The 72,089-nt window shown below is 40.4% G+C and overlaps 1 protein-coding gene and 1 long non-coding RNA gene across 2 annotated transcripts; one reads left to right on the forward strand and one right to left on the reverse strand.

The window, feature by feature from the left end:
- The first annotated feature begins 18,026 nt into the window (after nt 1-18,026).
- On the forward strand, nt 18,027-19,111 carry LOC147548797 (uncharacterized). Its single transcript, XM_086670695.1, has one exon. It carries the CDS (start codon nt 18,076-18,078, stop codon nt 18,925-18,927), a length of 852 nt encoding a protein of 283 aa, XP_086526821.1. The 5' UTR covers nt 18,027-18,075; the 3' UTR covers nt 18,928-19,111.
- Nucleotides 19,112-36,629: 17,518 nt separating this feature from the next.
- Nucleotides 36,630-60,186, reverse strand: LOC147548798 (uncharacterized). Its single transcript, XR_015237603.1, has 4 exons — nt 59,645-60,186; nt 37,954-38,528; nt 37,123-37,748; nt 36,630-37,022 (listed from the first exon to the last, which is right to left on the reverse strand). It is a non-coding gene; the product is annotated as an uncharacterized LOC147548798 (long non-coding RNA).
- Nucleotides 60,187-72,089: the final 11,903 nt, after the last annotated feature.

Consider the following 72,089-nt stretch of genomic DNA (forward strand, 5'->3'; position numbering starts at 1 on the left):
CAAAGAAACCATTTCGATGGAATACCACAAAGCAATTAAAATCATGAAGAAGATGAGAGACAGAGATAAGGTTCTTTTTAAATGATGGTACAATTAAGACATTTTTAAGAGATATTGGAGTTGATGGGAAAGAGATGGTTGTAATACCAGAAACAGAGGCTAACTGACCTGTTCCCACCATGACTTGTTCAGGACCATGAGCTTCAGATCGAGCAGAGGTAGATGCAATATCAGAAGCAATGTGCATAGAAGCACCAGAGTCAATGTACCAATTTGGATCAATAGGAGCAGCATCAATGCCCATAGCAGCAAAGGAGTGAGCTAATTCAGAAGTGTTTTGAAGTTTGTAGCACTGTCTTGCTGTATGACCCATCTTCCCACAGTATTGACATATGATAGGTGAAGAAGATGGTGGAGGTCCAAGAACAGAGGAGGTGTTTCGAAAGTTTGATCCTCTGTTTGAGTGATAACTCCTGTTACCACGATAACCACCTCTACTGTGTCGACCCCTGTTTCCTCTTTGGTTAGAATATTGAGGAACACGATGAGAGTAAGGAGGAGATTGAGCTACAAAGGCAGTGGGTTGAGGAATAGTAGGTTTGGTGAGTTCAAGACGAAACTCATGAGTTAAAAGCAGTGAATGAAGTTCAGAGTAAGTGGGGGGAACCAAACGAGTGGTGATAGATGTTACAAACCCTTCATAATCAGGGCCAAGGCCTGAAAGCACAATAAGAACAAGTTCAGAGTCAGCAACAGAATGCCCTATAGCCGAGAGAGAGTCTGAAATTGTTTTGATTCGAAGAAGATACTCAGATACAGAGAGAGTGCCCTTTTTGATAGTTTGAAGTTGGAGTTTGAGATTCATTAAACGTGCAGAGTTAATAGAGGAGAAATTTCTCTCAAGTGACTCCCATACCTCTTTGGATGAAGTTAATCCAAGAACTTGACTTAAGATTGGCTCGGTTAGTGTGGCATTTAGCCATGATAGTAACATTTGGTCAATTCTATACCAATAAACATACTCAGGGTTCCTTTCAGGTGGATTAGTAGAGTCAGAAGAGGAGGGTAGAAATTCAGATGGAGGTGGGAATGAGCCATTGATGAACTTGAAGAGGTCTTGAGAATGGAGGATGGGTAGGAGTTGGCTTTTCCAAAGTAAGTAATTTGTGTTATCTAGTCTAATAGAGACTAGGTTGGCTATGTTAGAAAGAGCAGGGAAGGGAGATTGAGGTTGAGGGTGGGTTTGAGAAGGAGGAGATGAAACAGAAACAGTGATGGGTTCGGCCATTGAAGAAGAGAAAAAGGAGAAGATACACTGAAAACCAAGTGAAGAAGAAGAAGTTTTCTAGGGATTGGCTCTTGATACCATGTAAAGTTTTGAAGTCAAGATACCCTAATCAATAGGGTAGTGTTTGTATTTATATTGAGAGAGCCAAAAGTACAATTACAATGTTGTCCTTGAATAGAAAGTAAAATACCAATAAACCAAACCTATACAATTATACTAATTATCATTTACAAATACACTAACATTTCCATCATAGCATTGCCTCTTTCTCATCTTCTACACTTGGTAATTCATCATCAACTACAATATTGGGGAAAAATGTCTTCTTCCCAATATTTTATATGAGTCATAGCACATCGGGGATAATTTTTTGAGACACCCTTCTTACTGTAAAACTTTGTCGATTTTGTTGCAACTTTAAATACACGTAGTCTACCATTTGAATACTACATCATTTTGCCCTTTGTCGGCATTTTGTTTTATCTTACTTTAGACATTATTCAGACGACTCTTGAGGTTAGAAACAATTTGACCCCTACGGAAAAAAAGCGGAAAAAAATAAGTAAACCAAAATAAGTAAAACAAAAAATACAGCGATAAATTACATACTACTAAGTAGAAATTCCCAATTCGCGTTAAAATATTCTTAACTAATTGATTACTCTAAAGGCTGAAATTGTAGCCCCCGCAAGTAAAATTTGACCCATGGATGATTCCACTCTAGTGATAGAGTGGTTGTTACGGTCCGTCTAAATCATCCACCAAATAGCAAATGGTAAGGTGATAAAAACGTTCAGGTCCTTGTCAAGGCTAGTCAAAGATAGACATAATATTAAAATGAACTTGATTAATTACTTTAAAAAAATATGTCCCTCACTACTATGAATTCGACCATATATATAGAGTTACAACTTGACAATTTAGACTTGAATTAGTACTCTTAGTTAGACTTGAACTATAATTCCTGATAATTCAATATATAGAAACTCCTAATATTAAATAACTATGAAATATTTTGATAAGAGAAAAGACTTCTTAATGAAGTAAAAAAGCTTTTCAGTATCCTACTAATTGCTGTCGGTTTCTCTATCATTCTTCCTCCCTTTGGTAACATACTTGTTCTTAAGGATTGTCTTCATCTTAGTCAGCATTGCGTCTTTCTCATCTTCTACACTTGGCAAATTCATCATCAACTGCAATATTGGGGAGAAATGTCTTCTTCCCAATATTTTATATGAGTCATAGCACATCAGGGATAATTTTCTGAGACACCCTTCTTACTGTAAAACTTTGCCGATTTGGTTGCAACTTTAAATACACGTAGTTTACCATTTGAATACTACATCCTTTTGCCCTTTGTCGGCATTTTGTTTTATCTCACTTTGGACATTATTAAGACGACTCTTGAGGTTAGAAATAATTTGACCCCTACAGATAAGTACTTCATATAATGTGCAGTGTGTGTTTCACCTGAAATATGATGCTAATATGGGAGGTAATACCCATTTAATGTCTCAAAAAGGATTGTTTTTGTTGATGTATGCTACAAAGTATTGTACTAATATTCTGCTAATGGTAGTTAAAGCCCAAATTTTTTGTTTATCTTCTATAAAGCATTCTTATTGACCATCGGTTTGAGTGTGGTATACTGAACTCATCCTAAGTGTAGTACCCTACAAACAAAATAACTCTTGTCATATATTACTAGTTAATACTGCTTGTCTGTCGGATATTATTAATGCGGGAAACACATGCAATTTATCGACCGTTTTTGAGTTTTTTTGATTAACTGTAGCTGTTGCGAATGGGTGTTTCAACGCCCTAAAATAGCTATACTTAGTGAGACGATCTACCACTAGCAAAATTACTAATTTTCCTCATAACTACGGTAACTCTTCTATGAAATCCACATATATATATATATATATCAGTCTAAATAGTTGCAGGGATTGATAATGGTTGCTGGAATTCTGCGTGAGAGAGGGTGGTATATTTATTTTCTGACACGTGTCAGAAGTAGCAATATATTCCTTGAAATCTCGATTCATACCCATCCAGTAAAACAACTTTGAGAGTTGCTTTGTAGTCTTTAGTTGCCATGCAGGTCTTAGCGTGGGTGCTAAAGGAAACTCAACTAATAACAATAGTTTCTATCTAGATTTTGGACATACGAAAACTGAGTTCCTCGAAAGTTCTTTAGTACCCTTCTTAATTTCAAATTGTTCTCACTGAAAGAGGATTTGTTCATCTTTTGTATAAAACTTACTATCCACGAATTTTTTTTAACTCAACTTGTTGATCATTCATCGACGAACAACTCACATATGGAATTTTCGATAATTCACTCGACTCATACTTACGAGATATTTTGGCTACCAGATTTGTACTGAATTGTATTATCCTAGCCCAACAATTTATCATTCCATGTTTATTACACAAGAGTGACTGCCTCAACCTCCAAAAAGTACTTCAAACTTTGTTGATCTACCTTCACCACGAACCTTCTTGGTACAAGATAACGTCGTCATTTAGTGATGTCATATCCTAATTATTCAACTTTTTGGTACTAAATAAATACTTACTCAATTTTACCTTGGGTTGGTATTTTTTAGTATCTGTAATATTTCTCTAAGATGCTCAAGGTGTAAATTTCAATTTGAACTATAAACCAATGTATCATCAAACCAACAAAAATGGTCGTAGTTGACTTGTCATGTCCTAACTATTCAACCGGCATGACAACAGACTAATATTGATCATCATGTGTTTGGAATGCAATTTTATGTACATCCCACAACTGCATTCTCATCTGATGGTACCCAAACCTTAAGTCTAGTTTCGAGAAATACAAAACCCCATGCAACTCTGTTAATAATACATCTATGACTAGTATAGGAATATTTGTCCTTCACTATTGTTTGATTTAGTGTTTTGTAACCAATGCACATACGTCATGTATCATCATTTTTCTTTAACAATATTATAGGCAAGGAGAAAGGGCTTGTACTCGGTCGCATTAACCCATATTACAGTAGTTCTTTCATTATTTTCTTATTTTCATTCTTTTGACCAAAAGCATACCTATATGGTCGAACATCGATTAGTGAACCATTAGGATGTAAACCAATGCAATGACCGTGACTTCTCACAAGTGGAAAACTTGTTGGCGTTGAAAATACCACAACCACTTGTCTAATCAAGGATTTAATATCTATATGTATATTGGGACTAGTCTAATCTTTATTATCCTTGAAATTTGATACAAAACTCCCGATGACCTTGCTTGAGCAGTTGTTGCATGGCATGACTTCTAGTGATCTTCAATTTATTTACTTTTACACTCTCCAGTTTGAACTGCTTACCTTGGAGAGATGCTCTAAATTATAAGTCACATTAGCTGTTTTAGGTCCATCCAACACTATTGTTGCTCCGATTTTAAGTCAAAAAATTGTAATCGACCACTTCTTGAGGCAATGCTGAAAGAACTACAATCGGGCTTAGGTCTAGCTGATAGTGAACTCTTCATATTTCTTATGACATTAATATTTACTTCAACGAGTCGTTTGATCTTTAGCACCGTCGATTTGGACACCCTAGTTTAGCCACTTTGTTGAACATGAGAAGTTGCATGAATGTTCTGTATGTCCTCCGAAAAGCAACAACATCTTTTTTTTTAAACTTACTATGTTTAATTTATTTGCTTTTCAATTACCTCATGTCGATATTTGAGGAACTTTTCAGTTCCATCTTTACCCAACTAAAGTTTCATGACGAGAACACTTGAAGATCCCTAGGATGACACACTAAATTTAGAGTGTTGTCTTAACGATCTCTAAAATAACTACCTCTATATCATCTTAGAGTTCCGATAGAGTATCTCATTGGAGATGGATCTTTAACACAAACTCTAAAAATTCTACCTGACACTTCCAACTTTAGAGATCGAGTCTCCTATTGAAGATGCTCTTAGTGTGTCCTAGTCATAAAAAATTAGTTTTGAGCCAATAAGAAACCTTCTAAAATAACTAATTTTCCCTATGAATTAAACTTAAGCACCCTCGATTGAGACTAGACACCTAAATTTTTTAGATTTTTTTTTTTTTAGTCTCCTATTGGAGATGCTTCGTGAATAAATATATAAATTGAGGTTTGACTTTTAGGACGAATTATGATTTTTTGAATTTTGGATTAGAAATGCTGTAAAATGAGTTTATGATCATGTTGTTTAGCTAACTAAACGAAGTTTTATCCACAACAATATAATATGAATAACAAATTTAAGAAAAAATGGTCATAAATTCCATAAAATGTCATGAAATGGACAATTAGACATGACTCAACAAAAAATAATCGATTAGTCTAATTTTTTTAATTAATTCTAGTTTTACAATGTGGGACTAACTCTTTATAAAGAACTTATGTAATAGCTAGGAAATCAATACAATTTCTATTTTCTTACAGAAGATCGAGTTAGAGTTGGGATTGATCAAAACAAATATTTCTAGAGAGAGAATTCTCTATTTACAGTACTGAAATTTGAGGTATTATTACCAAGAGAGTTGGAGATTTCCATAGCTGTTTTTAGAGAAAGGGATATTCAGAGATGAGATGTTTGATTCAAGAGATGATTCTAAAAGAAGAAGGAAATATTGGATAGAGGATGGGATTGATTGAGAGAGGAGGTGGACTGTTTTCTTCTTAGCTATAAGAAACAGAGAGCAACAAGTGATTTGGGGGTCTCACCTTTTGGGGAGTCCACTCTCGGGCTGAAACGAGATATTAGAGAGAGAGAGTGAGAAGATTAAAGATATCTCTAGGTTGGGGCAGAGAAGAAGAAAGCTCATTTGAAATCATTTTCTGTGTACTCATTCATTATTGATAAGACATGAAAATGTCCCATCTGAATCTCTTAACTTGGGTTAGTTAGTCCATTTCGAACAGTTACTCTGATGAATTGGTGTTTTCTCTTACTCAGGTGTCTTTTAAGGAGTTGAGCACGAAAAGCGGATAAAAAACGCACAAAAGGGCATTTTAGTCATTTCGAGATTCTGATAATTCTGACCTAGGTTGATTCACGGATGAGAATTAGAGTCCATGACAAACTCGTAGGCGAAAACAGAAGTTGAATCGGAATCCGGAGGAGAGAGTTAGCCCAAGTCAAAGATTGGAGTCAAAGATTGTAACCAAGTCAACTAGATGACACGTGGGTAAGATCTAGCGGGAGTACGTGAGGCGATCTGTGCGTGAGTGGGATACTGTTGGGTGCATGTGGTACAGTTTCGGAATGTCCTAGAGTATGAAATTCACTACACATGGACTTAGGATTCTACAGTGGTCCGGGACGATCGATCCCTTCATCTCCACGCGTTCTTTGATCCGACGTCTTACGTGAGACCTGTTCGATCTAGTGGCTTCAGTGTGCGTGTTTCAACTTCTTTCGCTGCTCCATGATACATCGAATCTTCCTCTTGACAATGTTAGGAATCTACACGTGATTGGGATCCCACAATTAAGGCAACTTCCCCTCCCGTTCTCATTCTTTTATCTCCAAACTTTTGGAAAGGCCAGATTACATAACGTGAAAGATGAGAATGTAGTAAGGGAAAGATAATCTTCTCTTTAAGAAGAAGGAGAGAATGAAGAAGTAGGATTTGATTTTGATATAGATAGCTAGAAATCTACAAAGAAGATTGAGAGAGAACTCTCTATTTACAGTTGAGAAGAAAGAAATAGCTGGAGATTCTTGAAGATCAAAGACAGATTGCTTATTGGGAATAAATATATAGAGAGAGTATCATGGAGATAAAAGAAGAAGTTGATTTGGTTGCAATTTTCAGAGAGATTCGACTGGTTTCAAAAGAGATATTCAAGGAGCCGAAATCAATGAACCTGGTCGTCTCCTCACACATAATAGGGTAATAAGAATTAAAGGGATAACTGGAAGAAGAGAAAAAGAGGAAACTTATTCTCCTCTCTGATTTGCAACCATCTTGGGATAGATTATTGAATCAGACAGATATGGAGATTTTATTGCGAGAGACAAACAGAGAATCAGCTATTTTCAAATGATTTTTTTTCTTCTACTGCTATAAAATAGAGAACAAGGAGATTGGTAGGATATCTCGGTTTTGGGGAGAGATCCCTCTCTTTAAGCTCAACCTATAGAATAATCAGTGATGCAGGCGCATAAGCGTGTGGGCCCACGTCCACGCGTGCCCACACCCTATTGGGTCATAATAGTAGTTTATTTAGTAGAAGAGAAGTTACTTTAATTTGATATTTCTTTAATTTTAAGTTTCTATGTTTGAGTAGTTTATTATTTTAGGAATCCTAGTTTGAGTCTATCTAGGAAGGTTTATTATCTTATAAAAGGAGATCTAGTCTATGTTATTATTCACCTTGAAGAGAAAAACCATTGAAGTTATTAAGAATTTAAGTTTATTTTATCGTTTCTTACAGTTTTCTTTAATTATTCTTAGTTTATTTTATTGTTCTTTAATTATTCCGCTGCGTCTACATCAAGTGGTATTCAGAGCCATTTTTTTTAACCAATCACAATGGTTAATCCTACCGTTCCTACTCCAACAATCAAAGAGAAGGCACCAACTTTTGCCTCCGAATGGGACAACATCAACAAGAAGTTATCCTCGGTTACAAAATTGGAAGAAGCTTTCGAAAATTACAAGAAGGAAAATATGGAAAAATTCGATCAAGTCAATGATTCCATCATGAAGTTATCTAAACAACTCGAAGGCATATGTAAGTCTCCCTCTTTTACCACCACTCCTTCTTCTACTACTTCCATTCAAACATCATTACCACTCCCAACCACAACACCAATTTCAAATTCCCTACTTGGACAACCTAACACTAACCCAATCCCGACCACTTTCCTCCCACCGATTCACATCAGCCTTACATCACCACTCTCACCGGTTTTCCCACCAACATACATAAACCCTACAACCATTCCAACCACACCAACTTTCTCCTTCAACGAACAACAAACATCAAACCAACCCGAATCGTTCTCCCATCATTCTACTACCAACCCAAGTATCACCCAACCGTACCCCTTTCAAACACCTCGGCAATATTATTCACCAAACACCATCCCACTCGAAACCCAAACCCAAAGCCGCCACACCGAACCCTCACGAACCAACATGGACACACATATTCGCCAACACTCTCGTGCCATCTCTCCACATCTCACGCCCAATCGAGGAACACCCTCTTCTCACCAACAAACCGATAGTCACCACCCCTCCCATCTCCACGAACCGAAAACCGTAACCCACCACGCCCATGACTTTGCCGATAGCTACCAACCTACCCGAACCCGTATACCCGAACCGGCCATCACCCGACCCACTGCCTACCCGCCTCCCTCTCATAACCGAGACATAGGGTCCCCGTTAACCCATACCCAAAACCGAGAAGACCTATTTGAGCCCGACTACTCCCCTTACCATCATGAAGCCCGTCCACCAAATCGATCACACCTTTATGAACCGGCTAGAACCAAAACCCGACCCCCCTTTCCGGAACCACATCATAACGGGTCCATGCAACGTAACCGTTATACTCGTCCCCGTCCCAAGTATAATGAACCAGATGACTATCACCTAGAGGATAATCACGATTCTCCACCACCTTCTTCTATGTACCGTGTCCGAATGGACGTCCCGACATATGACGGTTCAATCAACATTAAAAACTTTTTGGATTATATAGCCGAATGGAAATCTTCTTCGATGTTATGCAGGTATATGGACAAGAACAGGTTAGATGTGTCACCGGATATCTTTCAAAAACAGCTTTAACATGGTGGAAACAAGAATCTGAACAACGACGGTTATCAAATCTTCCTCCCATATCCTCGTGGTCTGAACTTAAGCCACTTATGATGGCCCGTTTCCTCCCTCCCGATTATGAAAATCAGTTATGTCTGGAATATCTTCGTTGTCGTCGGACGACGTTCAGTTGAGGAATATGCCTCCGAATTTCAGCGTTTAAGTACTCGACTTAATCTACCCGATACTGAATCCATGAAATTGGAAAAATTTAAAGATGTCCTTCGAGGTGACATTAAGGATCTTGTCAACCTCCGTCCATTCTCTTCCGTATCGGAATGTATTAGTGTGGCTCGTTCTTTTGAATCGGATTCTAGATCTATTTACAGGGGGAACTACAATCGTATTAATTATATTCGACAACCTACGGATGATACTGATCTTTCGAAAAAATCGGATGATGGAGCTAAGATTGTTCCTGAAAATCCTTACAAAAAACAACCTCCAGGTAAGTGTTATAGTTGCTTTGAGACAGGTCACTATTCTAATAATTGCCCGTTACGTGGTAAGGCAAATTTAAAGGAAAAACAGGATTACTTGGATGAGGAGACCGATCATGTCAATATTGACCCGGATTCAGGTGACCGTGTTATGTTAGTCACTCGTCGGGTACTTTTTACTCCTCTTGAACATGACCTTTCTCAACGGAAAAATTTATTTGTTACACGAGGAACGGTCTTGAACAAAGTTTGTACGATTGTTATTGATAATGGGTGTGTGGAAAATTTGATTTCTTCCAAACTTGTGGCTTACTTGGGTATTCCTACTATTCCAAAACCACACCCTTATCATACTGCTTGGATTCAATCCGGTACTGCTACCCGTGTTGATCGAATGTGTACCTTTTCCCTCTCTTTTGGCTCTTTCTATTTATCTGACATTACTTGTGATGTTACCGATATGGATCTTTGTCATATTATTTTGGGATGCCCTTGGCAGTCAGATGTGGATGCTATTTACAAGGGTCGTTTGAACGTTTATGAGTTTCCATGGATGAAGAAGATTATCACCTTGTTACCGATTGCGAAAGTATCTGATGAACTTGCTTCCATCTTACAATCGGTTCGGGACGAACCTTCTGAGGAACGGGGTGCTGATGCAGGCGCATAAGCGTGTGGGCCCACGTCCACGCGTGCCCACACCCTATTGGGTCATAATAGTAGTTTATTTAGTAGAAGAGAAGTTACTTTAATTTGATATTTCTTTAATTTTAAGTTTCTATGTTTGAGTAGTTTATTATTTTAGGAATCCTAGTTTGAGTCTATCTAGGAAGGTTTATTATCTTATAAAAGGAGATCTAGTCTATGTTATTATTCACCTTGAAGAGAAAAACCATTGAAGTTATTAAAAATTTAAGTTTATTTTATCGTTTCTTACAGTTTTCTTTAATTATTCTTAGTTTATTTTATTGTTCTTTAATTATTCTGCTGCGTCAACATCAATCAGAAAGAGAGTGAGAGAAACCATCATCTTTTATTGTCAATTTCTTTATCTTCTGTAATCTTTTCTTTTTTGTGAGAGAAAATATAGAGAGAGCAAGAGTGGTTGTAGAGAGATTGATAGAGAAATCCAATAAAATCAGAGTTCATCATCTTTTCTTCTTCTTCCTTCTTCTACTGTGTAATTGATTTTTGTGAGAGAAAGAAAGAAACAGAGAGTTAAAGACAAAAAAATTGTAGAAAGATTGAAATAAAACAGAGAGAGAAATTAGTTGAGGAAGATGAGAAAATCTGTGGGAAAATTATTTTCCCACAGAGAAATTGTTTTCGAAAAGACGAGAAAACTGCTCCCTTAGGGCGCGTTTGGTTGCCAGACGGGAAAATTAGAAAAAAGTAATTTCCAGCGAGAAAAAGTTGAGTTCTTCTCCTTTTTCTCTCATATTTAGTTTTAATCTTGATCATGATTAGCTAACATTTTTTTTCTAGGATTTTAGGATGAAACTCATACTTGAACCTTTAGAGACATGTTTTTATTTTGTTAATTCTCTTGATTGTGATTCAAAGTTGAAATTGTTTTAATTTGTCGAATTGATTTTCTTTTCATTGCTTATACTTTTGAATTTGATATATCATGCTTAGGTTAGATTCTTTGATGATATATGCTTATTGATTGATAAATAATAGTTTAGAGATTTATTTTTCGAAATAAACAATTACATTGTTATAGATTATTGGTTTTAAACGAAAATATCTTCCGAAATTAAGATAGTTCATTATCTGAAATTTCGAGTTACAAAAAGGGAGAATTCACTAGTTAACCATTTGTTCTAAAGATGATTTTATGTGGTAGATTCCGAAACCCCTAGACTTCTCCCCCCATTTGAGTCCATTTTTATTTGTTTTCATATTTTATTCTTGGGTTATTTCCCATATGGCCCCCTACTTTGTGACCAGCTTCCCGCCTGGCCCCCCACTTTACGAAAAATACCCATATGGCCCCCTTCCGTTATAACACCGTCATTCTCTCTCCTCCATCTCTTTTTCTCTCTCTGCCATGTCACGCCACATCATCTGTTACGCCACCTCATCACCTTCTCCGGCAAAGGTCGCCGGCCGGCCAAATTTCTGGCCTGCGACCTTCAAACTAATTTTTTTTTCTCTCTCCTCTCTCTCTCACTAATTTTTTTTTTTTCTTTCCCCTCTCTCTCTCTAGATCTAGAGAGAGAGAGGATTGATCCGTTCAAGGTCTGAACAGACCTTGAACAGATCCGTTCAAGGTATGTTCAGACCTTTAACAGATCCGTTCAAGGTCCAAACAGACCTTGAACGGATCAATCCTCTCTCTCTAGATCTAGAGAGAGAGAGGGGAAAGAAAAAAAAAAAAAAATTTAGTGAGAGAGAGAGGAGAGAGAAAAAAAAAATTTAGTTTGAAGGTCGCCGGCCGGAAATTTGGCTGGCCGGCGACCTTTGCCGGAGAAGGTGATGAGGTGGCGTAACAGATGATGGGGCGTGACATGGCAGAGAGAGAAAAAGAGAGAATGACGGTGTTATAACGGAAGGGGGCCATATGGGTATTTTTCGTAAAGTGGGGGGCCAGGCGGGAAGCTGGTCACAAAGTAGGGGGCCATATGGGAAATAACCCTTTATTCTTTAATCACCAAAAACCAATTTTGAAAAGAAAATCTGTTACTTCTAAGTATTAGAATAGGTTTGACTAGTCTCTGCGAATCGACTCCGGTCTTACCGGGATATTACTACTTGGCGCCCGTATATTTGCGGGTATGGACCTATTTAGGTGTAACCTTTTAGGCCGATCAATTATCATATTTCTTTTTTTGTTATTGATGTTTTTCTTCTTTGTGAGAGAGAGAAAAATTACAGAGAGAGAGAGAGAGAGAGAGAGAAAGAGAGAGAGAGAAAGAGAGAAAGAGAGAAATTACAGAGAAAGAGAAAATAAATAGAGTTTTTAATCTTCTTCTTCTTTGTTTCTTTCAGTCGGATTGATATTGTTATCTTCCCTTTATTATTTCTGTTAGTGAGAAAGAGAAACAGAGAGGGTGAGAAGAGAGAGAAAACATTAGAGTGAGAAAGAAACAAAAAGTTAGAAAGAGAACACAGCGGGGAAGACGAGAAAATCCGTAGGAAAATTATTTTCCCACAGAGAAATTGTTTCCGAGAAGACGAGAAAATCGATTTCCTTAGGGCGCGTTTGGCTGTCAGAAGGGAAAATCAGAAAGAACCCATTTCCAGCGAGGGAAAAGTTTAGTTCTTCTCCTTTTTCTCTCTTATTTAGTTTTAATCTTGATCATGATTAGCTAACATTCTTTTTCTAGGGTTTTAGGATGAAACTCATACTTGAACCTTTAGAGACATATTTTTATTTTGTTAATTCTCTTGATTGTGATTCAAAGTTGAAATTGTTTTAATTTGTGGAATTGACTTTCTTTTCATTGTTTATACTTTTAAATTTGATATGTCATGCTTAGGTTAGATTCTTTGATGATATATGCTTATCGATTGATAAACAATAGTTTAGAGATTTATTTTTCGAAATAAACAATTACATTGTTATAGATTATTGGTTTTAAACGAAAATATCTTCCGGAATTAAGATAGTTCATTATCTGAAATTCCGAGTTATAAAAAGGGAGAATTGACTAGTTAACTATTTGTTCTAAAGATGATTTTATGTGGTAGATTCCGAAACTCCTAGACTTCTTCCCCCATTCGAGTTCATCTTTTTTTTGTTTTAATATTTTATTCATTTTATTTTATCACCAAAACCACTTTCGAAAACCAAAACGTGTTACTTCCAAGTCTTAGAATAGGTTTCACTTAGTCCCTGCGGATTGACCCGGTAGTCTTACCGGAATTATCACTTGACACCCGTTTACTTGCGAGTGGTGACCTTTTAGAGAGACCTTCTAGGCCCATCAGCGACCAAGTCACCAACGATAAACTGAAACCCACGATTCGAAGATTTACGCAAAATCGATAGTAGTGAGTTAACGTCCAATAAATTTCGACATCTTCCATCATCTTATAGTTTGATGAAGAAGATTGCAAATACTATATTGTCCGCTATGAAAACTTTAACCTTGAAATTCATCCTCCAATCCATCACGATTCTTGCCTCTGTTCTTTCAATAATAAGTAGAATACTCGTAACGACGTTTGGACCATCATACGAAGAATGAAAGTGTAGAGAAAGAATAAAGACAAACGAATCACCAGGTTCCCAAATAAAAGTATGCAAATTTTCAAAAATTGCAACAATCTGACTATTGGTGTGAGTATCCTCTTGTAATATTTTAAAGTACTCAAGTAAGGTTTTTATAATATCAAAGACGATGTCGGCAGCAGGATCCTCAAGAGGAGAGCCAATAAAGATTGCCAACCATCGTAAAATTTCTCGAAGACGAAGGAACATACTTTTAAGGGTTTCGGGCACGACCCGACTGCATTGTTCTAGTACCCCGACCAATGAACGAGCCAGCCGTGCATTTTTCTGAGAGAATAAGCTGCGCAATACACCATCAAGAGTCATCTCATTCATGAGCTTATTGACATAGTACTTGTGTAGATATCCATCTTTGAAATCCTTAACAATTACAGGAAACGTTGCGGAATTGTCGGCTTGGAGGTAGAAGACGAATTAGATGTTCTATTGAAAGTTGAAATTCCGGAGACAAAAGCTTGTCTGCCTCATTCATAAGATTGAGAAATCTTTGAGGACGCACACACCCTTTTTTGGAAGATCAAGTATTCTACCAGGAGTCCCAACAAGTATATGTACTGGTGGATATAACCACATAATGTTGTCGTCCTTCAGACTGGTTCCTCCTGTGGTGACCATAACTTGAATTTTCAAATACTTCCCAAGCTCCTTGAAAACTTTTGAAGTATGAAGTGCCAATTCTCGAGTTGGAACAAGTATAACAACTTGTATCACATTGTTATCGTGATCACAAAATACAACAGTCTTTCTAGTCCCGTTCTTAGCTCTAGCAAGAATATCACTTCCAGTTAATGCAATCGGAATGCTTTATTCCTGGATTGCAGAAGGTCTTTCAAGAGCTTTAACAACTTTAGCACTAGCAGGTACAACAGAGTGAACACGAGCACGACAAACACACTCTTGACCATCACCTTGGTGGGATTTAACCAGATGGGTAGCTCGATCAAGGGTACCACTGTATCCTGTGACCAGTTTTCTTAACACGAAGAATACGCTCAAGCCAAGTCACAACATCATGAGAAAATGGTTTTGCTGGTGTATTGAGATGAAGAACACCACATATGATGTATTCAGCTAAGGGTTGTTTCAGAGGAGAGTAACCAGAAACAATATAACTATACTGACCAGTACGAACATCAGACGATCGCAGTTTTGCAAAAGAATCGCCCATTCAGAAGTGTCCAAAGTCGGAACGAAGCTTTGTTGTTTGATCAAGTAATCTCTTTGAGCTGCTGAAGGGAAGAGTTCTTTGGGTTAAACATCGTCTTCTTCTTCCTTGTTCTTCTTACCGGATTGAGGTAGTACAATTTCCGACGTGGTTTGGGAGGGGTATGGGTTTGTAAGGAAGATTGAAGGTCTGGGTTTTCGAGAGGGTGTAGAAAAAGAAGATTGGGTATCAACTAATCCAGATTTTTGGGTTTCATTATTCAGGTTAATTTCAAAACCTTTCGTAGATGCATGAATAACTTCCTTGTAATCACTTAGACCTACATGGGTAGCCTTGAGACGACTAAAACCTTTAGATCGGCCCGGTTTAAATTCCACCTCTTTTGTGCATCAACGAGGGCTCCACTACAGTGATGAATTGAAGCCTGCACCGCCGAACGATTGGAGTAAAGTACATGAGTAGTCGGAGCAAGACTGATTGTGTAGGAGGAGGAATCGATTGCTTCAGTTACAGTTTCCATACCAATTTTTTCTTCTTCCTCCGTAACGGGAAGAGTTTCGTTGTCGTGAATTTCTTCATTAATATTTCTCTGGACATATTGTTGTTGCTGAAGAAGGTTTATAGGAAAATTAGGATTGTAATATTCATCGTGTTCCTCTTTAAAATAACTTGGATTTGCTTCAGTGAATGTATCTTCGGCTTTCTCTTCTTCTTCATCGGAATCCTCCTCTTGTACGACAATATCATATCCCATATCTCGAAGAATAGTCACTGGTAATTGAAGAGATTGTGGTGTTTTAGAAGAGAATAGCTTGTCCAAAGTGTCAAATGATTTGAGAGCTCGTTAGTGGGACATTTTTATCGAATCCATCATCAACGAATCATCCTCTTTCTTCTTATCATCGAAAACTTTTTCTTCGTACAACGACGTAGATTGCTTTGAAAGTGTTGGTTGCGCGAAACCGTCAAGAGAAGATGGTTGTGTTGGTGTTGTAGTGATTCTGGTGTTGGATAGTAATAAGATGGCGGTGATGGTGTATAACACACTGGTGGTGGTGGTGACGGTTGGTATTGATAAGGAGAAGGTTGTGGTGTATAATTAGAGTACGGAGGTGGTGGTGGTAGTGTTTCGGTTGTGGTCGGATAATAAAAAGATGGAGGTTGTGATGAATTTTCTCGTACGACTTCTCCTGGATTCCAATGATAATCGTACGAAATTCGATACGCATACGAACGTGATGCGCATAAGCATTGAGACGTTATCCCTTGATGAGTATAATCCGATTGAGTATAACTCTCTTCAGGAATAGAATATGAACGATACCGATTTAACTGGTCTGGAAAAAAAATTCTAGAATTATTAGCCCAAAACTTTGGTGGTTCTGAATACCACATGATGTAGATGCAGCGGAATTTAAGAATAAAATAAACTAATACGAAGAACGATCAAAATACCTATAAACAATTGTAAATAACTGAATAAACTGTAAACTTTGATTAACTTCAATGGGGTTTTTCTCTTCAACATGAATAATAAAGACAAACTGGACCTCCTTTTATAGGATATTAGACTTTCCTAGATAGACTCAAACTGGACTTTCATAAATAATGGAAATACTGAAATAATGCAACTTCCTAAATAGATAGACTCAAACTGGACTTTCCTAAATAATAAAAATACTGAAGTAATGCAACTTCCTAAACCTAGGTTCAATACGAATGTTACTAAGCTGGGACTTTCCTAAAACTTAACGTTATGGCCGACTGGCCTATACGGCCGAGAGGCTCACGGTTAACGGGCCCGGCCCGGCCAAGGTGCTCCTGCATCACTTACCCACTTAACTGGTCTTTTCTTACAAAATAATGGTTTTAATGGAAACTTACCCATAATTGATGTTAAAGGACTAATAAGTTTCAATGTTTCTAATAACAATCTTGATGGTACAATTCCTGAAACCCTAGGAAACTTCCCAACTTCATTTTTTTCAGGGAAAAAAATCTCAGTGGAAACCCATTAAATTCATGCAATTCATCTTCATCTTCCCCATCACCATCTCCTTCCCCAAGTACCCCAGAAACCCAAATTCCAAAGAAATCAAAATCCATCTCTAAATCAGTAATTATAGGAATTTCCATTGGTGTTATGTAACAATCACCATTGAAGTTAGGTTTTCGATTTGGCTTAGAGATTGAGAGGAAGAGGGACGGGATAGAGGGAGAACGACGAGAGAGAGGGCGAGTCTGATTTGGGTTTAGTTCTAGTTTTTTTTTTTTTTTTTTTTTTAAATCTTGACCGTTTGATCGATCTAGAACGACCAGATCTTGGTCAAAGTTTTCAACGGTGCCACGTTAGGAGGGTGACTGGACTGGGCATCCTCTATGTCACCCTCCAGGGCACCATAGCATTTCCATTCTTTTTATGAGTTCTCAAAATATATTATTTATGTTCTTTATGCATTATGACAAATATCTTATTTTGTTCTTCAATTTGAATACAAATTAAATCGTTTTTCTTTCCGAACTACTTTTTATTTCTCAAATATATAGTACGTTATAATTACAAATAATAGGTTATGAACAAGCACAACTCAATATAGTCGTTCTTAATACATTATGTACAAAAAAAATCATATTTCTTTTTAAGATTTTCTTTCTCTCACGGGAAATCACGCAAAATATCACTAATTATATTACTACCTAATGTTTGTTCACAATACATCATTTTTCAGTAAGTCATTTTCATCGTACGCCACGTAGAAGGTGGAAGGGCAAAAATTTCATTTCTAGTCCGCGGACTTATGGTCGAGAAAAATCTCTGGGCCATCTAATACTGAAATGAACTTTTGGCCCAAAATATATAAATATAATAATTACACTAAAAGGAGTTATTCTCCACGTTCTTGAAGTAAGAGGTCGGCCATTAGGCCCATTGCATAAGTTAATAATAAACAATATATACTTTCCCAGCCTAGCTTGTGAGAGATGAATATATATAGGCATATGTAACTTATCAATTCATAACTTGATCCAAAGTTCATGCTTGTTTTCTCCAAACTATTGAATTTTGCTAGAGAAAGTAAGAAGATATGAAGGGTTTCTTTGCTAACTTGCATTATTGGTTAGTTGATCACCCTGCCGTGAGAGATTTTGAATGTAAACCAACAGAGACATTCGGCGGGTCGATCAGGTTCGTCGTCACATCCGTTATCACCTACCTTTCTCTCACAGCCATTATCCACTACTATATCACCTCATCAAAATCACCACCTCAAATACCCTCCCGGTCTAATCGGGGAGTCCTCCGATTCATATCAGCCGTCCATAGTTTCATCCTCATGGTCCTCTCCTTTGTTATGGCGGTCGGATGCATTCTCTCCACATTATCTCAAATGGAAAATATCCCTTGGATATTCTGCTTCCCCGCAAACAAAACCACACCAAAGGGACCTGTTTTCTTTTGGGCTTACATATTTTATCTCTCGAAAATCGTCGAATTTGTTGACACACTCTTGATTTTACTAAACAATGGAGTAGGAGGAGGGAAAAATCGAAGATTATCGTTCCTCCACGTGTACCATCACGCTGTTGTTGTTGTATTATGTTATATGTCAGTGAGGACATCTCAGTCTTTAATAGCTGTTGGTGTGATTACGAACTCGTCAGTGCATGTGATAATGTATGCTTACTACATGTTGTGTAGTCTTGGGAGAAGACCATCATGGAAGAAAAGGGTGACTGATATTCAGATTATTCAATTTCAATTCTCTTTTGGGTGTTTGGGGGTAATGTTATGGTTTCATCTCATGGGAGGAGGAGGAGAAGGAGGTGGATGTTCTGGCTTTCGTGGTTCTGGTTTTGGTTTTCTATTTAGTGCTTCTCTTCTTCTTCTTTTTACAGATTTCCACAACAAAAATTATGATAAAAAGAAGTTGAATTAAGTAAATCATGAGTTCATTCCTAGCTCTGATTTAGTCCTAATTAACTTTTGATTGCTCTCTTGATTTGTTGTTCTATGAATAAATCGTGGTTATTTTGATTGTTCACTAATGTTCTTATATGTAGTTCTTGCTTGCTTACTCTATAATTTACATTAATTAATAAGGCTCCTAAACTTCTTATCAAGTATTAATTTGATATATGATGTCATTGTAAATGACATTTTTGTTGATCAAGAACACGGATTATATCCATGTGGATTAAGCTAGAATTTATATTTACCTCAATTCTTATCTTTTAGATTTTTCGAGTATTTGCATCTGTCCATGGGCTAAAAATTCATCTCCTATAAAAATAGGAAAATGCTCTTACAAGTATATACCATATTATGAAGTTTCACATTTTATCCCTATGTATAGGTTCATAATTAAGGTATTACGAAAAACTCCGTATTTCCTTTTATATCATCTATATAATAAAATAGAAGGGAAAAACGCTGACTGGGACAAACATCATTTTTTAATAAAGGATATTGTCTAGAAGCCCTTCTCAATTTAAAATATAGTCCTTCGTAGAAATAAAATAACCTATTTAAAAAAAAGTAACCGTGTCCATCTTAGAAATAAAATAACTAATTTAAGAAAAAAAGAAAAAAAAGATATTGCAAGAGTTAAAAAAAAAAAATTGAAATCTCTCCATAAAATAACTAATTTAAAACAAAATAAAATAAACTATAAGTACAATACCAAAAAATTATGGTATCCACAAGGCTTTTGGTGTAGGAAGAACACCATTTAGTAAAGGCAGTGCGTTATAAAGGTCAATTTATGTATTTGCTCTTCCTTTACCAAATTAGTTTAAGGAGGGCGTTATAAGGATCATTTAATAAATAGTGCTAAAATAAAAGGACTTAGATAAAAGTTAATAGTAAATGTAATATTTTATTCACTTGTTGTTTCTCTCACATAAAACAACCAAACCCTAATATCGTCACTACTATCAAGACCACCATTAGTATTAAAAAACTTACAGAGTTTACCATCACTATAGTCTTAGTTTAGAGCTTTTAATGATGCCTCAAGATGTCATGGATGAGGAACCACCGTTAATGAAGAAGGAAGCAACCTACATCAAGAAAGAAGGTTCCTTTGACTTAAACGTAGACATCGACTTAAACGAAATCATCGACTTAAACGAGGACATTGACTTAAACGAAGATATCGACTTAAACAAAAACATTTATAATGAAGATAATATGTCTCAGGTAAAGAAATATCATTTTCTTGTCTTCCTCTATGGCCGTTGAACAAACGTTTTAGGATTTTAGGTCGTTTTTTCGTAAAGAATTTCAGTTGGATTAATTGAAAAAGACAACAAATTTCGGTAAGGTCGGCTGAAAAAGACAACAAATTTCGATCGTAACAGCTGAAAGAAAATGACAAATTTCGATTGGGTCAATTGAAAAAGATAACAAATTTCGGCCGGTCCCGCTGAAAATAGTAATAAATTTCGGCCGAGATGGCTGAAATTAGTCTGTTTTTTCAACTGCTCTGGCCGAAATTTTTTAAAATTTTCAGTTGGTATTCATGAATTTTTATTTATGCTAAACGAAATTTCTTTTATGTAAATGTCGCCTATATATTTTTTCGAGTTACATCCTTGTTTGTATTCTTCATTGCAATATTGATACTTTTTGGAATCAATACGTCTTCTTCACCCATACATCTTCATCACAAGTATGTAAAATTGACTTTTTGGTGTTTGGATCGATCATCTATCAATACTTATTTACGATTAGGGTTATTTGAAATTAACAGTTTTGTTCTAACTGTAATATTTGTGGAATAGAGACGGCAAAACTGAACAAAGACTTAGTTACTTAATTGGTCTTCTTTAGTCCATAACTATTTCACACCGATACGACACTTATCGGTCACAATTTCCAAGATTTGCTTTTTTCCTTATGCCATGATTATTGTTTTGATTCCAAGAATAAACAAATTATGATTAAACCCTAATCATAGCAGACAATGCAACATCTATACAACTACATTTCAATTACATTATTTACTCAAACACAAGGTTTTAATGTTAACAACTAAATTAGTCTTTTGATTCCAACTAAGATTTATGTGTAGTGGCAGTTACTATTGAGTACCTGCAGATGGAGAAAAAAATAGGGATTTGTAGTTGGAAGGTTAGTTATAGATTTTTTTAAAAGATTATATCTTAATCTATTCAGCTTATTTGTGACTCTTTATCTCTAATAACATTAAAAAGAGAAATATATGAAATATTAAAATCATGGAACTAAGGTTCAAACCCACCACAAAAATATGAGTGAGTCTAACTAACCTTTTCCAACAATACTTTGTTATAAAATAAACACATAATAATGTAATCATTAGGTTTTTTTTCTAAGACTAACTTTGCGTACATGTTAAATTAGGGTCTCTGACATATTTAGCATCGGGCACGTATTCCCCCACAAGTCCCACTTTTTCAGAATTTGATATGTGTACAATTGTGAAATAATATATTAATGTGAATTCCCCTGTCCTCTTTAGCCAAACACAAAATAGTTCTGTGAAAAGTCCAAAAAACGAGCTCAAATAGGAAATTAGGCCCATTCAAAAAATTTCGTTGTTTTACGTCGATCAGTTGGTCAATTCCACATCAGACCATGCTCTGTTCAGATTCATAGATGCGTTCCCAGAATACCATCAGATAACAATGCATTGATCAGACCAGGAGTGTACTATTTTTACAACAAATCGGAGCGTAAATTGGTATCAACAGATGTCTTCGGTTTGAAAAATGCCGGTGCAGCTTACTAAATGTTAGTTAACAAAATCTTCCAAGAACCGTTGGGAAGACAGTGGAATGCTATATGGAAGATATGGTAGTAAAGAGCAAAGTCAGGACAAACCTGATCCCAATCTCAACCTTAGATAGACGCTAAACCTATAACATGAAACTTAATCCCGAGAAATGTGCATTTGGAGTCATTCATGGTTAGCCACAGGGAATAGAAGCTAACCTCTAAGATAACAAACCTGATTGACATGTCCGAGCAAACCAAAATAAGTACAAAGGCTGACAGAAAAATTGACCTCTTTATCACGGTTCTTGAGCAAAATGGTAGACAAAACTCCACCTTTCTTTAAAACCTAAAGGAAGGTTTCACGTTTCGAATGGACAACTGAGGCCCCACAAGCTTTCTAAGATTTAAAGGCGCGTTTAATGACTCTACCCTTATTGGTTAGTCCCAGTGCTGGTAAAACTATAAACAATGTCATGCATCGCGTGTACTTTGTCAATAAGGTACTCTCGGGAGCAGAGCTAAATTACCCGACAATGGTAAAGCTGGTCGAAGCCCTAGTTTCTCACAGCCAAAAAGCTACGATTCTATTTTCATACGCACATGATAATAGTGCAAACAGATTAGCCCCTCAAAAATGTAATGCAGAAGCTGGATACAACAGGACGGTTGCTAATGTGGCCATATAGCTCAACGAGTTCAACACTAAATTCGTGTAGCGAAGCACGATAAAAGAGCAAGCCTTAGCTGATTTTGTGTCGGAATGTTCTGTCAACATAACAGAGCTCGGACCTGAGCTAATCTGGACGTTCTTCATAGATGGAGCATTAACCATAACTCAAATAGGGGGTCGAAGCGGTCCTAACCAGCCCTGGAGGGATAAAGACATATCAAGCACTGAAATTCAAGTTTTTAGTGACTAATAATGAAGCAGAGTACGAAGCCCTGCTAGGAGGGTTGAGACTGGCCTTGAAGGCAAAAACGACAAATGTCCAGGTCTACAACAATATACAACTCGTGGTTAACCATATGCTTAGAGAGTACGAAGTTCAGGCACTTGACCTCACTAGTTACGTAGGAAAGGTAAGAAAACTAATTAAGCAATCCATAAAATTCCAAATTACCAAGATTTCTTGTGTTTCTATGTGATTGTTCTTTATTTCCTATTGTTTTTCTTAGATTACTTGCTTTCGTCATAACAAACTAGTATCAGAGCTTTGGTTTTAAGGTTTTCGTGATGGCGAAATACGAGATAGAGAAGTTCGATCGAAGTAATGATTTTAATCTTTGAAAGATTAAGATGCGAGTAGTATGAGTTCAACAGGGTTTACTAAAAACGTTGAACGGGAAGGATGCACTCCGTGAATCGTTATCAGAAGCAGAGGTAGAAGACCTCATGGAGAGAGCTCATGGACAGATTCTCTTGTGTTTAAGCAATGAGGTATTGCGGGAAGTAGTGATGGAAACTGCAGTCGATGGGCTATGGAGTAAGATGGAGGCAAGATATATGACGAAATTCCTAACTAATCCTTTGTATCTAAAGAAGAAATTACTTAGTTTACATATGTTGGAAGGAGTATCGTTGAAAGACCATAGGGATGAAATCAACCGAGTATTCTTAGATTTGGCAAATATGGATGTCAAATTTGAAGATGAAGATAAGGCCGTGCTATTGTTTGCATATCTTTGCCACCATCATGTGAAAGCTTTGTTGATTCTTTTATGTATGGTAATATAACTACAACATTGGAGGATGTCAAAGCAGCATTCGAACTCCAAGGAGTTGAGACGAAGATCAATAGAAGAAAGCACGTCAGAAGATGGTTTGGTTGTGAGGGGAATGTCGCAACATCTAGACGATGGGAAGGGTCGGTCTAGGTCTAAATCGAAACCCAAGAAGTACAGACTCTTTAATTGTAAGAAAGATGGACACTTCTAGAAGAATTTTCCTGAACTTAGAAAGAAACCAGGGGAGGCAACAGTCATCGAAGAAGAAAACGACGATGGTACCGTCTTGGCAATTATTGAAGAATGTGATGAAGCTATGGTTCTGGCCATCAATGCCTGTTTTTCAGAAGATAGGTGGATTTTGGATACTGGTGTAAGTTTCATGTATGTCCTTATAGGGACTGGTTTTCCTCTTCCAAGGCCATTAATGGCGGTAAGGTTTTAATGAGAAACAAAACTCCCTGTAAGGTGGTTGGAATTGGTTCAATTCAGATCAAGATGTACGATGGTGTTGTGAGGACTATAACAAACATCAGACATATTCCATATTCCAAGAGGAATCTAATCTCTTTAGAAACTCTAGATTATAATGGTTGTAAGTTTACTAGTGAAGGTGGTGTTCTTCGGATTTTTAAGGGGAGTCTTACAGTTATGAAAGGGTTCAAGAGGAGTGGTCTATATGTGCTACAGGGTAAAACAATTACTGGATTTGTAGCAGTATCATCATCAGACAAGGAGGTTGAGTTTACCGAGTTATGGCATATGCGGTTAGGGCATATGAGCGAAAGGGAGACGACTATACTGATCAAGCAGGGGTTACTCTGTGGACAAATGTTGAAAATTAGAATTCTGTGAACTTGACATATGCCTTCGAGAAGCAATGTTGGGTAAAGTTCAGTACGACGATTTATAATACAAAAGGAACTCTAGACATCCATTCAGATATTTGGGGTCCCTCCCAGTTTAGCTCACATGGCGGGGTAGATACATGTTAACCTTGATAGTTGATTTTTCTAGGAAAGTATGGGTATACATATTGAATCGCAAAGATGAGGCATTTATCAAGTTCAAACACTGGAAAACCTTGATTGAGAAGCATATTGAAATATTAATCAAACGCGTGCGGACTGAGAATGACATGAAATTTTGCAGAAATGAGTTTAACAAGTTCTGTCAAGGGATTGTGAGACACCATACGCTAAAAAAGATACCACATCAGAATGGTGTTGCTTTCGAATGCAGGGCTGAAGCAGTGAACACGACAGCGTATTTGGTAAATATTTCTCCGTGTACATCTATTAAGTGTAAAACTCCTAATGAGGTAGGGTCTGGTTATCCTACAAAGTTTGAGAACTTGAGGATATTTATTTGCCCGTCTTATGTATGTGTTAAACTGGATCCGAAGACTAAGAAATGTGTATTTCTTGGGTATGAGCCCTACGTGAAGGGTTATCGGTTGTGGAATCTAGATGAAAAATCAAAGAAATTTCTTATTAGTATAGATGTTACTTTTGATAAATTAGGCATGGTAACCCAGTAACGTCAGTAGATGCTCAGGAGAGTATTAGTAAATAGGTGGAGCAGGAAGATCATGGGGAACAGGTAGAGTTTGAGATAGACACTCGGAAAGAGGTAAGACCTTATCTGGATGAGCAAGCCGAGGAAGATGAACATGAAGAAGTTCATTACAGTGTTGCGAGGAACAGGGAAGGAGAGTCATTCAGGCACTGGAAAGGTATGGAATGGTAGATATTGTTGCATTTGCACTTAGTGTCGGGGAAAGAATTGATGGGGGTGAGGCATGCACCCATGAAGAAGCTATGAGGAGTGATGAATCGAGGCAATGGTCTTTTATCATGATTGAAGAGATTGAATATCTTAATAAGAACCGGGCTTGGGAAGTAGTCGAGAATCTTAAGGGTCAGAAGATTGTTGATAGCAAATGGATTTTCAAGAAGGAGGGAATCCATGGAGTGGAGGATGCATGATACAAAACACGGTTAGTAGCCAAGGGGTTTACACAACGAGAAGGAATAAACTTCAATGAGACATGTTGTTAAACATATCTCTAATTAGAGAGTTACTTGCTATGGTTGCTTTGTATGATATGGAATAGGAGCAACTTGATGTTAAAACTGTGTTCTTACATGTGCAGTTGGAGGAACAAACCTATATACGTCAACTAGAGGGGTTTGAGATTCTCAGGAAGAAGAATAGGTTTGTTTACCGAAGGTCTCGACACGGAATTTTAGACCTATAAAGAGAAGCAGAGCTTCGAGACAGAGATGGAATGCAGAACAGGGCTTATATCGGTTATTAGTGTTAGCGATCCATGTGTTTTCAGATCTATAAAGAGAGAGTCGGTGGGATTAGGGTTTTAGTGGCTATACATGAACTAAAACCCTAGGAGATATTTGTGTCGAATTCTCACGAATCTCTTGTGTATCTTGTGTAACTTGTTTGATCATAGTGGAAATCATGGCGCTGTTGTCGACGTGGCCTAGGTCTCACCAACCGCACCACGTAAATCTCTTGTGTTCTGTGTGATTTTTCTTTATTTCCTATTGCTTTTCTTGGATTACTTTCTTTCGCCACAACAGTTCTAAAAAAAAGTATACGGTGGAACCGTCATATGTCAGTGTCAATTACCCCTTGGAAACGGGCAAGTAGAGGTAACTAACAAAACCCTTCTCCATTATATTAAGACTGAATGTGTAGAATACCAAAAAAATTGTTGGACGAGCTCACGAAAGTACTATGGGCATACCGTACTACGCCCTATAGGGCCACCAGAGACCCTACAAACTAGTGTACAAGATGGAGGTTGTACTACCAATTGAAAGAAGAAAGTTGAGCTTAAGGATAAAGTACTCGACAAGGAAAAGAATGAAGAAATCATAAAGGAGCACCTGGATATCGTGGAAGAGGTAAGAGACCAAACATAGGTTAAAAAAACCTTGCTTTTAAAGACGTAATGGTAAAATAACACAAAGCACATACAAATGAAACAAAGTTTAGACTGAGAGACATAATCTGGGGAAATTCCAAATTCATCAAATGCCCTCAGCAATAAAGTTCTTCCTAACATGGGAGGGTCCTTACAAAATAACTAAAGTAGTACACTCAAGAACGTTCATCCTTCAGAATGCTTTGGGGTACATACTGCCACGACCATGGGAAGCCGAACATCACAGAAAGTCATTCACCAAAGGTTGCAATGAAAGTACACAAAGTACCCCACACATCTCAATAGTTTTTCAAAATAAAAAGGGGAAGTAACATGTGCATATGTGAGTAGATCCTACTATTAAGAGATTGAGTTTTATCTTGAAAAGCTATTTCGCCAGATTCTATATTATGAATAAAATTAGTTACTTATGAATGAAATCCTGGCCTTAAAACAAAAGTCAACTACAAAATAGCCTCCAGGCATCAAATAGAACTCAAGGTTGTAAACCCTGTTTAGTCACGTAAGGCGGTAAGCCCTAGCGGTCAGGCACAACTCTTTAAGATAAGGCCTACGAACGTAGGTTTCCAATGCAAAAAGCCCTGGTAATTTAGCATGAAATTATTCTCAATTATTCAAGCACCGAAAATTGTAAGCCTGTATAGCCCAAGTTGTAACCCGACAACCCCCAAAAATCTTAAGCCCTGATAGCCAAAGCGTATCATGACAGATCAAAATCGTAAATCCGGATAGCCCAAGCTATAACCCAACATCCCAAAAATCATAATCCCGAATAGTCCAAGTAATAACTCGACAATTCAAAACCTCGTAAGCCCAGACAGGCCAGGCGATAACCTCGCAAGACAAAAATTGTAACCCTAGTAGCCCAAGCTACATACAGGCACTTAAACAACTTAACGAATTAAGCCTTGAAAACAAGCAACATCTTAAGCCCTGCTGGCCAGGCACCCTTAGCCTGGATAGCCCGAGCGCTAACCCGATATTCAACCAAAGAAAATGCAGGTAGCCCAAGGTATAACATGAAATTTAACTAGCTCAACAGAATCAGACTGAAATATCAAATAAATACATTCTCGAACTAAAATATCTTGGTTTCTCTCTGTTAGAAGTTCTAAAGCTTACAACTTCCAGGCAGATGATCTGAAGCCCAAGCTTTGGCCATACACGAAAATAGTTACATATAAAATAAAACCTTATCACATACGCACTATCATGATGCGTTACAGGAAATTCGAAGATCGATACAAATATCAAAACTACATTGTTTTGGGTTTTGCAGGAACAACAAAGGAAAAAAATCTTGTAGTTAGCCTATGTGATGCATTAATGTACTAACTCGTCATCATTTATATAAGTTTGACGAAGGAAATAAATCTCAAAGGAATGAAAGAACACTCTGATCATCAAAAACACATAAAGATTACGATTTCATTCATTATAAAGGGAATTTACATGTTTGAAGACGAATAAGAAGGATGAGGGGGCAGAAGACGACGAAAGGGGTCCCGCAATAGTAATATAAGCTAAAATCAGGAGCACCACATGCCTACCTCCCCCCCTTAATTGTTGGCTTATGGTGTCTCTTAGTGTTCTAATCGGAATCTCAGACATCTAACATTTTCACTAGTATCCCTAAGATCTCATGCATAAGTTAAATATGAACTGAGTAAATAGAGATTGTTACCTTAATCGCTATTTTTCCCTCGAACCATTCCGGTTGAATAAGAAGACCAAAAGCTCCAATTGTAGTTCCTCTACTTGAGACACTCGAGTAATCACCTTGATCTCCCACCTTGAATTTAGCTAGAACATTAATGGTTGTCAGACGAAGAACACCTTCTTCTTTAGACTAGATAGATAGTTGAGAACTAATATCTCTTTCTTTCTCTACTTGATGTTGTAGAGTATGAAATCTCTTTGAGAATTTTTCCATACCCAAATCTATTATAATGAGGGCCTTATATAGAATCTCAAAGTTAGAGTCCAACCCTAATTATATTTCCTAAAAGACCAAAATAGAAGGAGGTTTACGATTTTCCGAGTTACACAACTATGTGGTCGGCAAACACTAACCCTATAGGCCAGATCTGGCCGGCCAAGGCATGGGCCTTTAAGTACCCTTTTAAATTGCCTGACCCAAAACCCTATTTGTTTCGGCATTCGTACTGTCTTTGCTTTGACTTTCTTTAGGCATTTTCGACATATTTCCGGATCTAATCTGTGTATATATGTCTCATCCCTCTAGTCATATCTTTCGATCAAGTGGACACTCTTTTGTGTAACCCGATGTAGGATCCGAACGAAGTTAGCCGCGAATTATCCCGTAATTCGACGATCGCAGTTGGTTTCTAGCTAAACACTACGATCTCTAAATCGTCCGAACTTGATGACCTTGTTCCTCAATTGTCCTATCTGACGAATTGCTCTCATTGCATATTTGGTCGAAGGACATCTCCTTCAGTCTCCCACTTGTACTTAGGACAAGTGCAATGCTCGATTCCCATGTGACTTTGTATCCCATCTGATACGTCATCTATTTTCAGACTTTCTTAATCCCGAGTACAGCTGTAAGACAAATGATTAAACTGTAATCCATTTGAGCACGTCCATGCATTTTTCAGTTGCTACTCGTTAAGTAGTCTGGAGATACTCATCCTAATGCAATTAGGAAAACATATTCCATTTGTACACTCCCACTCAGCTTCATGTCCATGATGCCTTTCCTAGTATCTGCCTTTGTAACCTCCTTTTATGGCGTGGCGTTAAACAGAACCAAAGTTAGACATTTCTTACATAAGATGAGTGAAGCATTCATGTTTTGAGGAATCTCTCCAGTCTTGTCAATGAGAGGTTTTTGACGTTCATCATTTCTGATGTACTCTCATGTTGGGTTATCCAGTGTATAATTCTAATCATACACCCATGTAGTCGACTTGAATACCCTATTCACATAGCCCATGAAACATCGCTATCTTGTCGATCTCACGCGCTAGTCTTCGTAAGTCATTATTGTCCAAACGATGATCTGGACTAGGAGATGATAATGAAATAATTCCAAGTTCACTTAACATGATTTCATTCATCAAATCACGTATCTGACAAACCTATTCGAATATTTCTTTAACGGCGGATGGTCTCTTAAAATACTAAACCAAATTTGAACTGACAAAATTAAAGAACTTTTATTTTATATATAGAATGTAAGTAATTAGGCACATAAACTCCTTTATGAATCCAAATTACATTTAATTCCATTCTCCAATGCACTTTATACCAATGCCCCCTTTTGTGGGAATTGCGTTTTTGCTGAGGTAATGATTTAGTTAACGGATCTGCACGTTGTCATCCGTGTGGACCTTGTAAATGACCACATCTTTTCTCTCTGTGATTTCCCTGATCACATGGTACTTCCTTTGGATATGCTTGGACTTCGGATGTGCTTTAGGTTCCTTGTCTTGGGCAATTGCTCCATTCTTGTCACAATATAAAGCTATCCCCTCTTCTATGCCAGGTACGACAACGAGTTCCATTATGAACTTCTTGATCCAAACCCCTTCCTTGGCTGCTAGGTATTCTACTTCTGTTCTGGAGTCTGCAACAGTGCTCTGTTTGGAACTCTTTCAGCTCACTGCTCCTCCATTCAGACTGAAGATATAACCAGACTTCGATCTGAAATCATCTCTATCTATTTGCAAACTTGCATCCACATAGCCTTCAACCTTGAGTCTCTCTTCCCCTCCATATACCAAGAATTGATCCTTAGTCCTTCTCAGGTACTTCAGAATATTCTTGGTGGTGTTCTAGTGTACCTCTCTTGGATTCGATTGGTAATGACTACATATGCTCAAAGCATAAGAGACGTCAAGGCGAGTGCAGATCATGACATACATGATTGATCCTATTGCCGAGGCATAAGGAATTTTTCTCATACGTGCTTGCTCATCAGGATCCTTAGGACGTCGATTCTTGCTAAGCACTATGCCATGTGACATGGGAAGAAATCATCTCTTAGAGTCTTTCACATTGAACTTGTCCAGAATCTTATCTATATAAGTTACTTGACTGAGTCGAATCATCCTTTTCGATTTATCTCTGTAGATCTTGATGCCCAATAGGTGTTCTGCTTCCCTTAGATCCTTCATTGAGAAACACTTCTGAAGTCAGTCCTTAACTAATTCTAACATCGAAATTTAGTTTCCAATGATCAATATGTTGTCGACATATAAAACCAAGAAAACTAGTTTGCTCCCACTAACCTTCTTTTAAACACAGAATTCTTCTTCATTCTCGAGGAAAGCAAACTCTTTGATTGCCTCGTCGAATCGAAGATTCTAACTCCTACTTGCTAGCTTAAGTCCAGGAATGGATCTTTGAAGTTTGCAAACATTTCCAGCATTATTGGAGTCAATAAAACCTTCAGGCTGTGTCATACATTATTTTCTAGATTTCCAATAAGGAAGGCAGCTTTGACATCCATTCGCCAAATCCCATAATTGCAATGAGCTGCAATTGGTCGTACGATCCTAATGGATTTAAGCATCGTGACAGGGGAAAAGGTTTCATCATAGTCTATACCATGAATCTGTCTGTAACCTTTAACCACCAGTCTAGCTTTGAAAACGGTAACGTTTCCATCCTTATCAGTTTTCATTTTGAAAACCCATTTGCATCCGATAGGTTTTACTCCATCGGGCAAATGGACCAAGTTCCAAACTTGATTTTCTGACATGGAATCCATTTCTGATCTCATGACTCGAAGCCATTTTAAGAGTCAGAGCTCGTCATTGTTTCTGTGTAGGTACTTGGTTCATTATCTTCTAATACTAGGATTTTTGTCCTTTGAGACAATTCTTTAAGCCTTTAAGACCTACGAGGGGCTCTAGCAACTATTGGAACATTTTCATATTATTGTTTCTTTGTTGCTCATATCGGATCTCATCGATATCTATATTTCTCCCACTTGTCTTCTTAGAAATAAACTCCGTTGTAAGGAAGACACCATCTGGAGCAACAAACACTTTGTTTTCTGATTGGTTGTAGAAGTAGTAACCCCTTGCCTCTTTTGGATAACCCACTTTGAGAAAAGACAATTTCGGAACCTTTCCAAACCATACTTTATATGGTTTCTTTTCCACAAATTTTGACGGAGCGCGGTTAAGTGTGAAAGCAATCGTTTCTAGAGCATATCCCTAGAACGTGTTTGGAAGATTGGCTAAACTCATCATATAATGAACCATGTCTAGCAAGGTACGATTTCTCCTTTCGGAAACACCATTCATCTTGGGTGTTTCAGGTGGAGTAAGTTGGGATAGTATTTCACAACTCTTTAGAAGATCATCAAATTCTTGACTCAAACATACACCACCCCGCTCTGATCGGATGGCTTTTATTTTCTTGCCAAGTTGATTCTCTACTTCGTTTTGAAATTGTTTGAACATTTCAAATGATTTAGACATATCCTTCATAAGGTATATGTATCCATACCTAGTGAAGTCATCAGTGAACAAGATGAAGTAGCTGCAGTTGCCTCTAGCCGTTGTACTCATTGGTCCACACACGTCGGTATGTATGAGTTTCAATGGTTCACTAGCTTGTTCTCCCTTTCCTTAAAAGAAGATGTTGTCACTTCTCCCATTAAGCATGATTCGCATGTGTCGTATGATTCCAATTCATATGATCTTATAAGTCCATTCGCATGAAACTTCTCCATGCGTTTGTGACCTGAACAACAATCTTAGAGATAACTCGGGTTTCAATCATTTGATCGTAGCCTCTTTGTATCTAGGTTAAAGATTTTGTTCTCAACACTTGTCATATAGAGACCGTTGCATAACTTAGCACTGGTATAAAACATTTCACCTTTATATAAAGAACAATGTTGATCCTCTATTATTAAGTGATATCCCTCTTTGTAAAAAACTGAGATAGAGATAATATTTCTAGAAATAGAATTACATAATAGAAATTATGAAGTTCTAAAACTCAACTAGATTCTAAGGGTAGATTATAGGTCCCCATAGCAATAACAACACCTTTGTTTTGTTTTGGTACTCGCATGACCATTTCCTTTTAGACAAATACCCGACTTCCTTTAGCTTCTGCACATCAGAGATGATATGACCTCCACATTCGGTATCAAATACCCATATGGGGGAATCAGTTAAATTTGCTAAGTTAATTTCAATAACAGAGATCATTGGTTGGAAGTCCAAATTTCTCCCCTTTTGTCCTCCAGGTTATACATAGGGCAGTTTCTCTTCCAATGATCGAGACCATGACAGTAGAGACACTTTGAATCAGGTGAAACGCCTTTAGCTTTGGTCTTGAACTGGTCTTTCCTTTTGACAAATCGCTTCCTACATTCATCATTGAACCCTTTGTTTCTCGGAATGAACAGAAGCTCCTTCTATGATTCAGACATTCCAATGCCGTTCCGGATTGCCTTGGAAGTTCCGTACTTCCTCAACCATGATTTCTGTTGGGACATGTCTCATAATTGTCGGATGATTGTTTGCGCATCCATTTTCCAGAATCTCTTTTGAAGATTTGGTACCATGGTTGCCGACATAAGGCATGTTACTAAAACTGATTTCATCTGGATAATTTTGGCATGCCCTTGTTCCTCGACCGTCGAGGTAGCAGTTATCTTTGGAATTGGGGTATGTAGGACGCTTTCTTTGTTTGTGGATCCGAGAACAATTACCAGATTCATCTCCCTAACAAGAAATTTGTCCATGCTCAATTTTTTCTCCTCGAGGGTTGAACATAGGTTGAAAATACTATCTTTTTCCATTCAAACTACATGAAACAGAAGCAGGGTTTTGCTAAGTATTACATTTGATATTTTGCAAAAAGACAATTTTGCCATATTATCCAAGAAAAACCGTCTCTCGTTGAATAATGTGATTCCGAGACCCCATTTCTCAAGTGTTAGGTGGACTAGGGCCCTGGCCTTAACCCCATTGATCTGAATGAGTGAACTACTTCACTCTCGGTTGATAGATTACATGTTTGATGTTAATCCATCCTTTTGCCTCGAGTATCCAAAAATATTTTGCTGATCTCGTTGAGTTGATGTGACATGAAAATGTCACATTTGGAGACCCTAACTTAGACTAATTAGTCCTTTTCGAGTGTTATCAATAATATTTTATATGTTTTTCTGGTTAGGTATCATTTTTGGAGTTTGTGGACGGGTAGAAAGTCACACGGTTAGAAGGATCGTCGGGTGGGCACTAGCAACTAGGCTTCGGGCCTTCAAATAGACGGGTTGACGGGCAGAAGGTCGGTCCTGGTAGTCGGGTAGATGGGTAGGCAAACGTCAGAGAAGGAAACAAGTACTGTCGAGCTAACGTCAGGGTAGAAAACAGGTACCAGTAGCCTGTAAACCTACACAAGGGAAACACAACCGTGAAGTCCAAGGAGGCACCAGAGATGGTGTCGGCCAAGGACCCTCCGACGGTCAAGTCAGTAACTTAGTTCGATGTAATAAAGTGAATAAACCGAAGATAGAGTTACTAATGATGGTAGAGTCGTTGTAGCGTCGGGGTGGCACGACTCGTAGAGTGGCCGGAGCTCGATTCTACGGAATGGTGAGCTGTGGTACTTGATCAACAGAGTAGACTTCTGGTTATGGAAGAGTAGGATTCTGCTTGAAGAAGGATAGACTAACAGGGAATGAGAGAAATGAGAAGCCTCTAGCAAGTTCTAATGTGGTTTCGTGGAAGCTTCTAGCCGGAATCTCTGCCTCAGGCTAGCTTAGACCAGAGGTCGTCGGGGTAGGTGATTTGTAGCCGGAGCTTAGTATAGAATGAGTGAAGTGATCGGAGTAGAGCTTCTAGAGTGCTAAGTACAGAATAAGTAAATATTTTTCGAGTGAGAGTCTGAACTCCTTCCAAGAGTGAGGCTTCCCCTATATATAGAGTGTAGAGGATAGTAACCGCTCTTGGGGGCGCAGGGTTGTTAGATCCGCAATAGTAGGATCGCACTAGACTGCCTCCGCAGCCGGTGATCTCTTGAGAGGGAAGGGTAGCCTTACGATACCCGTTGCCCTAGCCTGTTCGTTGCTAGTAGAAACGGTCTACTACTCCTTTAAAGTAGCGCAAGACTCAGTCTTCTACCATGACTCCGACGTGTAGCAGAAAGCTAGGATTGGACTGACTCAATCTCTAACAACTTGGCCACGTGTACGCACAACTAGCTGGAGTGTGGGTGGATCGTCATGGCAGACCTTATCTTGGCATGCCAGGAGCGTGGGCTTGGGTAAGCCTACTTAGACTTTCTGGGCTTCCGAGGCGTGTTGGGCTTTAGGTGGGCTTCGTTGCTAGACCATAGAGGCTACTGAAGGCACTCCTCTCATGTTACACGAGGGTGGGCACATAAGGAAGGCGCAATGCTATTTTTTGCCAATACAGTTTGTCCTCCACTCCCAGAGTTAGCGAGTGACTGACTTAGGGAGTACTTGTAGCTGTAACCATTAGAACCGTGCCCGGAGGCTTTGTATCGTTGTTTCGTTTTCCCGTGTGGCACGCCAGAGCATTTTGACATGAGTCGGATGGAGCGGTACCATAACTGGTGGGTAGCGAGTCAAGGTTACTCGTAATTCAGATAGAGAGACGGATGCCAGAACATCGGCCACGTTCGGGACGTGGCAAGTTGGGGGGGAGATCACCCGGTCGAGCGGGCTGAAGAGGAGCGGCTCGTCAGGCTAGACGCGTGGGCAGGAGCGTCCTGCCCTGCTGGGACGCAAAGGAAGCTTCCTGCCCTGCTGGGACGCGCAGGACAGGCGCGTCCTGCCCTGTCCCAAGCAGTCTCCTGTTGCGATTTTTTTTATGTATATATATATGGTACGTATATACTAGAGAAGGGTTACCTGAAGTTTTTTTCCCCGGACCTTTGGTTCGGTTCGACAACTAAGCCGGTTCGGCACGTGACGACCAATGTTGTTCATCCGACCTTAAGTTTTCGCAAAATTACTCTGCCAAGTTCTGCTCTTCCCGGCGGCATCTCGTCCGTAACGCCTATGAAGGTTGTAGACGAGCCGTGTAGCAATGAGACTTGTCGGACGACGTGGTCCGTTTAATTTACTTTTCCACTCATACATAAGGGGATGAGGGGTCTTGGACACTTGTGGTTTGTTGGAGTCATTTTTGGAGTGGAGTTTGGAGAAAAAACTAGGAGAGAGAAACTTGAAGATCTTGAGGTAATCTTCGAATTTTTCTTCAGCGTCCTTCGTGTTCTTCATATGTTTGTAGAAAAACTTATATTTTGATCTTCTCAGCAACAATTTGTAGCATGTTTTCCGTATTTTGATCTTATGGTAGTGTAGGGTTCCACCAAATCATGTTTCTTGCTTGCCATGTTAGTATAGTGAACTTGACATATGCATGCTAGAAAATGTGTAACGACGGGGTAGAATCACGCTAGGCTTGTGGTAGCCATGCAAGCTCTGTTAGTGTAGCCATATGCTTGCCTTGCTTTACTCTTGTAGCAGGCGTAGGATTCGGCCAAATTATGTTCTCTGCATGCTCTGTTAGTGTAGCGAACTTAACATATCCATGGCAGAATATGTGTGGTGGTAGTGTAGAATCACGCTAGGCACAAAATGTGTAACAACATGGTAGAATCACGCTAGGCTTGTAGTTTCCATGTTAGCTAGGGTAGGACCTTGTTGCCGCAATCGCGAGGGCTAGGTGATGGGCCTAGAAGGTTACCCTAAATAGGTCACCACCCGCAAGTATACGGGCGTCAAGTGATAATTCCGGTAAGACCGGTTCGTTCCTCAGAGACTAAGTGAAACCTATTCTAAAACTTGGAAGTAGCATGGTTTTCTTTTCGAAATTGATTTGGTGATAAAATACTAAAGCAAATAATTAGACAAGTAAAAATGGGAAGTGGACTCAAATGGGGAGAGAGCCTAGGATTTCGAATCCGTTCTAATCATCCACAACCGTTGACCTAAATCTCATATCTTTTATGGCTCACTATGATTAATTATTGATGACTCTAACTATTACTTATCAACTATCAAGTATCCATCATTAAAGAACCTAACCTAAATATGATGGATCAAGACTTATGAAGCATAAGCAATGAAAGATTAGTCGTATTTCAACATTCGACTATTAACTAAGAAGCATTAGTCATTAAAGATGCTACTCTAAATATGACAAATCAACTTAACAAAATAAAGCGAAGAAGAATTACGAACATTAATCAAAAATCAATTCACATGAGTTGCCTATCAAATTTGTAAGATAATAAATCAATATTCGTGTAATATCATAACTTCATCAAATCCCTAGACTAGAAAATTAGTTACTCATAATCATTAAAGCATCTCAGACAAGGGTTTCATTGGAAAATTTAGAACAAAGAAAGAACAAGATAGAGATCACCAAATTGAGACTTCAAGATGATATGATGAAGAAGATGGCAGCCTCTTAAGTCTCTCTCTCTCTCTCTCTGAAATCATCCTCTGTTACATCCAACTCCTATCCTCTCTCTCTCATTGTGATTCAACTTTCTCTCACAAAAAATTCAATTACAAGCAAAGAAGAAGAAGATAAAAGCTCCTGTTCCTTGAAGAGATGATGATGATCAGTTCATGAAGCCTCCTTGTTCCAAGTATTCTGTTCAGTCCAGCCCTTTCTCTCTCACTAAAACTTAACAGATAACAACATAAAATTCTCTCTCTGTCTCTCTGAAATTTCTTATGAAACACAACCAAGAAACTGAAGAACGACTCTGTTACTTCTCCTTCTCTCCCTCTAAAATTATACCATGGAAGCTCTGGAGAGGAAGAAGAACAGAGCACCTGTTCTTTCTAGTTCAGTCCCTGTTTTTTTTGGTTCCAGGAGAAGATCCACTTCTTTGTTTCTCTGGTACTGTTTTATAAGAGACAAAGAAGAAGAATTGGAATGATCCAACCAGCCAATCCCCTCTCTCTCTCTCTCTGTAATCTTTCTATCAATTTCTTCTTTCTAAATGGAGCAAAAGAGATAAAATCTCTTTCTCTCTCTACTGTCCAGCAGTCCCTGTTATGGGAGGAGAAGAATACCAGCTTCATTCATCAATCTCTCTATAAAAAATCTCTTCTCCAATCTTATGAATTGTATTTCTCTATTTAGATTCAATTTCCAGCCCAGATTTCTTTAAATAAAATCAATTAATCCAACTCCCCTCAAATCTTCACGCCATCTTGCTGTTCCATCCCAGGATTTCTCCAGCTCTCAATTTTTCCTTATCTTCTTCGAAATCTCGATAGAATCTCACTTTCCATTATTCCCTATCTTCCCTTTCTCTGTCTAGATTCATGATATAGAAAAGAAAAACTTTCTAAAACTTCTCATCGATCTCTCTTTCTCAAACTGTTAAGATAGTTTCCCAAAAGAAAGACAAGAGAAAGAGAAGGAAATCTCCTCAAATATTGGCCCCAATCAGCAAAAGGGTATTTTGAATATTGAATTTCAAATTCAACCAACTTCTGCCACGTGAATGAATGTTTGTTACCTGGTTTGTAATAGCATAGATCCTGTGCAATAGGGGCTACCGAGTGAGTTCACATCATGGTGGTGATAGGCGTCGGATGAAACCTGATACATACGTATGCACTTGATTCCACCGAAATAGAGTAGGGACTACTAAAGTATGGTTTAATGAAGCACCAAATCATGTCTCAAAATAAAACCCATGCATTATTCAACGCAGCCCACTAGTGTACCATACATTTATCCATCATCATTGGATGCACGCCACGTGTCAGATTTGGACAACTAATTTTTCACTCCGACTTTGACCTGCTATAATTCTATCATCCGAACTCCGATTCGACCTATATTTTCACCTACGGATACGTCTTTGACTCTACGTTTCATTCGAGCACTAAAATTTCCAGAATACCCTATCACCCAAATGACCAAAATGCCCTCAAGTGTGTCTTTCTCCAGATGTTATTCGTTTTCCGCGTTCAATTCTGTAAAAGACACCTGGACAAAAGAAACACACAAATTATCAGAGTAACGGCGCGAATTGGACTAACTAGCCCAAGTTAAGAGATTCAAATGAGACATCTTCATGGCTCATCACTAGGCTAGATACTTGGTAGGAGTACCTTATTCTTACTCAGACGTGTGCTCCGTAGGATGGACGAACGGGCAGACGACTCTTCTAGTGGGTACGTTGTGCTTCGACACAAGACGGAGTTAGCTCGCGTGTCCCTGCCGGGCGACCTCTGGTGTTGATAAACCCTCCATCTGCTACTACCGACACATGTTTGAAGAAAATCAGGAAGAAATAAAAGATACCTAAAGATGTGAAGCTTAGAGCACCTGGGCCGTCTAAATTGGTAGACGGTGATATGCCAGGTTGGGTTGCTCTATACGAGCATTGCTTCGAAAGTGGTCTCCGGCTCCCAATCCCTACCTTGGTGTATGACATCGTTAGACGGTTCGAGATTCACCCATCCCAGCTGATGCCCAATGCTTGGAGGGTTCTACTGTGTCTCGACCAATTGGCTGGGCCGGGTAGGATATTGCATGGAGAGGATGTGTCTGCATTCTACCTCCTGAAACTTAATAAGGGTCGGTATCAGTTTCGCATCCGAGATGGTAGGACCCATGTGGTGACAGGCTTGCCTACCAGCGAGAGGCGACGATACGACCGATACTTCTTCGCGCAGGGTCCTAGCTTGTTTGGTGGGCGTGATGTGTCGTGGATGCCTCCGGGATGGAAACTTGCTAGTGAGTGATATTTATTGTTTGCTTGTCGATGTTGCGTGAGTTCTGCCGTTTTCAACCTTACTTGTTCTAAACGTGTTAGTTTATGTAGATAGCGGGTAAGGGAACGAAATCGACTTTGTAACACGGGTCGCTGTTAGGCGTTTCGACTTCTCCCTGACTCCCAGCCCTATCGAGAGGCATTGGGAGGTCATACTTGGCCATAAGAGAGTTGACGAAGTGACCCTTAGTATGCGCTTTACTCTCCTTGCATTTCGTTGTTCCGTTTTCTTGCCTCTGGTGTTTTTAAAGTAGTATGGGCTTATTTTTCTTCAGAGGACGTCATGCCGAAGAAGAGATACCGTCTGCCCGAGGTTGCTGTTGCTAGAGGAGCAACTGCCGCATGTACGGCAGTGTCGCCTCCTCATCCTCTACGCATCTGTCTCAGGCCTTCTGCCGCTCCTTCCCCTTCTGTTGCAAGTGCTGAGCCACTGCCTATGACCGTGGCTCCCTCGACGGGTAGCAGCAACAGTGTGGTGTGTTCGAGGTGCCTTCATCATCGTCAGTGCTTCGCGATCCTTCTTTCGTGCCACAGGTAGTCCCTCACTTGCTCATGGAGGAGGATAGGCCAGGCTTTAGGGAGATGGGGTATGGCGGGACCATGGACTGGTCTATGACCCAGGCTTATCGGGTTTGTATTCCTTCTTTCTTACTTAGGTGTGTTCAGCATTCCTCGTATCGATTTGTTATCTAACCAGCAAATTACCGAGTGGAAGCAGAAATACCACGCAGAGCATCTTCTCGTCGAGGAGAAATCTCGCCTTGCTGAGGAGCAGACTCGTCTTGCCGAGGAGTAGGCTCGTCTTGTCGAGGAGCAGAGTCGTCTTGCCGAGGAGCGAGGTCGTCCTGCTGAAGAGTTCAAAGGCAAGTTGAAGGTAAAAACAGACGAGTTCGATGAGGCGGTTGAGGATCACGGGGCGCGGGTGTAGATACATGCAAGGGGCACGCTTATGTGGGAGTATGTGGCAGGGAGGCATCTTACCGAGTGGGACTCGGCTGGCACGATTGCGCTTCTTTACCAACAGGAGGCAGAGGATAGGGCGATCGAAGAGGCAGAGCAGGCTCAAGCTAGGGCTAGAGCGTCGGGAAGTCGTGCCCATTGAGTTGTGCTACCATTGGGCTAGCTTCTCCTACTGGGCGGTAGTTAGATTTACTTTCTTTTGCTTGCCCATGGGGCTATGTCAGGACTACTATGTTGTTGGTTTGCGTTAAACTTAGACTTTTGGAAGACTGTTGTATCCTTGGTTGCTCATGGGGCATGCTAGACTTTTTGTGGGGTGACTCCACTTGTTATTCTAACTTTTGGGTTTTCCTTTGACAAATGATGTTTGTTGCTTTAACCAAGCTTTAACTATGCTTTATTGATGACTTGCTAATTCTTGAATCATTAAGTACAGTAATTCAATAAAAAGTGCAACAAGTATTGATGCAGTAGGACAAAGAGTGGTGCTCCGGGGTAGCCTAGGGCTGGGGTAAGGAGAGGCATACATCAGAGTAGCCTGAGTCGTCGGCTGCGCGCACTTTGTTAGTCTTCGGTGGACTCGTTGATCGACGTTGTATGTCTTGTTGAGTAAAGGGTAGGTTGTGCCCTGCACTTTGCTTTGTATTACTCCGACCCGAGCAGGGATATGCATGCCAACAATGGGGAAGCGTCATCTGGGCAGAGGTGTCGAATTGTCCGTGTGAACTGTCTTGCCGTCTATTGTCCCCCCCAGCCTAAGTGTAGAGTTAGTTTGCTCTGGACTTAGGTTGTCATTCTCGTTGGCGTCGTAGGATGAGAGAAGGTTGTCCTTTTCTAGCTTGTACAAATTCGCCATTAGATTGTCGACCATGCACACTGAAATGAGGGGTGGTCGATGGCAATGCCATCGACCTTCGGAAACTCGAGTTAGTAAGTTTTTGAGATGTTAAAAAAGATAGACAAAGGGGGTAAAAGTATGTGTTACTCTCCCTTGGGAAAAGAGTTGAACTATGCTTGTTCTGGTCTTAAGTTGCTATCCTGATTGACATCGTAGGATGGGGGAAGGGCATCCTTCCCCAGCTTGTCCAAGTCTGCCGTTAGATAGCCAGCCTGCACACTGGAATGAGGGGTGGTCGATGGCAATGCCATCGACCTTCAGAAACTTGAGTTAGCAACGTTCTGAGATGACAAAGAGAAAATTATACAAAGGAGGTAAGGGCATGTGTTACTCTCCCTCGGGTTAAAGGTCAGACTAGGCTTGTTCTGGGCTTAGGTTGTCATCCCTTTTGATGCTGCAAGGTGGGAGAAGAGTGTTCTGTTTCCAGCTTGCCCATGTCTACCGTTGGATAACCAACCTGTACAGAAAAAAAGAAGAGGTGGTCGATGGCATTGCCATCGACCCTCCGACGCCCAAGTCAATAATGTTCTGAGGAGAGAATAAAAAATGGACAGAGGAAACAAGAATATGTGGTACTCCCTGTTCCCCTCTGAGGGGTTCGGTGTAGGCATGTCGTATGCTACCGAGTTATACTGGAGCTGCAACTGCCCTTATGCTCCTTGGTCTGGGAGTTGAACCAACTTTACCAGATGTGTATGTCTATGCTGGCAGACCAGCAGGTCTAATGAGGTGTGCCCCATTTTATTGTCAAGAATCCTGTCACAAAATGGGTGAGAGGGGTAGTCGGTGGCATGGCCTCCGACTCTCCGATGCTTAAGTCAGAACAAATGTTATTAGAAATGGTAAGTAAAGTAAAGAGATAGGGTTAGAAGTGGTACAACTTTAGATGAGTGGCGTTCCGACTGTTGTTAATATTGAGCCCATCTTTTGCTTGGAGCTTGTATGCTCCCTGGCCTATCACCCTGGTGATTAGGTAAGGGCCTTCCCAGTTGGGGGTTAGTTTGCCTGCTCCAGCCTCTCTGGTATTCTGGAAAGCCTTTCGGAGCACCCAGTCACCTACTTTGAAGGTACGAGCCCTGATGTTCCGGTTGTAATGACGGGCTACCTTTTGTTGGTATGCTGCATTCCTTATTACTGCCATGTCTCGAAGCTCGTCGACATTGTCGAGGTTGTGGTTGAGTTGTTCCCAGTTTGACTCATCTGTAGTCCATTGACAACGTACTGATGGTACTCCGGCTTCTACTGGTATGACCGCTTCAAAATCGTAGGCTAGGGAGAAAGGAGTCTCGCCGGTTGGGGTTTTAGCAGTAGTTCGATACGACCAGAGAACCCCTGGCAACTTGTCTGCCCAGGCCCCTTTAGATTTTTTGAGTCTCTTCTTCATAGTTTTCATGATAGTCTTATTAGAAGACTCTGTTTGTCCGTTAGATTGAGGGTAGCGTGGGGTAGAGAAGCTAAGCTTGATTCCCCATCCCTTGCAGAATTCCTGAAAGTCGAAACTAATGAACTGGGAACCGTTGTCGGTAACGATCTCCTTGGGTACCCCGAACCTGCAAATAACATTTTTCCAAATAAAATTCTTTACCTCGCGATCTCTGACCTGGTGGAATGCCTCAGCCTCGATCAACTTGGTGAAGTAGTCTGTTACAGCTAGCATGTAAACTATCTACCCAGGAGCAGTGGGTAGTTTTCCCACGATGTCCATACCGCACTTCATGAATGGCCATGGTGAAAGTATGGAGTTGAGTTTTTCTGGAGGTAAATGGGAGGAGTTGGCAAACCTCTGGCAACTATCGCAATTCCTGACGTGACTTACAGAATCTGCTCGCATGGTAGGCCAGTAGTAGCCGGCTGTGAGGACTCGACTAGCTAGACTACGGCTTCCTGAGTGGTTGCCACATTCTCCTTCATGAAGCTCGGCTAGCACGTACTTGACTTCCTCTGGAGTGACACATTTGAGATAGGGTCCAGAGTAGGACCTTTTAAGTAGTTGACCTTCCAGCATGGTGAACCTAGCTGCCTTTGCTCTTAGTCTACGAGCCTCATTCTTGTCTTCTGGTAGCTCGTCAGTGGTCAAATAACTTATTATTGGTGTCATCCAATTGTTGCTGAAGTCTACACTTGTTACCTCCACGGCAGGATTTTTCCATGTAGCTGGCCACTGGAGGGTAACTAGTGAGATCGACTGCTCTGATTTGGCTGGAATCGATGAGCCTAGATTGGCTAGGGCGTCGGCGTGCCCATTCTCCAGTCTGGGTACCTGTGTTATGTTGGCCTCTTCGAAGTCAGCTAACATATCCTTTACCTTGGCTAGGTAAGCAGTCATCCTGGCATCTCCGGTCAGGTATGCTCCTTGCGTTTGATTAACTATCAGTTAGGAGTCTGACTTTATCTCTAGCCTTCAAACACCGATTTCTTTGGCGAGAGCTAGCCCGGCGATCAATGATTCGTACTCTGCTTCGTTATTTGTGGCTTTGAACTCACATCTGACGGCACACTGGATTTGGTTTCCCTCAAGGGATTGGAGGACTAGCCCTAGCCCGACCCCATTCATGTTACAGGAGCCATCAGCCGACAGGGTCCATTTCAGCTTTTTCTGCTCTGCAAGACATAATAACTCGTTCTCGGCTTGAATTAGAGTACTAGGTGTAAAGTCGGCTATAAAGTCAGCCAACACTTAGGACTTAATCGCAGTACGAGGCTGGTAGGAAATATCATGCTCGCTTAATTCGACTGCCCACTTGGTCAGCCTACCAGATAGTTCTGGTTTGTGAAGTACATTCTTTAATGGAAATGTAGTAACTACGACTATCGGGTGGCACTGAAAATAGGGTCTTAGCTTCCTGGCAACCATTACCAAGGCCAGTGCAAGCTTTTCTAGCTGGCTATAACGGGTCTCTCCATCAAGTAGGGACTTGCTAACATAATAGACGGGTAGTTGCTTACCTTGTTCTTCCCGTACTAATACTGCACTTACTGCTGTTTCAGAGACTGCTAGGTATACATACAATTTTTCTCCCTCCTGAGGCTTGGATAGCAAAGGTGGAGAGGTCGAGTACTCCTCCAGTTGCTGGAGTGCTTCTTCGCATGCTGGAGTCCATGCAAATTCTTTGGCCTTCCGTAAGGTAGAGAAGAAATGGTGGCATTTTTCAGAGGAACGTCAGATGAAACGACTGAGTGCTGCCACTCGACCAGCTAGTTTCTGCACATCTTTGATGCATGTGGGAGAAGGGATGTTCATCACAGACTGGATCTGGTCTGGGTTGGCCTCTACTCCTCTGTGGGTCACCATGTAGCCCAAGAACTTCCCTGAAGAAACACCGAAGGAACACTTAGCAGGATTAACTTTCATATTGTACCTTTCTAGCACGTCGAAAGCCTACTGGAGATGTTTGAGATGTTCTTCACCCATCAGAGACTTGACTAGCATGTCGTCGATGTAGACTTCCATGGTGTCCCCCAGCATGCCTGCAAACATTTTGTTTACCAGTCTCTGGTAGGTTGCCCCTGCTTTTTTCAACCCGAACGACATGACTTTGTAGCAGAAGATGCCTCTTTCTGTGATGAAGGCAGTCTTTTCCTGGTCTGCAGGGGGCATCACTATCTGGTTGTACCCAGAGAATGCGTCCATAAAGCTGAGTAGTTGGTGGCCTGCAGTGGCATCGACAAGCATGTCGATGTGAGGTAGCGGGAATGAATCCTTGGGACAAGCTTTGTTTAAGTCCGTGAAGTCAATACAGACTCGCCACTTCCCATTTTTCTTCTTCACCAAGACTACATTAGCCAGTCAGCCGGGGTAGTTGACTTCTCGGACAGACCCAGCTTCGATCAGCTTCTGAACTTCCTCATTTATTACCCTGTTTCGTTCTGGAGCAAATTTTCTACGCTTCTGTCTTACTGGAGGATGGCTAGGATCTACCTGCAATTTCTGTACCATTACCTCAAGGTCGATTCCGGTCATGTCAGCATGAGACCAGGCAAAGCAATCATGGTTGGTTGTGAGGAACTCGATGAGCTTGCTCCTTAGGGTAGGATTGAGCTTAGAACCAATCTGCACTTTATGATCCGGGAAGTCTGGGTGGATCTGGACTTCATTTAGCTCTTCCATACTTGGGCCGTCTGGATCGGTGCTACTGAATTTCTCCTTCTGTAATTTCTATAAGACTGACTTCGGGGCTTTCATTGCGTTTTTGTAGCAATTCCTTGAGGTACTTTGCTCCCCTCTAATCTCTCGGACACCCCAAGGAGTTGGGAACCTGAGCACTTGGTGGAACGTAGATGGTACTGCCCTCATGCTATGGATCCATGACCTACCAAGTATGATATTATAGGCAGAAGGACAATCCAGTACAACGAACACAGTGCTAAGGTTGACTCCTCCTGCGAAGACGGGAAGGGTGACTTCCCCCAAGGTGTGTTTCTGTTCTCCACTAAAGCCTACCAGAACAGTAGAGCGTCGACATATGCAAGATTCATCTAAGCCCATACCTTGCAAAGCATTCAAGAAAAGCACATTAGTGGATGAACCATTATCTATCAAAATACACTTAACTAAAACATTTGCAAAATTAAGAGAGATAACAATAGCGTCATGATGAGGGTTGACGAGCCCTGTGGCTTCATTGTCTATGAAGCTTATTGTCTGGTTGGTGTAGGCATGAGGAGTAGCTTCTGTAAAGTGGGCTAGAGGGTTGGCTGCAATTCTAGCACTCCTCTTGGCTGCAGAGTGGCTAACTCCACTTACCTCTGAACCTCCTAAGATTATTAGACACGTCTTCGTAGGAATCGGCTGCTCTGGTTCCTTGACTTGGGTGTCTCGTTGTGCCAAGGTACTCTTCCCTTTCTCTGTCAATAAGTCGGTAAGGTGGCCTCTTTTCAGCAACTCTGCAACTTCTAGCCTGAGGGCTATGCAATCTGTAGTGTTATGACCGTGATCTCCGTGGAACTCGCACCATTTGGTTGTGTCCCTCTTCTCGCTAGGAGTCTTTATCTTTCCTGGCCATCTTACAGTACTGCCCATGCCCTTCATAACCGCTACTAGTTCGACTGGTTCAATGCTTAGGTTGTACTCTGACATCCTGGTACGAACGGGTCCTTGAGGCTTCTCTGCTGGACGGCCTGATGGAGGGTCAAGTGGCCTTCTGTTCTCCCTAGGAAGGCCACGTCTGGAAGTTGGGTAGGGCTCCCCTAGTCTACTATCTGTTCTCCGATCTGGTCGTCTAGAGCGATGGTCCCTGTTCTTGTCATCATAAGAATAATATTTGCTTCGGTGGGCTTCGTCTTCCTCCCACCGAATTTCTACCCAAGGACGAGCTAGGGCATCCTCCATGGTAGTGCAATTAAATTTGGTAAGCTCCTTGTACAACTCTCCTTCTGGCAGTAAGCCTTTTCTGAACGCATCAACGACAGTCTTGGTTGCAGTAGGGAATCGACACCTTCTCTCGGTTGAACCTCCCCACATAGGCTCTGAGTGGCTCGCCCCTTCTCTGGTGGACTCGGTAGAGATCGCCAAATAGTTTTCTAGTTTTTTTCTACTGGCGAACTGCTCTACGAATGTGTCTGTGAGCTGGGCAAAAGAGGCGATCGAATTGTTGGGCAGATTTGTGTACCACTGCAAAGCTGGTCCGACGAGGCTTGAACCAAACCTCTTGCACATACACGCCTTCCTGAGATCTCTGGGTATTGCAGCGGTGAACATCCTCTGCTTAAATGATGCGATGTGATCGTCTGGATCGGAAGTTCCATCGTACATCCTCATGTTAGGGAGCGAGAACTTCTTAGGCATTTCTACCAAGGCAATAGCATCAATGAAAGGTGAGTCTGAGTAGCTCTGGGGCAGACTCTTCCTTGGTGGGGCTGGAACTCCAGGAATCCTAGTGATCATTGCCTCCATCTCTGCGAGTTTCCTAGCCATGATCTGCTCCAGAGGAGTACCTGTAAAAGACAAGTTTAGGATGTCAGCTTGTGAGTTAAGGGTTGCCCCACCTACCACAGTGTGTGAGGGGGGAACAGTAAACATTGAAGAGGAAAAAAGGGGAGCAGTAGTAGAGTGTAAGGGCAGAGTAGAGTGTAGGGACAGAGCAGAGTTCTGGAATGAAGGCAGAGGCGTTATGAAGGGTGTTGCAGAGCCAGCTTGAGTTGCAGGTAGTGTTGTAGAACCACTGACAGTCGTCGATTGCATGGGTGGTTAGCTGGAAGAATTCCTGGCTCTGGAGTGAAAGGTTGCATCGAAGTAACAGGAGCTCGACACCTTAGCCCTGTTGATCTTGGTACAGAGAGCTCGGTGATCTTCTCTTGAAGTAACTGGTTCTCTGTCCTCATCAGTGAGTTTTCTTCTTCGAGGGCTTTAAACTTTTGAGCATTCTCTTGCACTTGGGCTGTGAGAGCGGCTATCTGGGCTGAAACGTCGATCGGAGTGGCTACCATGTCATCTGCCATTGCAAAGGTCGTCTTTGATAGTTGTTGCTGAGGCCTCACGGTGGGCGCCAAACTGTGGACGGGGAGAAAGTCACACGGTTAGAAGGATCGTCGGGTGGGCACCAGCAACTAGGCTTCGGGCCTTCAAATAGACGGGTTGACGGGCAGAAGGTCGGTCCTGGTAGTCGGGTAGATGGGTAGGTGATGTGGCGTTAAAATCCCACATTGAGATCACTTAACTTGGATGAGTTAGTTCGTTTCGGGTTTTATTTCTAATAATTTATGTATTTTTCTTGTTAGGAAGCTTATTTGGAGTTTAGCATTACATTCGGAATAAAAGGAAGCAATTCGTCACATTTTCGTCTCATGTGAAAGAGACCGGAAGGAAAGAGCGTCAGGGGTATTTTGGTCATTTTGGTGAAATCAGAGGCTCAATAGAAAGTGGAGTCAATGGTGAGTCCGGCGGTGAAGACGGAAGTCGAATCCGGTGGTCGGGCGGAAAAGTTACGGAGGAAAGAAGCCGAAAGACATTTTTGTCTTTTCTGAAAATTAGAAGAAGTAGAAACAATTATGCAAGCACCCCTTGGTTACTTAATGGAGCCCAAAATCCAAGGCCCAAAAGTTGAAAGAAAGAAGACCAAAGGAGAAGTTTAGGGGCACTCCTCTTTATAAGCCCAAGTCAAAAATAGTCTTACCAAGTCAAGGATTTGTATTTGGGGGAAAAGAAAAGAAATCTGATTAAGGGGTCATCATCTTCTCAATCAAAGCATTAGGGTTTAGGACTAAGAGAGAGAAAGGGGGGACGATTGCCGGCCATAGCTTGGCCGGCACACAAAAGTCGCCGGAAAGGGCTAGAAGACGGGGAGAATCAGCAAGAACTCTGACGAACTGCAGCAGATCGGACCACCATTAGCAGCTGCTCGGGACGAACTCAAGCACGGGAGCAGCAGCTCGAGTTCGGATTTCTTAGGGATCAGCTCGGGACAGCCATTGACGGCACGGGACGAAGCTCTAGAAGCTCGGACAGAACCAACTCGGGACGGCAACGCTAGCTCGGGAACTCGGCAGGACCTTGTTTTGGCCGAATCTTCTTAACTTGGCCGGGATCTCACTTCCATTCAACCGGATTCTATAGGTTTTCCGGCCATCAATTGAGTCGGAAACCTTAGGGTTTTTGATTGATATATTATTGCCTTGATTCTCCTTGTGTTTAATTGTGATTTGGACTGAATTTATTTAGAGAGAGAAAGCTTGCTTTGAGCTTTCATGGTGGATTTGGTTTGAGAGGAAGAAGATGACACTCTATTAAGGGGAGGTCAAGTTCTGCTGAGAGGACACCCATTTTATACTGTTAAGAGGACCCCTGCATTCTGTTACAGGGAGATCGACAACACTTCAACACATATATTTCTCGTCGATCTTAGTCTCGCGCCTCATCGGAATAGGGAGATTCTCACCCTAACTCGTGTCTTTCTTTATTTTCTTCTCGTTTGTTATGTGCTCTACCATGTCTAGTTAGCTTTTGTGGTCGGATACTCGTGATACATGTTTTGATGTGACAAGAGTTTATTGCTTTTAATGATAAAATCTTCCGGATTTTTAGACCGTTCATGGACTGGAATCTGAGTTAAACCAAGAGTTCCCATCCAAGTAAATGGGTGAAGTTAACTAACTTTTCATGCTTATAGATCATTAGTACTAGTCACTATCGACTTTGTGGATCGAAGTATCCCTCTCATTCGATTCTTGCTCGACTCTTCCCGAATCTCTCACTTTTAGATTAGTTCGTTTTATTTGTTTATTTATTTTAAATCAATCTGAAAACCCAACTTATTATCTTTTCGTTTTTAGTCTGAGTTAGTGACTGACACTTAAACCGGTGGGTTAGACTCTTTCGGTATTCGTATTACCTTCCTATCTTCGTGGATCGATCCCGGTCTTACCGGGTTATTACTTGACGCCCGTATACTTGCGGGTGGAGACCTTTTAGGGTAACCTTTTAGGCCCATCAGTAGGCAAACGTCAGAGAAGGAAACAGCTACTGTCGGGCTAACGTCAGGGTAGAAAACGGGTACCAATAGCCTGTAAACCTGCATAAGGGAAACACAACCGTAAAGTCCAAGGAGGCACCGGAGATGGTGTCGGCCAAGGACCCTCCGACGGTCAAGTCAGTAACTTAGTTCGAGGTAATAAACTGAATAAACCGAAGATAGAGTTACTAATGATGGTAGAGTCGTTGTAGCGTCGGGGTGGCACAACTCGTAGAGTGGCCGGAGCTCGATTCTACGGAATGGTGAGTTGTGGTACTTGATCAACAGAGTAGACTTCTGGTTATGGAAGAGTAAGATTCTGCTTGCAGAAGGATAGACTAACGGGAAATGAGATAAGCGAGAAGCCTCTAGCAAGTTCTGATGTGGTTTCGTGGAAGCTTCTAGCCGGAATCTCTGCCTCAGGCTAGCTTAGACCAGAGGTCGTCGAGGTAGGTGATTTGTAGCCGGAGCTTAGTATAGAATGAGTGAAGTGATCGGAGTAGAGCTTCTAGAGCGCTAACTAGAGAATAAGTAACTAGTTTTCGAGTGAGAGTCTGAACCCCTTCCAAGAGTGAGGCTTCCCCTATTTATAGAGTGTAGAGGATAGTAACCGCTCTTGGGGGCGCAGGGTTGTTAGATCCGCAATAGTAGGATCCCACTAGACTGCCTCCGCAGCCGTTGATCTCTTGAGAGGGAAGGGTAGCCTTACGATACCCGTTGCCCTAGCCTGTTCGTTGCCAGTAGAAACGGTCTACTACTCCTTTAAAGTAGCGCAAGACTCGGTCTTCTACCATGACTCCAACGTGTACCAGAAAGCTAGGATTGGACTGACTCAATCTCTAACAACTTGGCCACGTGTACGTACAACTAGCTGGAGTGTGGGTGGATCGTCATGGCAGACCTTATCTTGGCATGCCAGGAGCGTGGGCTTGGGTAAGCCTGCTTAGACTTTCTGGGCTTGCGAGGCGTGTTGGGCTTTCGGTGGGCTTCGTTGCTAGACCATAGAGGCTACTGAAGGCACTCCTCTCATGTTACACGAGGGTGGGCACATAAGGAAGGCCCAATGTTATTTTTTGCCAATACAGAGTTAAACATGCAATTTAGAATAAAGATAACGAATTATCACTATCATTTCATGTGCCGAAAACGAGAGAAAAAAGATTTCAAGTAAATCAAATGACAATGGAGTCAATGACGAGTCCGACGGTAAAACGGAAGTTGAATCGGAGTTCGGACGGAGAAATAATAGGAGATGCAAGCCAAAGTGGCCTCTTGAAATTAAATTTGTAGAGACCAAGAATGAAAGCACCTTATGATTTCTAAATCAAAACCAAGTTCAAGCCCAAAGCCCACAAAAGAAAAGAAGAAGAACAAGACAAGGAAGAATCTTGGAGGCACCCTCTTTATGTTTCAAAGTCAAGTCTGAGTCAAAGTCAAGATTGACTAGGGTTTTGAGTAGTCAAAAGGGTATCTACTATTCATTACATCATCTTATACTACACAACTTGGGAGAGAGAAAAGGAGGGTGTTCTTGGAGGTTAGGGTTAATTGTTCTTGAAAGCATGAGAGAGAGTAAAAAGAGAAGGAAGGAGGAGGCCGGCCAGCATTAAGGTTGATGTTTCCTTGTGGGATTAGGCAAAACGGTAATTTAGCACTATGTAGAGGAGTGGATGGTAAACTTTGAGTGGAAGACCCCTACCTTCCAAATTGTGGGCAACCAAAGAGCCGGAAGCTTCCCTAGCCTTTAGGAAGCTTACTTATTCATATGCTTGTTGTAATCTTGTAGCCTTCAAATATATATCAATACAATCTTGTTGCTTTCATTTGTAGCTATCTTTGAGTTTGGAATATTACTTTTGGTAGGCTGACTTGTACCTAGAGTGCGCACAAGTGCCACACGACACTTTCCGAGAAAGAAAGGTCGTGACAATTGGTATGAGAGCATAGGATGGCAGCTCAAAGAGGCACAAAGGAACGGTTGGATGCTTTGGAGGAAAGTGCCGCGCGGTTGGAGGAAGTGATCGTGGGCGTGCCGTTGCTCGGAGAGAAGCTAGACGGATTGGAAGGTCGCCACAATGGCATTGATATGACGGTGGAAGTTATGGGAGCAACCCTTGAGGATATGCAAGTGCAAATCAATGACCTTCGAGAAGAGCAAGGTAATATGATCGATGAATTGCGTGCGCAGGTGAATGTATTGATGCGGATTGTAGGTAACCAAGACCGCGCCGGAGCAGCAGAGGCGCATCCTCCTCGTGTGCGGGTGCAGGATCCAAGATCCTATGGAGGAGCCAGAGATGGCAAGGAGCTCGAGAACTTCTTGTTTGACATGGAGCAATACTTTCGTGTGGTGCGACCTGAAGATGAAGATACCAAAGTCTCGATGGGCACGATGTACTTGACAGGGGATGCCAAACTATGGTGGCGCACACGGTACGAAGAGATACAGGCCGGACGTGCCATCATAGAATCTTGGAGGATTTGAAGAGAGAGCTCAAGACTCAATTTCTTCCAGAAAATGTAGAGTATATGGCAAGGAAGAAGCTACGGAAGCTCCAACACACAGGTACCATTCGGGAATATGTGAAGCAGTTCTCGCCGTTGATGCTCGATATAAAAGTCATGTCGGAGAAGGACAAGCTCTTTTGTTTCCTTGAAGGCTTAAAGCCATGGGCTCAAGCAGAGCTCCAGAGGCAGAGGGTGCAAGACTTGGCCTCAACGCAGGCCGCAACCAAGAGACTCACAGATTTTGCTACGAATGACCAGGAGAGGAGGAAGCCTATGAGTGTTGGAGGAAAGCCCAATCCCGGAAGGGGGAAAGGCCATGGTGGGGATAGGAGACCTTACCCCAACCGGGATGGCACAGGGTCGAAGACAGGCGCCATATCCGGAACTAAAGCAGCTATGAAGTGTTTCCTATGTGGTGGCCCCCATCGCATACGTGATTGTCCGTCCCGAGCCGCACGTAATGCATTAAAGGTGACTTTTAGTGGCAAGGAGGATAAAGAAAGTATGCATGATCCACAGGAGGAGGTGGATAGTGAAGAAGAGGATGCAAAGATGGGTGCGCTCCAGGTACTCAATGCTCTTGCGGGCCAAACAAGCGAGAAACCAAAGGTTTCAAGAGTGTTGATGTACATCGAATGCAAGGTGAATGGCAAAGCTACCAAGGTGATGGTAGACACTGGAGCTAGCAACAACTTTCTCGATGCAGAGGAGGCAAAGCGGTTGGGTCTAAAGCTCCATAAAGACCCAATCCGCATGAAGGCCGTTAATTCGGCACCAAAGCCCGTGAATGGAGTAGCTCGTGATGTGCCCATGGAGATTGGCAAGTGGTTGGGAAGGACTAATTTTACTTATGTGCCTTTGGATGATTTTCAGGTCATCATTGGTCTAGACTTCATGGTGGAGCACAAGATGGTGCTGATGTCGTACTTGGGGAACATATGTTTCCTTGGAGACAAACCATGTATGGTGCCAATAGTTGCCGAGAAGAGTCGAGGCGACAAGATGATATCAGCCATGCAGTTAGAGAAGGGGCTCAAGAAGGGAGAAATGACATACTTGACAGCCTTGAAGATGGAGACTACAGGAGTAGATGCAGAGCCTGTACCTGCCAAGATCAAGACCATCGTAAAGGAGTTCGAGGATGTGATGCCAGCAAAGCTCCCGAAAACGTTACCCCCACGGCGTGCTGTTGATCACCAGATCGAGATGTTGCTGCCTCACACTTCATGACTCAGAAGAAGCTTACCTCCAAACAGGCTCGTTGGCAAGAGTCATTGGCAGAATTTGATTTTGAGATGGAGTACCAGCCAGGAAGGGTGAACAATGTTGCGGATGCACTGAGCAGGAAGGCGGAGTTGGCCGCCTTAGTTACTATGGGGCAGAGGATCTTGTCCCAGTTGAAGACCACCATTATTGACAAGGTTTGTGAGCGGCTGCATAGTGATAAAGAAGCCAAGATCTTGTTCGATATGGTGAAGAATGGGCGTTCCACAAGGTTCAGAATCAAGGATGATTTATTATATACCACAGGTGGGCGTCTATATATACCGCGCTCTGCGGAGTTGCGACGGGAGCTTATCAGGGAGTGCCATGATGCGGTCTAGGCTGGCCATCCTTGCAACCGACGTACTTGGGAATTACTTGAGAAAGCTTATTACTGGCCGGGCATGAGGAATCAAGTTGAAGAGTATGTGCAAACTTGCCTCATTTGTCAACAGGACAAGGTAATGCGGAAGAAGCCTATGGGACTTTTGGAGCCATTGCCAGTGGTGCAGCGTCCGTGGGAGAGTGTCTCCATGGATTTCATTAGTGGCTTGCCAAAAGTGGGGGAGTATACTTCTATTATGGTGGTGATTGATCGGTTCTCGAAGTATGTAACCTTTATTCCGACACCTGCTCACTGTACTGCGGAAGAAGTGGCCTTCTTGTTCTTAAAGCATGTTGTGAAGTATTGGGGAGTGCCTCAGACTATTATCAGCGACCGTGATTCAAGATTTACAGGGCAGTTTTGGACCGAGCTCATGAAACTCTTAGGATCGCAGCTGAACTTCTCGACAAGCAATCAGTCGCAGTCAGACGGCTAGACAGAGCGTTTCAACACTTTACTTGAGGAATATCTTAGGCACTTTGTTCGTGCCAACCAGAACAATTTGGTGAATCTACTGGATGTAGCTCAATTCTGCTTCAATTTGCAGGAGAGTTCTTTTACCTGCAAGACACCTTTTGAACTGGTAACAGGGCAGCAACCGTTAACTCCCCACACGGTTGAAACAGGTTATACAGGTACCAGCCCTCGGGCATTCACTTTTGCTAAGGAGTGGCAGAGAACAGCAGAAATAGCCAAAGTTCACTTGGAGAAAGCAGTTGAACGCATGAAGAAGTTCGCGGATGACAAGCGGAGACCACACAACTTCAATGTAGGTGACTTGGTGCTTGTCAAGATCAAGAGGGATACATCCAAGTTCGTGAAGAAGCTACATCAAAACTTGGTGAGACGGTACGAAGGTACTTTTCCTATCATTGCTCGGGTCGGAAAGGTTTCTTTCAAAGTACAACTCCCAAGATGGATGAAGAACCACCACCCTGTATTCCATGCCAGTGATAGGCCCAAAATAGGTCTATTCCCGCAAGTATACGGGGTCAAGTTATAGTATTGAAAATAAGATCGAGTATCGTCCCAAGAGATAGGTAGGTAACTTCAGATATTGAATGCGGGTTTAACCCAATAATCAAAATGTCAATAGCTAACTTAGACTAACACACACACACCCCACTCATAAATTTGATTTGATTTGCAAGAAATAAGAAAACAAAAAGAACTGACTAAACTATCTAAGTGAGAGGTAAGAGGATATCTAAGGTTATAAAATCCACCGCATAATTTCACTTTATAAACAAGCACTTAATTACTTAAATCTCTTTTGTATTTACTCGGGATCCAATATAATGAACTATTTGGATTCCGGATGATGTTCTAGATAAAACAATTTTATAATTACTAATTCTAATTGTCTTCCTTATAGAGATTCGGATCACTTAACTATTATTCATCATCTAAAAAGCATACTCCATCTAACAACTTAACGAAAGTATGAAATATCTAATTATGAGGCATGAGTAATGGAAAGAAAATCCAATCCATATAGATAAACAATCAATAGACATTAAAGCACATCAAGGGATTTAATTAATCAAGAACAAGTACTATAAAGATCCAAAATGGGTTTCATTCACAACCTTAGATTGCTAAATTAACTATACATGAAATCTAGAGTAACATTCATTGAATTTATAAAGTAAATGAAAATACTAAGAAATTAATGGAAAGAAATCACCAAGAATGTTCAAAATCCATATTCCCATGTATCTCCATTTTATCCAAGATTTGCTCCATTTGTGCTCAAGAATTTTACTCCAAGAAATCTAAGTAATAGTTATTTTATTGCCACCCAAATAAGAAAAAGAAAGAGAAGGAAGAAATTAGATCTAGAAAGAAGTTGGAAAGAAGAGATGAAAAGGGTAAAGATGATAGAAGAATATGGAAGGAAGAAGAATAAGACTATTAATGGAAGAAAGAATAGTGGTAGAGAAGAAGTAGTAGTAGAGAAAGATGGAAAAATAATGGATAAAGTGGATTTAGTAGTAGAGAAGAGAGAAAGAAATAGGTAAGAGGGGATTGAAAAAGGAGAGGGAGATTGAGAGGGTTTGCAAGTCTAGGTTTTAATGGAGGAGAAAGGGATTTATTTATAGGTGGGTTTTGGTTTTGGTTGGGTTAAATGATAAAAAGTGGGAAAATGGGGGTTAGTTTTGGAATTTTAGGGGTTTAAAACATAAAACCCTAAAATTACACACAAGTGTAGTGGCGGCTAGGGTTTCCTGGGGTCAGGGTTTGGAAATTCGTTTGATAAGGTGCTTCTCGGCTAATGAATGGGCGCCCGGCAGCAAACAGTAGACGTCGGATCCAAGGGCGCGCGGATCTGGAGGGCTGCTAAGGTGACACGCGTCCGGGAGCAGGGTAATAAAACACTTCGGGTGCACGGAATAAACAATAAAAGGACGGGATGCACAGGAGCCGTCGGATCTTGAAAACGCGGAACCCAACGGTCAAGATTAAAACGTTTGAACGGGACCATCAAGTTAAGTTGCTGCGCGCTCCACCGGATCAGGCCTATAGGGTCCACTTCGCTGCTTAGCGGAAACACGGGATTTAGATGCACCAGCCTCCATAGCGCGCCACGTGTCCCGAAGAATCCCGCGTGCCCGTACCAAATTGTCCCACCTAGTCAACAAAATTTGACCCACCTTTGACTTTGATTTATTCCTTCGTCCGGACTCCGATTTGACTTTCGTTTTCTCCTACGAACTCGTCTCGACCTCTACTTTTCAACCACGCACTGACCTTGGCCAAATTACCAGATTGTCGTTGACTACAAATGACCAAAATACCCTTCATGCATCTTTTCCTTGTTTTTAACCGTTTTTCACACCTAACTCCGCAAAAGACACCTAATCAAGAAAACCAACCCTTTTATTATAATAAAGACTCGAAACCGACTAACTTGGCTAAATTAAACGACTCAGATGGGGTATTTTCATGACCCATCAAACATCCCCAAACTTAGATTTTGTTAGTCCTCGAGCAAAACAAAACAAAAGAAAAACCTAACTCACTTTCGGAGGAATCCCGGTTGCATTTAGCGTATGCAACAAGCCGTTAAACCTCTAGGTTGCCCTAGTGGACGAGTGTGGTCTCGTGAGGGTTTCCATAGATGACACCCACAAACATCATGGTTTCAAAAACACAAGGGTTCAACAACCACATCGTAAATAAGCATGGTTCATATAGTGAAGGGTTTAAGCATGTTAAAACATACTGAATCAAGTAAATAAGCTCTTGTAAAAGCTAAAGGCCCCTTCACTAATGATCTTACCCTAAAATGCAAGTGTCATACCATAAGAGCACATCTATGTTCCGAAGTCACAAAACCTTGATTCCCAAGTTAGTACATTTCGCTCGACTTCGGCCTCACGGACATACACTCCAAAAATGAAATCACTCAAGAATGGTTCGCTCGTATGTGTGAGTGTGATCACTTAACTAGGACTCAACACATAAAAAGGGGTGAGGACAACATTTTGGAACAAATGATCTTCGAAAAGGAATTAGCCACTAAATAGAGTGGGGAAGCTCACTCGCCCTTCTCACACATTCTACCCTCTAAAAATGTCTTCTAAAGGTTAGCGGATACAATAGATGATGTGATGGTGGTGGATTCCCGAGAATTTCGACCTCTTCATGATGGTAGAACCTCTTAAGCATCTCAACATTTGTTTCTTGCTTCGAATACTTATTCATGAACAAAAACACCAACACATATATACAATCACATCACTCACACAAAAGAGCTAACACATGCTCAAACATACACAAAAAATCATTTTTTTTTTCTTTCTTTTTCTTTTTTTTCATATCACTTTTTTTTTTCATTTTTCATTTTTCATTTTTTCTCATAACACAAATTCAATCAACCAAAATAAAATACTACACACATAACTCTATTCTTGCAATCAACTTTTCATTTCATACTTGCTTTTGACATTCTTCATTCTTCTATCTCATGTCTTCATTCTCGGGATATAAGATGATGGATGGTGATGGATTATCCGCTTTCCTCTAGTTGGCATTCTCATTGGGTTTCATGGACTACAAGGGCAAGGTTAATTCGCTATCCTAATGTCACTCCTAGTGGCTAAGGAAATTGAGCACACGAGATCAAATGAGCTTTTTTACAAGTTACGAGGTTGAGTAGCTCTTCATTCTACACGGAGTTAGCGCGGAAGAGTACACTCGAATGGCAATTTAGGCTTTGAGCTCTCACATGGGTTAAGTCTCCACTAATGACTACTTTAGGTCTCTTAGAAATGTTTCTTCTTCACTAAGATGTAACTCACATGGCACAACACAAACACTAAAAGACTCGACTTTCATGCAAAGGCCATTAGCAATCACAAAACTCATCAACTCGACACATATGCATCAAAATTCTTAAAACTATCACTAGAATCACATGCAAATCTACTCAAAATGTTCAAAATTTTCAAATTTTGGCTAATTTGAACCCTTTTGTCTTTGAACCCCATGGTCATGCATTGGTTATGGTCATATCCCGCATCCCCAAACTTAAAACTAACATTGTCCTCAATGTTCTAAGCATATACTCACAAAAAGATAAAGAGGCACATCAATCTAAAGAGAAGAGTGGAGAGATATTACCATAACCGAAGGAGATAAAAGATGATACTACCAAGGCTCATGTATAAAGAGGTTCCAAATTGATGCCAAGCTCGCGCCATCCCCAAACTTGGAACAAACCACGCCTTAGAAGTAAAACATATAAGAATTGCTTCTAAAATATCAACAAATATCATGAGAATGAATCACATAAAAGACATGACCACATACAAAGCTACCACTAACGTGGGTATACACGATTGCATTGAGCTATGCAATTAGCCTTTAGTTCTCTTGATTTCACACAAGAACACGAGTTATGTCTCGTGGAGGGTTTCCAGAGATGATACCCACAAACATCAAGACCCATTAATCGGCCTAACGATCATAAAGCAAAAGACGAAAATTTTGGGGGTCAACCCAAAGAAAGCTATATGCAGGAGCTAATCGTCTCAAAAAAAGATAAAGAATACGAAGTGCACATGAGACGATAAAAGAAAACAAGCCATCCCCAAACTTAGTGGGTGCACAGTCCACTAAGTAGGTATAAATAGAAGGAACGATTACAAAGAAATCATCAAAAGGATCGACATACATGTGAAGAGTCAAAATATCAGTCGAAGGCAAAAAATCATCTGGAAGCTTAGTGGACAGAATATCCACTATGTCCATAGACGTCTTTGGAAAGACGCCTGAAATGTCCCAAAAGGGATCAACAACCGAGTTTGAGATCATGTGGAAAGTCGAACTAGACTCTAAGGGTAAGGCAGTATGCTCGAGGACCAAGTCAAGGTCCATGACTTCCTTAGGTAAATAGTCTGACAAACTATCCAACATGTCTCTAACTACTACGTCATCAATATCCTCAAAGACATCTTGGGCCTCGCAGTCAGTTATAATATCAGGCCTTCCTAGCATTGCATCTAAGGCTGACTCCTTACAAGTGTCAAAATTTGGATAGTTCGGAATCGTGTCATCCTCAAACTTGCTCGTAGAGCCATCACCCTGAACATCAACGTCTAATGTAGTCCTATCATGGTGAGAAAACAAATGGTGAGGAAACGAGACAACAAGGTTATCAGTTTGTTCAAGCTCTTGGGCCCTCTCAGTTGATTCGTCGACATTTAACTTAGTACTAGGGTATGACGTATTACCCTCGCCATCGGACCTAGTACCCTCTTGAGTTTGGGGTGATAAAACCCCTTCCTCGTCGGCTAATAACTGTGATGTAATCATCTGTACTTGATGATTTAGAAACTCAAACTGATGATTTAAAGACTCAAACCTCTGTTGTAACTCCTGTTGCATTTGAATCTGCGTCTGTTGAATTAGATCTTGTGTCTCTTCATGTTGTAACATCATTTCAGTCAGACGACTCACAGACTCTAATTGAGATCTATCTTCAAGAGTCTCTTCGTGATAAGGCTCACAAGTGTAATTAAATGAAGACTCTTGATAATAACTCCCACCGTACATACTAGGATCATACCTGCCTCTAAAATCATTGGTCTCAGAATAATGTGGACTATAAGGTCTCTCATACATATTTAGTGTCGGACCATATCCATCACTAATTCGACCATCTCTACACATCCGTCGGTATTCTCCTTGGGTCATACGAGATCTGTCATGCTCAAATGGTCTATTCCCCTCACTAATCGAAACATCCCTACACATCCTTTGGTATTCACCTAAGGTCATATCAGGTCGGTTAGTGCGGGGAATCCTCGAAATAAGCTCATCATCATCAACATCGAATGGCCAACCATTATAAGAACGTCCCATGATCTCACAATGCTCAAGGAACTAACAAACAAGCTATCAATGCAAATCAAAACTTATCCAACCAATCACACACAAGTAAGAAAGAAAGAGATAGAATACGATACTAGCGGATGCTCCTCTCGTTTCGTTCTTCCTTCCGATTCCTTTCTAATTCTTTTGTTCCCCTTCGCTCCTATGTTCCTGTTTTTTGGCTTTTCTCTTAAAGCGGTACCTAAAAAAAAAAGAAAAGATAAGAAATTACGAAAATAAAGAAAGAAAAACGTCTAAGTTAACAAATAACACTAAACTAATGAACAAAACAAGCAAACAATATCCGAACTACTAAACCTATCCCCGGCAGCGGCGCCAAAAACTTGATAGGCCCAAAATAGGTCTATTCCCGCAAGTATATGGGGTCAAGTTATAGTATTGAAAATAAGATCGAGTATCGTCCCAAGAGATAGGTAGGTAACTTCAGATATTGAATGCGGGTTTAACCCAATAATCAAAATGTCAATAGCTAACTTAGACTAACACACACACACCCCACTCATAAATTTGATTTGATTTGCAAGAAATAAGAAAACAAAAAGAACTAACTAAACTATCTAAGTGAGAGGTAAGAGGATATCTAAGGTTATAAAATCCACCGCATAATTTCACTTTATAAACAAGCACTTAATTACTTAAATCTCTTTTGTATTTACTCGGGATCCAATATAATGAACTATTTGGATTCCGGATGATGTTCTAGATAAAACAATTTTATAATTACTAATTCTAATTGTCTTCCTTATAGAGATTCGGATCACTTAACTATTATTCATCATCTAAAAAGCATACTCCATCTAACAACTTAACGAAAGTATGAAATATCTAATTATGAGGCATGAGTAATGGAAAGAAAATCCAATCCATATAGATAAACAATCAATAGACATTAAAGCACATCAAGGGATTTAATTAATTAAGAACAAGTACTATAAAGATCCAAAATGGGTTTCATTCACAACCTTAGATTGCTAAATTAACTATACATGAAATCTAGAGTAACATTCATTGAATTTATAAAGTAAATGAAAATACTAAGAAATTAATGGAAAGAAATCACCAAGAATGTTCAAAATCCATATTCCCATGTATCTCCATTTTATCCAAGATTTGCTCCATTTGTGCTCAAGAATTTTACTCCAAGAAATCCAAGTAATAGTTATTTTATTGCCACCCAAATAAGAAAATGAAAGAGAAGGAAGAAATTAGATCTAGAAAGAAGTTGGAAAGAAGAGATCAAAAGGGTAAAGATGATAGAAGAATATGGAAGGAAGAAGAAGAAGACTATTAATGGAAGAAAGAATAGTGGTAGAGAAGAAGTAGTAGTAGAGAAAGATGGAAAAATAATGGATAAAGTGGATTTAGTAGTAGAGAAGAGAGAAAGAAATAGGTAAGAGGGGATTGAAAAAGGAGAGGGAGATTGAGAGGGTTTGCAAGTCTAGGTTTTAATAGAGGAGAAAGGGATTTATTTATAGGTGGGTTTTGGTTTTGGTTGGGTTAAATGATAAAATGTGGGAAAATGGGGGTTAGTTTTGGAATTTTAGGGGTTTAAAACATAAAACTCTAAAATTACACAAGTGTAGTGGCGGCTAGGGTTTCCTGGGGTCAGGGTTTGGAAATTCGTTTGATAAGGTGCTTCTCGGCTAATGAATGGGCGCCCGGCAGCAAACAGTAGCCGTCGGATCAAAGGGCTGCTAAGGTGACACGCGTCCGGGAGCAGGGTAATAAAACACTTCGGGTGCACGGAATAAACAATAAAAGGACGGGATGCACAGGAGCCGTCGGATCTTGAAAACGCGGAACCCAACGGTCAAGATTAAAACGTTTGAACGGGACCATCAAGTTAAGTTGCTGCGCGCTCCACCGGATCAGGCCTATAGGGTCCACTTCGCTGCTTAGCGGAAACACGGGATTTAGATGCACCAGCCTCCATAGCGCACCACGTGTCCCGAAGAATCCCGCGTGCCCGTACCGAATTGTCCCACCTAGTCAACAAAATTTGACCCACCTTTGACTTTGATTTATTCCTTCGTCCGGACTCCGATTTGACTTTCGTTTTCTCCTACGAACTCGTCTCGACCTCTACTTTTCAACCACGCACTGACCTTGGCCAAATTACCAGATTGTCGTTGACTCCAAATGACCAAAATACCCTTCATGCATCTTTTCCTTGTTTTTAACCGTTTTTCACACCTAACTCCGCAAAAGACACCTAATCAAGAAAACCAACCATTTTATTATAATAAAGGCTCGAAACCGACTAACTTGGCTAAATTAACCGACTCAGATGGGGTATTTTCATGACCCATCAGCCAGCAACTTGAAGCCGTTCAACCAGGATCAGGTGGATCCCCAACGTGCCAACCGGCAAAGATCCAATCCAAGACCAGAGCTCCAGGCAACCAAGGAGGTGAAGAAGATAGTAGCTGATCGTCTTGCTCAAGCCAGGGCCGTGTGGGTGGGGGTGCGGGCAGGGCGCTCGCACTGGGCCCCCCACCACCACGGGTCTCTTGCAAGAAAGGCTTAAGTTGAAGAGAATATATTACAGCAAAGACATGCTTCCAAGCATAGAACGCATAGCAGCTCAACTGGTAGGCTCCGCGAATTCCATCTTAAGGATTCAGGTTTGAATCCCATGCCTATCTGCATTTCTTTTTTTTTAGGTTTTATGAGGTTAAGAGTAATATCGTTAAATCGACCTATATTTTTGCTCCGCTACACTTTTTCTTAACTATTGTACTATTTTAGGTGAATTTCTTTTATCTTATGTGATTTTAGGAAACAGAAAATCTTAGGATTTTTTTTTTTTAATTCCAACAATAGATAAATGTATATGTTAAGATCCAACATTCTACGAAAATTTAGAATTTCATTATATTAAATGTAGTTATAAGTATAATTTAACATAAAAATATTTTTAGTTCACAAATCACAAGTGAGTGGATTTTTAGACTGAATCTCTTATAAAAATGATATTGAAAAATAGATTTTTTTTTGCTACGATTATTTTCTTCAAAATGCATTTGATTCATCTATAGTTTTCATCTATATACTGGTAAATTATCTAGCATTTTGTTCGATTTTTGTAATTGTTTGTTGTACGAAAGGCCTACAATCGAATTTCGCACGGGCCCCGAAAATCTCAGGCACGGCCCTGTCTCAAGCTCATCACAATTCACCACCAGAGCTCAAGTACTTAGTGAAGTGGGGGAACCTTCCAGATGCCGAAGCCAGTTGGGAATGCGCCAGCTCCTTGCAAGACCATGCTGAAAAGATCGTGGAGTACTTAGCAGCGAAGTCGTCGAGGACTGCGACATAACAAGTGGGGTAGTCTGTCACGGCCATCTTGTTAAGCCATGTTGGTATTGCCGATGGCCCGTGTCTTTTTGTTGTAATCTTGTAGCTTCCAAATATATATCAATACAATCTTGTTGCTTTCATTTGTAGCTATCTTTGAGTCTGGAATATTACTTTTGGTAGGCTGACATGTACCTAGAGTGCGCACAAGTGCCGCACGACACCTTCCGAGAAAGAAAGGTCGTGACACTAGGACCTCCTAGATGCGTCTGGTGAAGTCCGAGTTTCTGCGTCTCGGACTCTAAGACTGAGATGCACTCGGATGCCCAAAAGGTGTCTAGGAAAATCAGCACATGTCTCGGTCTTCAAGACCGAGGCGGTCTTCAAGACCGAGGCCGAGAGGCGTGCGCGTCCTGGCCAGATTTTAGAAACTTCTATGTTTCCAAAAACTTCCAAAAAAAAATTTCTTTCGCTTCTCAAGATACTGTTACAACTTTTAGAAACCATCTAAAATACCCAATTTTGATTTTAAAACAACTTCTAAAATCATGAAAATCTCTATCTTTTGAAACTTTTTCAAAACCGAAATTCATCAAAATTGAACTCTTTTGAAACTCTTTTCAATTAGCTACGTGCAAGAGGCTCTGACGCCACTATTGAGTTATGGTGTCTCCTAGTGTTCTAAGCGGAATCTCATATATCTAACGTCTAACACTAGTATTTTCAGGATCTCGTGCATAAGCTAAATTTGAACTAAGTAAATAGAGATTGTTACCTTAATCGCTATTTTCCCACGAACCATTCCGGTTGAATAAGAAGACCAAAAGCTCTAGTTTTAGCTCCTCTATTTGAAACACAAGAGTAATCACTTTGATCTCCCATCTTTAAGTTAGCTAGAACTTTATTGGTGGTTAGACGGAAACACCTTCTTCTTTAGACTAGATAGATAGTTGGGAACTATTCTCTCTTTCTTTCTCTACTTCATGTTGTAGAGTAAGAAATCTCTTTGAGAATTTTTCCACACCCAAATCTCTTCTAATGAGGGCTTCATATAGAATCCCAAAGTTAGAGTCCAACCCTTATTAGGTTTCCTAAAATACTAAAATCGAAGGAGGTTTAGGATTTTAAGAAAATAAGAAAATAGTTTCTATTTTCCTTACACAACTATGTGGCTGGCCAATACTAACCCTATAGGGCTGATTTGGTTTTCCCTATTAGTGTGGTCGGCCAAGGCATGAATGACGCACTAATGGGCCTTTAAGTGCGCTTAAATTGCCCGGCCCAAAACCCTTTTCTTTCGGCCTCCCTACTATCTTTGCATTGACTTTCTTTAGGCATTTTGGACATATTTTCGGATCTAATCCATGTATATATGTCTCATCCCACAAGTCATATCTTCTGACCAAGTGGACACTGGTGTAACCCGATGTAGGATCCGAACGATGTTAGCCGCGAATTACCTCATAATCCGACGATCGTAGTTGGTTTCTAGCTAAACACTACGATCCCTAAATCGTCCGGACTTGATGATCTGTTTCATCAATTGTTCTATCTGACAAGTTTCTCTCATTGCAACTTTGGTCGAAGGACATCTCCTTAATTAGTCGCAAAAAGTACCCTAGTACTCTGAAGAAAGTCCCCTTAAATAACTGAGAGTTTCCTCAACTAATTAATCGAGGGGCCATATTGGGCGACCATGAAGGACATAATCCAAGTTGGAAAGCCGGAATAAATTACCAAGACGAAGGATTCAACGCCTTCTATCTCTGTTTGAAGGTCTTGGGAGTAGAGCTCGGAGCCAACATTCATATAGAAAATCCTACGAGAACTCATATGGGGAAGAGCAATGCGAACTGGGAGAGAAGCTATGGAAGGAAGATGATTGATCTCATTTTTAGAAGAATTTATAGAAGGGACAAGGAAGGAAAATCAAAACGATCAGACGTCATTCCGAGAAGAATAAAATAAGAGTTGAACGAGCGTCGAGAAATGTCGCGTGGGAAAATGAAAAGACATGAAGAAAACTCTTTCAATAATCAAATCAATTAAACGAACGCTCAACTACTGATCACCAAGGGGAGTATAGCAGTAATTAAAGAGAATCAATGGTACCAGTAGGGAAAATAAGAAAAAAGGCAAGAACAAAATATTACGTTTTACTCACATCTAAAGATCTATTACAAAAGAAAGTACAACTCAGACGAACCAATCCGATTTTCCCAACCCGAGTCTATTACGGAAGAAATGGCGAAACAAAGGCAGGAAAGTCGAGGGGAAATCAAAGACAAATCTCCCTGATCAACAAAGGCAACTCCACACCTTCACGACATCGGGAAGGAAAAATAAACGAGATTGAACCATTACAAGAAAGGCAACAACAACCTGGGACGGTGAAAATGGAGAAGTCCCCAAAATCCACCCTTAGTCAATTGGCTCTGAACATCGACAACTAACCGGATTTCATGACAAGGTCGGGCGAAAAAAGGAATTCCATTACTAACTGAATCTCATCTCTACCGGGAAGTGGCCACAAATGGCATCCAAGGTTGTAACAACTTCCTTCAATGACACTTTTATTTAGCACAACTTCTTTGAACGAAATATGACAAGTAGCTCCAAAATTAAATTCAAATAAAGGTCTCATGATGAACTTCAAAGAAATCAGAAAGATGAAAAAACATATCAGTGAAGAAAAACAACTTGGGAAAATTTGTTCATAAAGAAAATCAAAAGATCAACAAGTTATTTATAGACAGAAGCCCAAGGAGCGAAAGTCTTAAAAGGTCTTAAGGAATAAATGTAAACACCTTTAAATTGGCAAAGTAATAAGTGCTCAGAAGTAAATCATCGTGAATGTATGACTCAGTCAGGTATGATATTAGTGTGATAACAATTAACGCTTCAAGCCTATGAGGAACAGACACGTGTCCCACACATAGAAGGGAGGTACCATTGTCATTTAGCCAAAAAGCAAATCAAGAAAACATGTGTTCAAAAGATTAGATCATCTGACGTTAGAAGATAAAAGAAAGAATTAAGGTAGAATCCCATTCTTCAACGAATTAAAGGCAGTCAGACCTTTCACATGCGCAAAGCGACATGTAAGCAGCCCTGTAAAGCATCTCGTACACTAAAAACAACCGGGATTCACGAGCAACTCTGGTTCAGGTTACTCCAGACCTTCAAAAATTTACTTGTTCAAATTAATCATCCATCATCTTAATTTACATGTGAATCACACGCATAACAATTATATTTGAAAATCAAAGTAAAGACTTTTAAGTTCTTCTACTCCTTAGTTTCTATTATTTCAACTAAGGAATGGTGAGACTCGTGATGATCGAAAAAATGGTCATCAGTTGACTACGATCATTAAGTCAAGAAATGACCAAAAGCCAAGGGGGCCAACCCGTATCAAGTCAGCAAGAAGGTTGAATCCGAAAGAGGTTTGCCTCTCAAGTTCAGAACTGGGGGTTAACATGATCGTCCTAGGCGCCTAGACCCTGCCTTGGCAAAAATACAACCAAGTCTGCCCTTGGTATACGAGAGAAGACTAGGTGGTCAACGTAAGAGGGGACCTCAATCCCGAAACATGGGGTGTAGAAGCGAGCCTAATGGTTTACCGACTTAATCCCGAATCCTACCAAAGATCCCAGTCGGTGAGGATCTTAAGTATTTATTAAACTTGGGCTTCAAGAGTCCTACAAGGAGGAAACTTTCCCTAAAGAATCTACAAGATCGAAAATACGATCTATCTACTATCCTTGAACAAAGTAACTTCTATGTATCAAGCATATGAGATAATACAAAGAGGAATCCTAATATCATCTAACCACGAAATAATAGTTTCAATCCAACACGATGGATCTCAGCCGTCTCATTAACACTGCCTACCTACAGTTGGTCAAAACATCCTATTAAACATAATCAAATCATCTTAAAGGACACACAACAAGTAAGCCACAACTCCATAAACTCGGGGTCACTCAATATTCAATATTTTAACTTAAGGACAATCTGTCTGCCTAGAGCGTCAGAGAAGTTTCCGAGTTCCTTGCAGGTTTTGTCTCCCCATTCTTGAGGAACAAAGCAACATTCAGAGTAGAAGTCTCAACACCTTGACTGATTCCAGTAAGACAAAAATTTGTGTCAACACAATTGACTCAACAGTATTTTGGCGCTACTTTGGCCAATTTATAGACCTTCTTATGGTGCTTCTCTTACTCTTGCATGCGATGTTCTAGAACTTTTACCAGGGAATCAAAATCATCATATACATAAGCCAAAGCTTATCATTATCTACATGAGCTATTTTTTTGTCGTTATTGCCTACTTGATCTTGCTGGGTATTACCTTTACCAGGCAGCCTGTGGCTCTCCTAAGGATTAAAGATACTCCCTTTGTTATTACTCACGTTAGGATTATTCAGAAATCTTTGGGTTCAGATAGAACTGGTGAAGGGTTTTCCCAATCTATATCTTCATTTTTCAAATAATTAGTGATGGGCCTAGAAAGTTTCCTAAAAAGGTCACCACCCGCAAGTATACGGGTGTCAAGTAGTAAACCCGGTAAGACCGGAGTCGATCCGCGGAGACTAAGTCAAACTCACTCTTGAACCTAAAACTAACTTGGATTTTTGAATTCGATTTTGATTTTGTCGATTAAATAGTAAAGTACTAAAATAACGAAGATAGGTAATAACGGTGAACGGATTAATGGGGGAGAAGCCTAGGGTTTTGAATCCATTTTAATCATGCATAAACGTCGATTTAAATCTATTATCTTTTTTTGTAACTAAACAAATAATCAATTCTTAAGGGCTCTAACTATTATCTATCAACTATCAAGTATCCAATATTAAAGAACCCAATCTAAATATAATGGATCAAGACTATCGAAGTGTAAATAATGAAAGACTCAAAAAGAAATCGAAATATGTCTAAGCGCCTAAGTTGTCGAAATAATCATCTCATAATCATGCATAACTAAAACGTCATCAAAACCCTAAACTAGGTGTTTAGCTACTCATGATAAACAGATAAAAACTAGTAAGTATGAAAGAGAACGAGAGAAACATAAGAGAGTTACCACAATTTTCTCGTTGATTTTCCCTCTGACAACCAAACAGTCCATTAGGGAAGTATTTTCCTTCTGTTTTTGTTATTTTCCAGACAAACAGTCCAAACAGAGCCTTAAGGAAACCGATTTCCTCGTCTTCTTGGAAATAATTTCTCTGTGGGAAACTTATTTGCCCACTGATTTTCTCGCCTTCCCCAACTATTTCTCTCTCTCTATTTTCTGAAAACTGACTCTCTCTCCTTCTAAACTCTTCCTTTCTCTCTCTATAACTCTCTGTTTCTTCCTTTGTCTAACAAAAATTCAGAAAACAGTAGCAAAAGAAGAAAAAGAAAAGATGATAAAAGCTCTTGATTATAATTTCGCAATCACTTAAACAACCACTCTGTCTCTCTCTATTAATCTCTTTCTCCCTCTGTGAATCACTCAATTTCTTACTTTTTCTCCTCCATTAATCTCTCTTTTCTCTCACAAAAAAGAAGAGATTACAAAAGCTAAAGCAATAAAAGATAATTCTCCACTCTGTTCTTAGTCGTCTGGAGATGATATTCTTCTCTTCTCTGTTTTCTTTTTGTAGAGAGCAAACCACTCTCAATCTTCTCCTTCCTTTTCCAGCTCGCTATCAATTTCTTGTTTATGTTAAGTCTCTGAGAGAGGTAATATCTTGATTGGAATTAAGTCCTTCAAATCAGCCTCCCTAAAAAAATCTCTTTGAATTCTTTCTCTCTATGTTCTTCTTTGTAGATTTTCGAATCTTGTATTTCCATCTTTGTTCCTGATTTTATTTCCATTTCTCTCTTTAAATTTCTCTAACCAGTAGAGAGAGAAAGTGACGAGATGGGGAGAGGCCACGGTTTTATCAAGGGTTATTTTCCTAATGGCCCCCAACTTTGTGACCAGCTTCCCGCCTGGCCCCTTCTTTACGAGAAATACCCATATGGCCCCCTTCCGTTATAACACCGTTACTCTCTCTCCTCCATCTCTTTTTCTCTCTCTGCCATGTCACGCCACATCATCTGTTAGCCACCTCACCACCTTCTCCGGCAGAGGTCGCCGTCCGACCAAATTTCCGGCCAGCGACCTTCAAACTAAAATTTTTATTTTTTTCTTCTTCTTCTCCCTCTCTCCTGTTTTCTCTCTCTTCTTCTTCGTCTCTCTCTCTCCCCCTTTCTTCTCACTCTCTCTCTCTCTCGAAAATGGCCGGCGAAGGGGGGAACCCTTCGCCGGCCGTCGGTCTGGGGAAACCAGACCTTCGAAGGTCTGGGATAACCAGACTGACGGCCGGCGAAGGGTTCTCCCTTTCGCCGGCCATTTCAGAGAGAGAGAGGGTGTGAGAAAGGGGAAGAGAGAGAGAGAGGAAGAAGAAGAAGAGAGAGAAAATAGGAGAGAGAAAACAGGAGAGAGAGAGAGAGAAGAAGAAGAAGAAATTTATTTTTATTTTTTTTTAGTTTGAAGGTCGCCGGCCGGAAATTTGGCTGGCCGGCGACCTCTGCCGGAGAAGGTGATGAGGTGGCTAACAGATGATATGGCGTGACATGGCAGAGAGAGAAAAAGAGATGGAGGAGAGAGAGTAACGGTGTTATAACGGAAGAGGGCCATATGGGTCTTTCTCGTAAAGTAGGGGGCCATGCGGGAAGCTGGTCACAAAGTTGGGGGCCATTAAGGAAATAACCCTTTTATCAATTACCCATTTAATAGGGTAGTCGTTGACTGACAGAAACAGATAAGATCAGGTGTAACATGAATCACCGAGTTAGTGTGCGTCCGAGTAGGTTGACCGTCGGATGCAAGATGATGAACGCGCACGGTCTTGATCTTCCCGGACTACCTTATATATTGCGTCACGTCACATGGAATCAGACCCATGAGCAGATCCCCACAAATCTGGGCACCAATCCGTAATGAGTTGTTGTCAAATAGGAAAGACTCAGTGCTTCTCGTGCGGTTTAAGAAGCTAGGACACGCACCTAGATGAAGCCAAGTACTTGGAATCAACGACAGCCGTTCAATCGACGATTTCAATCGAACCCTTGACCAAATATTTCAGCAGAAGAGGGTTACGGTCGACTGAGAATAAATTTTACCTAAAACTGATGATAGTAATAAGAAGCCTGAGAAAGGGGTTTGCAGAGGCAAAACAAAAATTTTCAAGAGATTTTTATTTGACGACATATTTATGCCTAAATTTTTTAACTTTGATTATAGCCGACGCTAGATGAAAATCCTAGATTTGCCACTGCATATTATTTCTTAACAATCTTAATATGTGGGAAAGATTTTATAGCGATGTTTGATCTAGCTTTATAGGTTAGGATGAAATTAGTTAAACGTTTTGATGGTCATAGTTTGTGTAAGAAGAAGAACATGATGTGGGTTGATGGTGAATAACATGATAATTTTGACATGCCAATCACAAACCAATTTTTCACATAGATTTAACAAAACAATTTTTCACACAGTAATTTTGACATACAAATTGGGCCAAACTAATAAACCAATGATGTTTCAGGTACTTAAGGATATGAGTGTTGGGTTATGGTGTCCCCTGGTGTTGGTATCGGAAGCTCAGACATCTAATATGTCTAACAGTAGTATCCCCAGGATCTCATGCATAATATAATATGAAATAAGAGTTAGAGATTACCTTAATCGCTAGTTTTTCCTCGAACGTTTCTAATCGCTTTTGAGAAGACCAAGAGCTCCAATTGTAGGTCCTCTGCTTGGGACACCGAGCAATCACCTTGCTCTCCCACCTTGTTTTTTGCTAGAACTCCAATGGTAGTTAGATTGAAGAACACTTCTTTGACTAGATAGATAGTTGGGATTAATTCTCTCTTTCTTACTCTACTTGATGTTGTACAATAAGAGAGCTCCTTGAGAATTTTTCACATATTATTCAACTCTTAAGAGACATTATATAGAACCCTAAGTTAGAGTAAAACCCTAATTAGGTTTCCCAAAAATCCCTTTTGAATACGATTTAGGAAATAGTCAAAAATAGAAATCTATTTCTATTCTCCAATTCCCTTATTCTTGTCGGCCAAGGTATGCCCTAAAAGGGCAGATCTGGCCGGTCCATATAGTGTGGTTGTCCAAGCTTGACCGACCCCTATAATGGGCCTTTAAACTCATTTAAGTGCCCAACCCAAATTCCCCTTCCTTGGGCCTTTTATACTATCTTTGCCTAAACTTCTTTTAGGCATTTTGGACATATCTATGTGTCTTACCCATGCATATATGTCTCATCCCTCTAGTCATATCTTCCGATCAAGTTGACACTCTTTGTATAACCCGTTGTAGGATGCAGACGAAGTTAGTCGTGAATCGCTTTGCGATTCAACGATCATAGTTGGTTTCTAGCTAAATACTACAACCCCTAAAGCATCCAGACTAGATAATCTTCTTCATCAATTGTCCTATCCGATAAGTTTGATTCACTATTAAGCATTAGTGAATCAAACTTTGCCTGACAATAGAACTTAGAATCAGACTTTGTTTGTGAAGCTATGATTCTCAAAATCGGAAAAATTTGTGACTTTTAACAATTTAGTCTGTTAGTGCACATCCAACAGAAAAGTGAGAAATGATTCAGTATAAACATCAACAAATAATAAAATAGTATAAAATATCTATTAAA

This window comes from Eschscholzia californica, unplaced genomic scaffold, assembly GCF_041429995.1.
Source record: "Eschscholzia californica isolate CP2 unplaced genomic scaffold, dmEscCali1.0.p SCAF_3, whole genome shotgun sequence".
NCBI classification, from domain to species: Eukaryota; Viridiplantae; Streptophyta; class Magnoliopsida; order Ranunculales; family Papaveraceae; genus Eschscholzia; species Eschscholzia californica.

Bases quoted from the DNA above. Each gene is read 5' to 3' on its own strand.
- LOC147548797 (XM_086670695.1), top strand. From the start codon at position 18,076: ATGAAGGGTTTCTTTGCTAACTTGCATTATTGGTTAGTTGATCACCCT.